Raw genomic sequence first — 72,089 nt, 5'->3', positions numbered from 1 at the left:
ACTCAGTTGCCATAGAGGAAGGAAATCACTAATGGAATTTCACCATGAGGCCAATGGTGACTTTTAAACAGTTATAGAGTTTAATGGCTGTGATAGGAGAAAACTGAGGATGGATCAATAACATTTTAGTTACTCTACAATACTAACCTAAATGACAGAGTGAAAAGAAGAAAGCCTGTACAGAATACAAATATTCCAAAACATGCATCCTGTTTGCAACAAGGCACTAAAGTAATACTGCAAAAAAATGTTGCAAAGCAATTCACTTTTTGTCCTGAATACAAAGTGTTATGTTTGGGGCAAGTCTAATACAACACATCACTGAGTGCCACTCTCCATATTTTCAAGGATAGTGGTGGCTGCATCATGTTATGGGTATGCTTGTAATCATTAAGGACTGGTGAGTTCTTCAGGATAAAAAATAAATGGAATGGAGCTAACCACAAGCAAAAACCTAGAGGAAAACTTGGTTTAGTCTGCTTTCCACCCGACACTGGGAGATGAATTCAACTTTCAGCAAGACAATAACCTAAAAACATAAGACCAAATCTACATTGGAGTTGTTTACCAAGAAGACGGTGAATGTTCCTGAGTGGCCGAGTTACCGTTTTGACTTAAATCTACTTGAAAATATATGGAAAGACCTGAAAATGGTTGTCTATGTCACGCCCTGACCTTAGAGAGCCTTTTCTGGTCTCTTTTTGGTTTGGTCAGGGTGTGATTTGGGTGGGCATTCTATGTCCTTTATTTCTATGATTTGTATTTCTATGTTTTGGCTGGGTATGGTTCTCAACCAGGGACAGCTGTCTATCGTTGTCTCTGATTGGGAATCATATTTAGGTAGCCCTTTCTTCCTTCTTTCAGTGTGGGTAGTTACTGTAACTTTGTTTGTGGCACTTATCCCTGTAAGCTTCACGGTTGTTTCTTTCGTTTGTTGTTTTGTTGGCGACATCTTAAAATAAAATAAAATGTACGCTCACCACGCTGTACTTTGGTCTACTTCCAACGACACCCGTGACAGTCTAGCAATGATCAAAAAACTATTTGACAGAGGTTGAAGCATTTTGAAAGGAATAACGGGCAAATGTTTCACAATCTAGGTGTGGAAAGCTCTTAGAGACTTACCAAGAAAGACTGTAATCGCTGCCAAAGGTGCTTCTACAAATTATTGACTCAGGGGTGTGAATACTTTTGTAAATGAGATATTTCAGTATTTCATTTTCAATCAATTTGCTAAATATCTATTATGTAGTATTGTGTGTAAATGGGTGAGAAAAAACATATATTTAATCAATGTTGAATTCAGGCTGTAATACAACAAAATGTGTAATAAGTCAAGGGGTATGAATACTTTCTGAAGGCACTGTAGTCATAAGATCTAGTCGAATGTAACTACTAAATAGCTCTCAAGTCCCACATAGAATTCTATAGTAACTGTGGTATACTATACTACATGCTGTACTATCCCTTGATCATGTGTAGTACTTACTATAGAATGCTGTAGTATACTATAGTAAATACTGCTGTATTATCTGCAAAAAAGACACTGTAGTAAATACTACAGTAATGTCCGCAAAAACACTACAGCATTTATTTATTTCACATTCTCCGGACCCATATCACAATTGGTGCCACCCATAACTGAAAACCTACATGCCAAGTATAGACCCTACAGGTTATAGAAAAGAGCAGAAGCTCTGAACTATCCGTTCAGATCTCGTTCCTGCCTACCTCCTGAAAGATAAATCCTCCATTTCTATGTAGCATCAGCATATGTGAAGACTGTGAAAGTGTGTCTATGTGAGAGTGTGGAGTCAATATGATGTTTTGTGTGTGTGAGCGTATGTAGTGTGTCGGTGTGTGTGTGTGTGTGTGTGTGTGTGTGTGTGTGTGTGTGTGTGTGTGTGTGTGTGTGTGTGTGTGTGTGTGTGTGTGTGTGTGTGTGTGTGTGTGTGTGTGTGGGTAGAGTCCAGTGAGTATACAAGAATCTCAGTGGGGAAAAAAAGACTGGTCAACGCAAATAGTCCTGTTAGCCATTTGATTAACTGTTCAGCAGTCTTATAGATTGGGGGTAGAAGTTGTTCAGGAGTCTTTTAATCCCAAACTTGGCGCTCCGGTACCGCTTGCCTTGTTGTAGCAGACAGAACAGTCTATGAGGAGTACACCACATCAGTCACTAGCTTCTTCAATAAGTGCATCGATGACGTCGTCCCCACAGTGACTGCACGTACATACCCCAACCAGAAGCCATGGATTACAGGCAACATCCGCACTGGGTAGAGCTGCCTTTTTCAAGGAGTGGTACTCTAACCCGGAAGCTTATAAGAAATCCCACTATGCCCTCTGACGAGCCGTCAAACAGGCAAAGTGTCAGTACAGGACTAAGATTGAATCATACTACACCGGCTCCAATGCTAGTAGGATGTGGCAGGGCTTGCAAACTATTACAGACTACAAAGGGAAGCACAGCCTAAAGCTACCCAGTGACACGAGCCTACCAGACGAGCTAAATAACTTTTATGCTCACTTCGAGGCAAGTAACACTGAAACATGCATGAGAACATCAGCTGTTCAATACGACTGTGTGTTCACGCTCTCCGCAGCCGAATTGAGTAAGACATTTAAACAGGTCAACATTCACAAGGCCAAAGGGCCAGACTGATTACCAGGACGTGTACTCCGAGCATGCGCTGACCAACTGGCAAGTGTCTTCACTGAAATTTTCCACCTATGTAATACCAACATGTTTCAAGCAGACCACCATAGTCCCTGTACCCAAGAACACTAAGGTAACCTGTCTAAATGACTACCGACCCGTAGCACTCACGTCTGTAGCCATGAAGTGCTTTGAAAGGCTGGTCATGGCTCACATCAACCCCATTCTCCCAGAAACCCTAGGCCCACTCCAATTTGCATACCGCCCAACAGATCCACAGATGATGCATCTCTATTGCACTCCACACTGCCCTTTCCCACCTGGACAAAAGGAACACTTATGTGAGAATGCTATTCATTGACTACAGCACAGCGTTCATCACCATAGTGCCCTCGAAGCTCATCACTAAGCTAAGGACCCTGGTACTAAACACCTCCATCTGCAACTGGATCCTGGACTTCCTGTCAGGCCGCCCCAAGGTGGTAAGGGTATGTAACAACACATCCGCCACGCTGATCCTCAACGCTGATCCGCTGATCCTCGCATACAAAAGCATGAAAAACATATTTCAACCAGGCAGGCAAGTCAGAAATAGCGATACAATAAATGCCTTACCTTTGATGATCTTCTTCTGTTGGCACTCCAAAAGGTCCCAGATACATCACAAATGGTCCTTTTGTTCGATAATGTCCTTCTTTATATCCATAAAAACTCAGTTTAGCTGGCACGCTTCAGTCAATAATCCACCCAGTTTCCCTCCATCAAAATGCATACAAAATGAATAAACTTTTCCAAACAAGTCAAACAACGTTTATAATCAAACCGTAGGTACCCCAATACGTAAATAAACTATAAAAAGTAAGACGGAGAATCATTCTTGTCTTTATTGGAGAAAAATACCAAAGAACGCGCTCTCTTCCACACGCTTGGAAACACTGCAGCCAAAATGGGAGCCACCTAGAAAAAATACAATTTCTGGCTCATTTTTCCAACAACCAGCATGAAACTCTTTCTAAAGACTGTTGACATCTAGTGGAAGCCCTAGGAACTGCAATCTGTGAGGATTTCACCTTATAATAAAAGTGACAGCCATTGAAAACAGTGGTAGGCTGAAAATGTGTTTTTTTGGGATGGTTTGTCCTCGAGGTTTCGCCTGCCATATTAGTTATGTTATACTCACAGACATAATTTTAACAGTTTTAGAAACTTTAGAGTGTTTTCTATCCAAATCTACTTTACTTTGGACACACTTTTCTTCCAGACGGGTAAATACTGCCCACCACCCAAGAGAGGTTAATTAACTTGGAAGCCAGCTGCACCAATGTGTTGGAGGAAACACCGTTCAACTGACGATGAGGTCAGCCTGCAAGCGCCTGGCACGCCACAAGGAGTCGCTAGAGCGCGATGAACCAAGTAAAGTAAAGTAAAGCCCCCATGGCCAAACCCTCCCCTAACCAGGATGACGCTGTGCCAATTGTGCACCGCCCTATGAAACTCCCAGTCGGCCAGTTGTGACACAGCCTGGGATCAAACCCGGGTGTGTAGTGACGCCTCAACCCCTGCGATGCAGTTCCTAAGACTGCTGCGTCACTTGGGAGGCCATGAACAGCATTCTGATGTAAATGTTCCTTTTGTCCAGGTGGGAAAGGGCAGTGTGGAGTGCACTAGAGATTGCGTCATCTGTGGATCTGGGACGGTGCGCGAATTGGAGTGGGTCCAGGGTGTCTGGCTTGATGGTGTTGATGTGAGCCATGACCATACTTTCAAAGTGCTAAGGGGCGATAGCCATTTAGACAGGTTACCTTGGCATTATTTGGCACAGTGACTAAGGTGGTCTGCTTGCAGCATGTAGTTATTACAGACAGGGTCAGGGAGAGGTGTCCGTGAAGACACTTGCCAGCTGGTCAGAGCGCATGCTCTGAATACACGTTCTGGTAATCCGTCTGGCCCTGCAGCCTTGTGAATGTTAAACTGTTTTAAAGGTCTTCTGGTTGGGATATGGATGTAAGGTCACTGTGGGGACGACGTCGTCGATCCATCGGAGGAATCCGGATCATATTCCAGTCTGTGCTAGCGAAACAGTCCTGTAGTTTAGCATCCGCTTCATCAGAACACGTTCATATTCACTGGTTCTTCCTGTTTGAGTTTTTGCTTGTAAGCGGGAATCAGGATGATAGCGTTATGGTCAGATTTGCCAAATGGAGGGCGTGGGAGAGCTTTGTATGCGTCTCTGTGTTTGGAGGAAAGGTGATCTAAAGTGTTTTGCCTCTAGTTGCACAGGTTACATACGGGTAGAAATTAGGTAAAACAGATTTCAGTTTTCCTGCATTAAAATCACAGGTGTGCATTTTTTTGTTTGCTTATGGCCCTGTACAGCTTGTTGAGTGCGGTCTTAGTGCCAACATCGGTTTGTGCTAATAAATAGACAGCTATGAAAAATATAGATGAAACCTCACTTGGTAAATAGTATGGTCCACAGCTTATATTATCATGATAACAGGCGATAACAAACTTTAGACTTCCTTAATATTAGAGTTCGCGCAACAGTTGTTGTTAACAGAGAGACACACCATCGCTGCCGTTCTGTCCTACCGATGTATAGAAAAATCAGTTAGATTTATATTTTCCATATCCTTGTTCAGCCACGACTCTGTGAAACATAGGATATTAGAGGTCTTCATATCACGTTGATAGAATAGTCTTGATTGGAGCTCGTCCAGTTTATTCTCCAGTGCATGTTTGCCAGTAGAACAGAGGGCAGAGGCGGTTTATCCATTCTCTGACGTAGTCTTATCAGGTATCCCACACGTCGGCCTCTATAGCGCCACCTCCTCCTTCTCCGAGTATTGTTGATTTTGGCTTGTTCCGTAATAATCAATATGTCCTCATCCAAATTAAGGTTAGTGATAGCTGTTCTGATGTCCAGAAGCTCTTTTTGGGCATAGGGAATGATGGCAGAAACATGATGAACAAAAAAGTTACGATCAATGCAAAAAAATACACAAAATAGCATAATTGGTCAGGAACCCGTAAAACAGCTGCTTTTCCCTCCAGCGTCATTCTAGGTCATGATACTACAGTCCGCAAAAACAATACAGTGAATACTATAGTATTCATACCAACGTACACTATAGTATTTTTTTCATGTGGAGTGGAGGAAAGCCACATATTTCAGTCCACTTAATCCAGAAGGAGATAGACAGACAGACAGTAAAAATAACCTTGTCAAAATGTAACCAATTATAATGTGTATCACTTTACATGACACTGCAAGTCTTCAACATTCGTATTACAGCAATAAAACAGAGAGCTGCTGGCCTTGGACAACCTTCTTTATCCCCCAAACAGTCTCCAAAGGGCACAGTTTCACAATTGCAGTGGGAGATATCGTGTCCCCAGGAAAGTAGTGGCCTACATAGCAGATAAAATCAACCAGATGACATTGTCCCCCAACAATACAAACAACTTTGTCATACTACACTGAACAAAAATATAAACGCAACATGCAACAATTTCTAAGGTATTACAGAGTTACAGTTTATATAAGGAAATATGTTTAAATTAATTCATTAGATCCTAATCTATGGATTTCACATGACTAGGAATACAGATATGCATCTGTTGGTCACAGATACCAAAAAAAGGTGCAGACGTGGTCAGAAAACCAGTCCGTGTGACCACCATTTGCCTCATGCAGCGCGACATTTCTCCTTCGCATAGAGTTGATGAGGCTGTTGATGGTGGCCTATGGAATGTTGTCCCTTTCCTCTTCAATGGCTGTGCAAAGTTGCTGGATATTGGCGGGAACTGGAACACGTCGATCCAGAGCATCCCAACATGCTCAATGACTGACATGTCTGGTGAGTATGAAGGCCATGCTAGAACTGGGACATTTTCAGCTTGCAGGAATTATGTACAGATCCTTGCAACATGTGGCCGTGCATTATCATGCTGAAACATGAGGTGATGGTGTTGGATGAATGGCACGACAATGGGCCTCAGGATCTTGTCATGGTATCTCTGTACACTAAAATGTTCATCTGCCCGGGACAGTTAAAACTAGGTATCATCTGTGAAGAGTGCAATTCTCCAGCATGCCAGTGGCCATTGAAGGTGAGCATTTGCCCTCTGAAGTCGGTTACAATGCCGAACTGCAGTCAAGTCAAGACCCTGGTGAAGACGACGAGCACGCAGATGAGCTTCCCAGTGACAGTTTCTAACAGTTTGTGCATAAATTCTTTGGTTGTGCAAACCCACAGTTTCATCAGCTGTCCGGGTGGCTAGTTTCAGACGATCTCAGATGATTTTTAAAGAATTTGGAGAAGGCTTATGGTAGAGAAACAGCTCTGGTGGACACTCCTGCAGTTAGTATGCCTGCACATTTTAGAGTGGCCTTTTATTGTCCCCAGCACAAGGTGCACATGTGTAATAATCATGCTGTTTAATCCGCTTCTTGATATGCCACACCTGTCAGGTGGATGGATTATCTTGGCAAAGGAGACAACATTTTAGAAAAATAAGCTTTTTGTGCATAGGACAATTTCTGGGATCTTTATTTCAGCTTGTGAAACATGGGACCAACACTTTACATGTTGCGTTTATATTTTCGTTCAGTATAGAATGAGAGCCCCGAGAGAGGTGAAGGCCAATTACTGCGTGTTGAAAGCCATTCTGAGAGCACAATTGAAAAACACCATATCACAAATAAACTGTCTCTAAATCACCAAGACTATCTAGAGTTAAGAAAAGTGGGGATACTCATTGGGAAAGACAAGTCAGATCCATTGACAGAGGGGAATGAGAGAAGGGAACACACAGAACAGGGAAACACAGTGAATTGAGATAAGCATCAAAACAAAGGTATGAATCCGTCCCCTTTGTTCCATTGTTAACAGGTGGTGACTGTCTAGCCCGGAGATGATGGAACACGGAGTTCTACTAACTGAGCCTCTAATATTGGTATTTAGAATTTTGGCTAGAATAACACCTTTTATGGTACCGTGCAACCAGATTTTACTTTTAAATATATACTTTAATGCTCATCTAGGGACAAGCACAGGAAATTAGTGTGGGTTAAAGTGTGTGACTGTTGTGTATTCAATGTGTCAACGGTGTCATTGTATCTGTCTTTATTAAAAATAACATTTTAATTAAATGACATTTCAAAATGGCTTCTTCAGTTTGATCAACATATTCAACCCTGACACAGAATGCGGTGATTGGCCTAGGCCCTAGGCAGATGAGGAAGGCATGCTGTTGATGTTACCATAGAGATAATAGGAGGGGGAAGCAGGGAGGAACTGAAAACACCTGATGTTTACTTCGAGAGGCGAACAACAAGGTGCCCAGGGCATTAGCTCAGAGCAAGACAAATACCCCAGACCCTTGTACCCTGAGAAAGCCTGATTATAGGTGAACCATAGGTGTGCTTGAAGTTACAAGAGCGCTTAATGATACTACGCACCCCATTAATAATGAAGTAGTTTTCCAATACTAAACAGTTAAAACATATTAACGTTCATCTACCTCACAAAGTAAATATGTAATATGAATCCTGAAGATTTACTTGATTAAAACCTCAACCCTGATAAGGTTTGTGTTGGAAGTATATTGTCATAGTGAGTTATATAAACTTTTTAAAGTCTCATTGTTCTCTTTCCGATGCGTATTGTGGCTACTAATCCGTCATTGTTGTAGATGAAGACATTGCATTTTCCACTCCTGAACTTTACAGCGCTCTGACCTTTTCTATTTCTATGACAGTGCGGCACAGCAGCAGTTAAATGCAATTTCCACCGTTAAAAGAAAGGGAGAGAAAAGCTAATCTCACAAAGTGAAAATGTTTCAGTGACTTCCTTTCAGAATAACATCAGAATCAGAATCACATTCCAATTCAGATCAGACAAAGTTGTTTTTTGTGTGTGCAATAAGCATGGGTAAACCCAACCTTTTACAACAATCTAAGCTGTAACACTTTTATAGACACGATTTAAGAAAACAGAATTGTAGAACTTAAAGTACACCCCAGCTTCCCACCCTTTTTTATTATACTGCTCCCACACAAATCAATCAAGCCTCCTCCAAGGCCCCGTAAGATGGCCGATGGCGTCACAAAATGTAGTTTCCCCCGTTGGTCCCGGTATCCACGGTAACGGGGGGGATACCAACCCACCCCCTTGACCAGACCCGGGGAGGGGAGCAACTTTTTTTTTCTTGGGCAATGTTCCCCTTACTTGAATGGATTGCCTCTCATTCATCTCAGCATGAGAAATTGCATACAAAGGCCAAGGGAGAGCGAGGGTTTTGGGATTAGACCAACGCAGGCAGAGTTGCAAAGCCTTACATGTAGCCTCGTGGGTTGAGGGGTCACAGAGCTACTAATTGACTTGAGAACATCCACAATAACATTGGAATTGCTTTTGAAGAAGTTGTAATTTTCACTCTTGTTTTGAGACGATTGGTGAACTGCAACATTCAACACTGTTGCCAAATGCAAACATACTGTACATGTATACAGCAATGAATTGATGCGTTTTCAGAGAGATGGAGCAGGTGTTTTGGTAGAAGAAATAGTTGTATTTGTATGGTAATACTATTTTCACACAAAGCAATATCATCAATCTTAGATGCAGTTTAGTAGACTTTACACAGTTTGCAATAAATTCAAAGCAAGCCAACAAAATCAATTGATGGCAATTGGCAAACTTACATTATCAATTGGTGGCAAAGCTGAATCAATTAGAATTGGGGTGGCAGGTAGCCTAGTGGTTAGAGCGTTGAGCCAGTAACCAAAAGGTTGCTAGATCAAATCCCTGAGCTGAAGGTAAAAATCTGTCATTCTGCCCCTGAACAAGGCAGTTAACCCACTGTTCCTAGGCTATCATTGTAAATAAGAGTTTGTTCTTAACTGACTTGCCTAGTTAAATAAAACATTTAACAATCACTGTTAATTGTATTAAATTAAAGACATGTGAATGAATTCTGTTATGTTAATATGTTAAAGCCAAATACAAGCATATTGATTATTTTAACAGATAGATATTTGGCAAAACTGTGACCACTTGTACATTTTCTGACTACAAATACATGACATATTTGTAAAGCCAGAATAGATTAACATACAATATGATATGCTCACACATGACATGACATGTGCATTGTTATCAAAGATACTAAGCTACAATATCTTTATCCTGTGACATTGTCCTATCAATAGAATTAGGAATCAATGTTGGATGTAATTGTCTATACTGTTCCATTCCCATAGTAGGCTACAACATCTTGTAAAACAACCCTAAAAACGAAGGAAGGAATTCAGGCTGGCAAATACATGAAGGTTAAAACAACCTTATGCATAGACATCCACACAAAGAGCAAATAAACTTCATATAAGAATAACTGTGTAGAAGCACTGACTTGCATGATGTCATTTCACACATCAGTTGCAGTGAGTTAGCTACTATACTCAATTGCAGACTCTAAATAAGCAAATAATAGACTGATGAATCACTTACCGAGAGAGCTAGGATGGTAAAATACATACTAGGTAATCCGCATAGATAATGTTTTAGTTAGCAGGTGTACTTTTCAGAGAAAGAAAAGGTGTATGTTGTTTTTATTTTGGTTGTTAGAGCAGCGACGGTGTCCTCTGTTCGTTGCGGCTGCTATGAGGGACGAGAATCGATTGAAGGGCGGCAGCGGCGACAGCAGCAGCAGCAGCCGCCAAGCAGCAAAGCGAACGCGTGCACAATCTCAAACGTGATTGGCTCAGGTGAACGCGGTGTGTCCACCCATATCTTGCGCTGGTGTCGCGCGCCTCAACGGGTCTTGTTGCGGTTATTGATGTCTTATTATGAATGTCAACGTTTTGACACCACGTTTGTTAGCTATACGTTTTCGTTTTGCAAACTACGTATATGCAGTTCGCAAATAGGCCTCTGCAATAGTATTAGTCAGCATTTCTTGAGGAAGTAGAAAATCACCACCTGTGGGGCAAACATATTATAGGCTAGCTACTGATGTCTTTGAAGGTGACTATTTTGGTGGAGGCCACGAAGATGAAGGGAGTGCATGGGATAGAGATAGGAAGAGAGAGGACCTGAAGAGAAAGATGATGGTGAGTAAAATGAGAATAATACAGAAAGGTGACAGATGCTTGGTAGCATTTAAGGCCAGGAGTACAACATTTATATAACTATTAATAGTTCAGTTCTGACCTTGACCCCTTGTAATGGGGAATATTTAACATTAATATTTATTTAGATGTGTTCCCTTTCTATACTACACGTAGGTTGATGGATTGTATGTTATGGATTAAACTGTATCTGTTGATAGTGATTGACGCCAGACTGGAGTTCCAAGGACCAAGGATACTGATTGTTGTTGTATTATGTGAAACACTGTGTGATTCTGCAGCAGCTGACAAAGTTGTTTTGACTTCCTACAAGCCTCCCAGGCTGTTGTTTACAGAACATTTGGTGCTGTGTAATTAGGATAGAAGAGCCTTCTCTGCTAAGGTCAAGTTAGACATGTTCTCTACTTCTGTGCTGGGGGTGTCTCCTCGTTGCAACTTGAAATTAAACCGAGATGATTCTGATTGATTTGACAGCTCTCCTTTTTGTTCACCTGGAAATTCCCAGTAGATCCCCCCCACTGTTGACCCGAAGATTAACCCTATCTCCTGTACTGTATGTCCTGTTTTTATTCTTCTCGATAACAATGGGCTGTCACCGGACCTCTGTTTGGTCCCTAAATGTAACCCACCTTGAAGGCTGGACCCCCAATTTTAAATTCACAGGCAAAAGGTAGGCTACACCATACTTCTTACATCCAATTATAAAGAGAGAGAGAGAGAGAGAGAGAGAGTGTGTGTGTGTGTGTGTGTGTGTGTGTGTGTGTGTGTGTGTGTGTGTGTGTGTGTGTGTGTGTGTGTGTGTGTGTGTGTGTGTGTGTGTGTGTGTGTGTGGGTGTGTGTGTGTGGGTGGGTGTGCGTGCATGTGTGTGTGCGTGTGTGCGTGCGTGCGTGTGTGAAGAAAAGAGATTCAAACTGATAGGAAGGTAGGTAATAGGTTGTTATACTGTATGGACCGGTTTCCCAGACACAAATGAAGCCTAGTCCAGGACTTGAGAGAGCTTTGAGAGAGTTTAATAGTCCAGGACTTGAGAGAGCTTTGAGAGAGTTTAATAGTCCAGGACTTGAGAGAGCTTTGAGAGAGTTTAATAGTCCAGGACTTGAGAGAGCTTTGAGAGAGTTTAATAGTCCAGGACTTGAGAGAGCTTTGAGAGAGTTTAATAGTCCAGGACTTGAGAGAGCTTTGAGAGAGTTTAATAGTCCAGGACTTGAGAGAGCTTTGAGGGAGTTTAATAGTCCAGGACTTCATCTGTGTCAGGGAAACCAGCCTTATATGTATTATTAAAGTGCCACAGCCTTTGCTGCAAACATTTACACTTATTTGCTACTTCAAGATGAATGCCATGCAACGCTACAGATCCCATATCTAACGGCACTGACCAGCCCTTCGTTTTAAAGCCCTAAATGCTGAATTAATGATGTGATAGTAAACTGTCTGCTTAGACTGTAACCATTTTAGATCAAATTAACTGCTACTACAGGATAAGGAGCTAAAATGTGATTTGATTTTCCCTAATGAAAAATGTATCAACACTTACCAAAATGTCCATGAATTATAATCCACATAATAATTCACATGTCCTGTTGCTGCAGGATTATTTTCCTGCTGTAGCAAACTGGCTCAAATCTTCATGTCTGCCATATTTGAAATCATATGGCTATTACATTTTTTTCCCGCAGGGACAGACAATTATCAAAATCTCATAGCCTAGACAGAGGTTGATGAATAAATTAAAACCTACAGTCAAGGGGATTAATTAATAAACACATTAATTAGTCCACAGTCCTTCCATGCAAGGACCCAATGAAATACTTCCACTCTCTTCTCCCTCTTTCCTCGAGCTAAATGTCTCTTGCTGAGGTGGCGGCTCAACTAGTTTGAGGTTGAGCATATAATAATTTTACTCAACTAGAGATTTGGACCAATTATGCAAAGCGGAGCATAAACATGAATTGTCCTGTGATAGAACTGGATGACATTGATACAGGCATTAGGTGATGAAAAGTGTACCTGTTGCGGATTTCTTAATTCAATTACCCTTAAAAATTGGGCACACGTGTTGAAGATGTGATTTGCAACAAGTATACACAGGGATCTACACTATACTTGGTACAAAAGTAATCGAAAACCTCACTGATTTATGTTTTTTTTTTTGTGGTTCAATTCTATTTGACATTGTCACTATGACAGGCACATGGTGTTATGAGACTTCTCATTGGTGGGCAGTCTGCTAAGTCACTACAGCTATCATAATGCAAACTGCTACTACAATACAGTCATCATAATGCAAACTGCTACTACAATACAGTCATCATAATGCAAACTGCTACTACAATACAGTCATCATAATGCAAACTGCTACTACAATACAGTCATCATAATGCAAACTGCTACTACAATACAGTCATCATAATGCAAACTGCTACTACAATACAGTCATCATAATGCAAACTGCTACTACAATACAGTCATCATAATGCAAACTGCTGCTACAATACAGTCATCATAATGCCAACTGCTACTACAATACAGTCATCATAATGCAAACTGTTGCTACAATACAGTCATCATAATGCAAACTGCTACTACAATACAGTCATCATAATGCCAACTGCAACTACAATACAGTCATCATAATGCAAACTGCTACTACAATACAGTCATCATCATGCAAACTGCTATTACAATACAGTCATCATAATGCTAACTGCTACTACAATACAGTCATCATAATGCAAACTGCTACTACAATATAGTCATCATAATGCAAACTGCTACTACAATACAGTCATCATAATGCAAACTGCTACTACAATACAGTCATCATAATGCTAACTGCTACTACAATACAGTCATCATAATGCAAACTGCTACTACAATACAGTCATCATAATGCAAACTGCTACTACAATACAGTCATCATAATGCCAACTGCTACTACATTACAGTCATCATAATGCAAACTGCTATTACAATACAGTCATCATAATGCAAACTGCTATTACAATACAGTCATCATAATGCAAACTGCTTTTACAATACAGTCATCATAATGCAAACTGCTATTACAATACAGTCATCATAACGCAAACTGCTACTACAATACAGTCATCATAATGCAAACTGCTATTACAATACAGTCATCATAATGCTAACTGCTACTACAATACAGTCATCATAATGCAAACTGCTACTACAATACAGTCATCATAATGCAAACTGCTACTACAATATAGTCATCATAATGCAAACTGCTACTACAATACAGTCATCATAATGCAAACTGTTACTACAATACAGTCATCATAATGCAAACTGCTACTACAATACAGTCATCATAATGCAAACTGCTACTACAATATAGTCATCATAATGCAAACTGCTACTACAATACAGTCATCATAATGCAAACTGTTACTACAATACAGTCATCATAATGCAAACTGCTACTACAATACAGTCATCATAATGCCAACTGCAACTACAATACAGTCATCATAATGCAAACTGCTACTACAATACAGTCATCATCATGCAAACTGCTATTACAATACAGTCATCATAATGCAAACTGCTATTACAATACAGTCATCATCATGCAAACTGCTATTACAATACAGTCAGCATAATGCAAACTGCTATTACAATACAGTCATCATAATGCAAACTGCTATTACAATACAGTCATCATAAAGCAAACTGCTATTACAATACAGTCATCATAACGCAAACTGCAACTACAATACAGTCATCATAACGCAAACTGCTACTACAATACAGTCATCATCATGCAAACTGCTATTACAATACAGTCATCATAATGCAAACTGCTATTACAATACAGTCATCATTGCGCAAACTGCTATTACAATACAGTCATCATCATGCAAACTGCTATTACAATACAGTCATCATAAAGCAAACTGCTATTACAATACAGTCATCATAACGCAAACTGCAACTACAATACAGTCATCATAACGCAAACTGCTACTACAATACAGTCATCATCATGCAAACTGCTATTACAATACAGTCATCATAATGCAAACTGCTATTACAATACAGTCATCATAGCGCAAACTGCTATTACAATACAGTCATCATCATGCAAACTGCTATTACAATACAGTCATCATAATGCAAACTGCTACTACAATACAGTCATCATAACGCAAACTGCTACTACAATACAGTCATCGTAATGCAAACTGCTACTACAATACAGTCATCATAATGCCAACTGCAACTACATCTGTCATGATAATTCCAATTGTCTTGACAGATGTTGTAGCAGTTTGCATTATGATGACTGTACTGACATCGGGAGGTTGCTTTCCAGCCATGCTATGTCAGGGGTGTCACAGCATGAAACTAAGGGCCGGTTTCCCATACACTGATTAAGCCCAGTCTTGGACTAGAAACCTTGCTCAGTGGATAATCCCCATTGAAAGTGCATTTAGTTTCTGGTGTCCTTTGACAGCTCTTTGGTCTTGGCCATAGTGGAGTTTGGAGTGTGACTGTTTGAGGTTGTGGACAGGTGTCTTTTATACTGATAACAAGTTCAAACAGGTGCCATTAATACAGGTAACGAGTGGTGGACAGAGGAGCCTCTAAAAGAAGAAGTTACAGGTCTGTGAGAGCCAGAATTCTTGCTTGTTTGTAGGTGACCAAATACTTATTTTCCACCATAATTTGCAAATAAATTCATTAAAAATCCTACAATGTGATTTTCTGGATTTTTTTTCTCATTTTGTCTGTCATAGTTGAAGTGTACCTATGATGAAAATGACAGGCCTCTCTCATCTTTTTAAGTGGGAGAACTTGCACAATTGGTGGCTGACTAAATACTTTTTTGCCCCACTATATCTGGGAAACCGGCCATAAATGTAATATAATAACAATGAAACTAAACGGTTATGCAGTAGGCTTATACATGTCATAGTGACACCATTTCACCTTTACTCAGTGCTCAGTTTTTTTAAATCTAGACTTAGCAAACATAACATGGCTAAATTCCCAATCTGGCCCTCCATCCATCACGGTCACCTAAGAATCTCCAGTTTACAATTGGCTCATTCATCCCCCTCCTCTCCCCTGTAACTATTCCCCAGGTCGTTGCTGTAAATGAGAACGTGTTCTCAGTCAATTTACCTGGTAAAATAACGGATAAATAAAACAAATCAAAGGTGACCAAAAACACCAGATACACATCAGCTGCTGGTTAGTCTTAATGACAAATATCAATCCATTTCTATGACACCCTCTGGGAGGCAGACACACTGTGAGTGTGCTGTGTAATTGTTAAGTGAGCCATTTGCTACATGGGCCTTGGACCCATGTGTTATAGCAGCACAAAATGTGAACACATACACACACACCTTTCCCTGAAGTCAATCAAATCACATGTATTTATAAAGCCCTTCTTACATCAGCTGATGTCACAAAGTCCTGTACAGAAACCCAGTCTAAAACCCCAAACAGCAAGCAATGCAGGTGTAGAAGCACCTGAAGTGTGTGTGTGTGTGTGTGCTAAAACATATGCTCAGTCAACCGCCTGTACATAAGTGACATTGACAGCCACATCCTCTCAAGCACAAGCAGGCATCTCTCTCAGGGCCTATACCTTCAGGTTCCTCTCCAGACTGCCCACCTCAGACTCATGATTACATTCATGCAAAATCCTATTTTGAGCCTACCGTTCACGTAAGTCCCCCATATAGACTTGGGGATAATTAGCCTAGCCATCATGCCAATGCGGTACTGGACTCTATGCTAATCCATTAATGTGCCTGGCTAGGCTAGCTGATGATCAAATAAAATAACATGTTATTGGTTACATACACATGGTTAGCAGATGTTAATGCGAGTGTAGCGAAATGCTTGATCTTCTAGTTCCGCCAGTGCAGTAATATCTAACAAGTAATCTAAGTTCCACAACAACTACCTAATACACACAAATGTAAAGGGAAGGAATAGGAATATGTACATGTAAACATATGGATGAGTGGGGGCCGAGCGGCATAGGCAAGATGCAATAGATGGTATAAAATACAGTATATACATATGAGATGAGTAATGTGAGATTTGTAAACATTATTAAAGTGGCATTATTTAAAGTGACTAGTGATCCATTTATTAAAGCAACCAATGATTTGAGTCTGTATATAGGCAGCAGCCTCACTGAGTTAGTGATGGCTGTTTAACAGTCTGATGGGCTTGAGATAAAAGCTGTTTTTCAGTCTCTCGGTCCCTGCTTTGATGCACCTGTACTGACCTCGCCTTCTGGATGGTAGCGGGGTGAACAGGCAGTGGCTCGGCTGATTGTTGTCCTTGATGATCTTTTTGGCCTTCCTGTGACATCGGGTGCTGTAGGTGTCCTGGAGGGCAGGTAGTTTTCCCCTGGTGATGCGTTGTGTAGACCGCACCACCCTCTGGAGATCCTTGCGGTTGATGGCTGTGCAGTTGCCGTAGCAGGCTGTGATGTAAAGTGTTTTAGGTCACAACCAAATTTCTTCAGCCTCTTGAGGTTGAAGAGGCGTTGTTGCGCCTTCTTCACCACACTGTCTGTGTGGGTGGACCATTTCAGTTTGACCGTGATGTGTATGCCGAGGAACTTAAAACTTGCCCCCTTCTCCACTACTCTCCCGTCGATGTGGATAGGGGGGTGCTCCCCTACCTGAACTCCACGATCATCTCCTTTGTTTTGTTGACGTTGATTGAGAGGTTGTTTTCCTGACACCACACTCCGAGTGCCCTTACCTCCTCCCTGTAGGCTGTCTCGTCGTTGTTGATAATCAAGCCCACTACTGTTGTGTCGTCTGCAAACTTGATGATTGAGGTGGAGGCGTGCATGGCCACGTAGTCATGGGTGAACAGGAAGTACAGGAGGGGGCTGAGCATGCACCCTTGTGGGCCCCAGTGTTGAGGATCAGTGAATTGGAGATGTTGTTTCCTACCTTGACCACCTGGGGGCGGCCCGTCCAGGACTCAATTGCACAGGGCGGGGTTGAAAGCTTAATGATGAGCTTGGAGGGTACTATGGTGTTGAATGCTGAGCTGAAGTCAATGAACAGCACTCTTACGTAGGTATTCCTCTTGTCCAGATGGGATAGGGCAAATTAGCCATTCATGATGGCGATGACATTGTCTGTGTACCTGTTGGGGCAGTATGCAAACTGAAGTGGGTCTAGGGTGGAAGGTAATCCTTGACTAGTCTCTCTCTTCCCTTCATGACTACATGACAGAAATGAGTGCTACAGGGGCGATAGTCATTTAGTTCAGTTATCTTTGCCTTCTTGGGTACAGGAACAATGGTGGCCATCTTGAAGCATATGTTGACAGCAGACTGGGATAGGGAGCAATGGCTGTTGTGTAAATGGCTAATCCAATCGGTTTCTACAAGCTTCTTTTACTTCCCAAGGGTGGTGGGAGGAGTGGGGCACATAAACAACTTAGAGCCCTTCCAGAATTCACCACTCGCTCAAGGGACTGCTACTACAATACAGCCACTTTGTCACCCTCACTATGGTGACAGATTTGTTGGTGTGAAGGTTTGTTTTATGCTGCCTAGATTTTATGGTTACTGTTGTTATTAGTGTGTTTAGGCCTGGGATGAGCTAGGATACACTTACATGTTTTATGTGTCACACTTTGAGGCACACATGACTTTATGCAGGTGTTTTACATGCCAAACATGTATACAAAACAGATCATTCTATATTACAGTAACAGTGATCCAGGCAAACATAAATAACATATACCATACAGTCTATGCTTATGAATAATATATCCCAGTGAGTGACCACTTACACTGTTAATGTCTGATGACTACAAATGGACTGTTAAAACTGATAGGCTTTGACGTTCTGAAATGGTACAATCAGAAAAAATGACAAACAATAGAATCTGAGGAATGAAATCGTTGAAAACTGACCAGGAGCGAGGAAAGTTGAATTGTTGACAAATTTCAGAGCAACAACAATTTATTAAGCACTGACAAATCAGTTCCACAAGCACTTGCTTTTATGTTGTTATGGCTTTGAGAAGACCCGACGTTAAACTTCACATCCATTCTGGTTCTTAACTAATCAGCTAGATCCTGTGACGCTTAAGACTTTTGGATGTTGCAGGTAGGTGACTATAAAATACTTGGAAAAGCCTCAAATCAAAGGTGATGGATGATGCACTAGAATTGTCTTTAAAATATATATATATATATTCCACTCAGTTTTAGGATGTGCTTTAGTCATATAAAATATGCTTCCATAATGAATTAATCTCTTTATCAATAGAAAACAGGCCATATCAATGTGCATTTTAGGTATTTAAAAAAAATTAAAGGGGGACACCAGAAAATATCTTTATTTATATACTGTAGCTAAGCCTTCGCATAGCAGGCCCTGGTGGCAGCACAACATGAGGCTAAATCACCCAAATGTACACACAAATCATATAACAAAGGCAAAAATGCAAAGAAGTTGTGAAAATATAAAAACACCTTCACTCAATTATTGGAAACATACCAAAACACCAAATGAGACATTCACAAAGAAAACATTTTATTTTCCCCCAAAAGACTTTACACAACATTCAGAAACCTGTTTTTGAACTCATCTGTTAATCACCATGAGAAAAATGCCCCATGCGTTCATTCATATACCCTATAAAATATCTAAGGTAAAATAGAGGAAATTACAAATATATATTTATCTATGCTTACATCAATTCATTGAACAGATTGATGTACAATGCACACATGCTGTTGTACAGCAGGAATGGTACTGTAGGTGCAAATAGAAGACAGAGGAACCCGTGGGCAAAAGTGGTTGCAATAACATTATTTTGTGAATATTATGGTCAGGTTCTAAAGGGAAGGTGTTTAGATGTCATTTTACCAGATAACCAAAATATGGCACCATGAAAAAGATGTCTTCACCTGGTTGTCATCTGGCTAACATTTCAACCAGAATATAACGTCATTATGACATCCCATATTTTGCCCGTGGGGACGAGACAGCTGGCTAGAATACCTGTGGTCCTTTCGAAGGAAATAACCATAGTATTCAGAAAATAACTATTCAAATGGTTAGAAGCTCAGGCAGAGGATGCTGGTCTTTCCTATGTACAAATGTTTTTCAGATCCACTTTCAACTCATATACACAGTTCTTACAAGTGTTTTTTGTCTCATGCACATAAATGTGCAGTATTTTATATATATATATATATATATATATATATTTGAGAGGAAGATATCGTTTTTTTAAAAATCACTGCAATTGGAAAGTCAAGGGAATCAACATGCTTCTTGTTCCATTAACTAGCATAGAGATTGTCATTGTCCAATGCTAAGACTGAACTTTTGTTGCTCATTCTAAAATGCAAACATTTACGCTCACGTTTAGCATATAGGTTAGCTTTAAAGCAGATAACAGCTGCTAATTAGAGATTTAACTCATATTTACCCCGCTTCTCAAATGCAGCAAAAAGGATTCTATTCACACGGCGAGGTAATCGTGAAATAGGATAATTGAGTGGTTTATGTTGGTATGGAGTGTATGTGATGTAGGTAATGTTGGTCCATTCTTTATCTATCCATCTACAGCTATGTGGTCCTGAAGCTGGCAGTGTGAGGGGTCTGTGTTTAGTTGAAACATCAGACAGAGCGAGAGAATTGTACAGACATAAAACAAGGCACATCAAGTTCACGTGGTAAGGCTGGTCCTTCAATTTCTCTGGAATTACAAAATGTTCAATTCAATAATTAATATTGTCTATCATATACCCATGATTAAAGTCAAAGACAAATGGTTAACACTAATGAACATCATTATTGCAACATAATAGCACCTTAAACATGACATTGACGCTTGTTATAAAATGGCTATTCATTACAGTACAATGCAATGACTCAAACAGTGAAAACCAACCATCTAATCTACTGTATTTAATTCCAAGAAGGTGGTAATCCATTTCCTACAGTCATACACTGGGTATAACAGGTGTCACATCTTGCTTATGATGCATCATGTACATTTAATGATGCCTATCATTAGTGTTACTCCATCAATAGGTGGCCAGAGTTTTACAAAAAGTGGAGATAAGTTAACCAACTGGATGCAGAGTCAAGAAGATGACAGCCATTTGTCCCAAAACGTCTCTACAGTGTCGAGATACAACATTCATAAGCTGGAGTAAAAAGTCCTTTTACACTTTCCAAAATGTATTTAGCATCTCTGTGCTTCTCACTAGATTTGTCAAATCAACCCCAAAAAGTGAATTTCCCATGATTCAAAAAGAACTGCAGCAGTTCCATGTAAAAAAGAAGAGAACGAGAGAAAAAGAGAGATGGCCACTTCACGATTAGAACGGTCAATGGATTTCCTTGTACGGGAAGAACAAGAGCATAGTAGAAAACAGAACGTACAGTTTATCAACCAAGAGATTGATAAATATTTATTTGTTTTTTTATTATTTATTTGTCTTAGTGTTGCTTTGCCTAACAACTTTTACAATCCTGAAGAAAAGTGGGAGGAACAGAGGCAGACGGGGAGGGGAGAGCATTTCCTCATGCCTCTCCAGACCAAACCACTGGATTTTTTGGGAGGGGTGGATCGGTTGATTAGTGCTCCTCCAGCCAAGATGGTGTATCCCCGCCGGGCATTTTCAACTTGATGTGGAACTGCTTGAGCGTCTGATCCAGCTGCTGCTGGTTTCCTGCATAGTATGCTGCGATGGCATTGTGGAAGAGGATCAGCTGGTTGTGCAACACTTTCACCTGGGAGAGGAAGGAGGAAAAAGAACAGAAAGACATAAGCACACAGAGTCAGACAACACAGTTGCATTTAATGCCGGTTGAACAACTGTGTAATGGACCAGTTTTTTTATTTATTTAGCAAATATCCCACCAGACTTTTCAAACAGCAACACTGGTCAGTTTTAGATTTGGCCAACCTGGTCTCAGAGCATTTCAGTATACAGAAGATAGCCCTATTTGGGTAAAAGACCAAGTCCATATACAAGCACACCAAGACAGTCGTGAAAAGGGCACGTCAAAACCTATTCACCCACAGGAGACTGAAAGGATTTGGCATGGGTAATCAGATCCTCAAGAAGTTCTACAGCTGCACCATCGAGAGCATCCTGACTGATTGCATCACTGCCTGGTATGGCAACTGCTTGGCTTCCGACCGCAAGGCACTACAAAGGGTAGTGCGTACGGCCCAGTACATCACGGGGGCCAAGCTTCCTGCCATCCAGGACCTCCATACCAGGCGGTGTCAGAGGAAGTCACTAAAAATTGTAAAATATTCCAGCCACACTAGTCATAGACTGTTCTCTCTGCTACCATGACAAGTGGTACCAGGGCGCCAAGTCTAGGTCCAAAAGGCCTAGAGGCCTTCTAGCCCCAAGCCATACGACTCTTGAACAGTGAATTAGGTATGGGCATATACAATTTGTGACTGTCTGAAGAGTCACAATGATAGCTCAAAGAAGCACACATTTTATAGGCTATAGTGTAGGGCAGGGGTGGGCAACTCCAGTCCTCGGGGGCCTGATTGGTCACACTTTCTCCGTCCGTAGCAAACACACCTGATTAAGCAAATTGCATTCTAAACTGAAGATCATGATTAGGCGAATATTGGAGTCAGGTGTGTTAGCTGGGGCAAAACTGTGACACCAATCAGGCCCCCGAGGACTGGAATTGCCCACCCCTGGTGTAGTGTTTAACTGCATTCGGGTTGCATGTGCAGTCCGGCAGTGTCAATTAGGCATGTGCTTTGAATTTATGGTTACTTTGTGTGAAGTAAATACGCTTGGCTAAAGCCTTCCATGCAACAACCTGTTTGGACAATGTGCTATTTTATTTTTGGCTCATCTGCTGCTGCGCATGTTGAGAATTTTTGGAATTGCATTAGTGCGACATTGGGGAAAAATGTTATTATTTCGGGAAATGTGAAATGTGTTCCCGGGATGCTGGTTGCCCATGTCAATCCCTAGTTGACAGCAAAGGTTCCAAGACAATTACATCCTAGTAAGGACACAAAATCTGGTCACATGTATTCTGTACTAGCTTGATGCTGAAAAAAGACTTAGCTGCCATATCAGGAGTAGCCTAAAACTAGCATCGGAAGTACCTTGTTCTCTTCCAGGAATTTGAGCTTGATGGAGACGTCGTTGCGCATCTTCTCGTATTTCTCGCGGTGGATCTGGAACTGCTGCTGGGAGTATTCTATCTTGGGCAGAGTGGTGGCATCCCGCGGCCCCAGGTTCAATTCCTCCAGGTCTGTGCGGTACGCGTCGAACTCAACCCTACAGGGGATGTCAAAGAGCAGACGGAGGTCAACTACATACTATTTTTTTCACTTACATTTTTCGGGTACTATAGCCGTCTTGACAACTCCAGCTGTCATCGTCTTGCCAGACAACGACCAGAGGAGTTGATTATACAGCACAAACAGATCTGCAACCAGGCTAGGGAAAATAACACGTCCAAGAGTCAAACAAAATCCTACAAAACATTGATGAAACCTCCCCAAAACACTTAATCGGCCATGGCAATTTCCTAAACTGAGTCCATTTCAGAAAATGACTAGGAATAACATATGCTCTCAAAATGTTCAATAAGAGGATGCAAGTCAGTCAATAAGTAACAGTGAACCAATTTAAACTGATATTCTCATATTACCTGGCAGTTTCATACTGTTTGATGTTAATCATAGTGTCCTCAATTGTTTTGTCCACCAGTGTGTTCACATTGGCAATGAAGAAGTTGATAGCTCCCAGTAGGGTCTCCCCATTTTTGGACAAAAGTTTTTGAGTGTCAGCATTGTAGCCAAACTCCTCCTGAAAGACAAGATTGCATCACACATTTATATAATGACTACCATAGAACAACTGTATTATCTGAGCAAGCATAGCATCGTTGAATATGATCAAAATACTACTTCCCTAAAATATGAGGCAAAAGGTCTTTATTTCCTAAAGAGATGAATGGATATTGAGTGACCCATCAATGTCATGGGAAAATTGCTTTTAGAGTGAGGACACAATTACATATTTGAATCATTATAGAATTCCCTTAAAGGGTTTCCAATTGAGAGCTCATAGATCATTTTGACATCCAATGACAATTCAGACAGTCACATTTAACTTCCAACCACGAGCTGTGCTTTCTTAAATCTCGATACATGTTTATTTAAACCTTTAATACAAAATGGAAGTCTTAACTCTTAACAAACCATGAACGTCTAGGCCCAAATGTCACAGCAAATAAACCATTTTGGACAGGCTTATTCATCATGCAACAGAAGTAAATCTAACACGAAACATGGCAGTGCTACCATCTTATAAACAGAACATTGAAACACAAACATGTACACACACACACAACCCTTTCATTAGGCAGCAGGTGGGGGGGGATGTGCATAAATCCCATTACAATAAAGATAGAACATGAAGTACAGGTCCCACCCAGTTTACTGTTCATAATTGCCTATAGGGTTTTAGGTGGCTATAAAAACTAGCTATCATTTACGCATAAGCAAATACTTACAAAACATGCATTTCAAATAAATGCGCAGAATAAAAACAGGTGGTCTTCACTGTAAAATGCTTACTAATGAGCCCTTTCCCAACCATACAGAGTTACAAAGAAAAATGTGCACAAAAAAATAAGGAAATAGTAACACAAAATAACGAGGTAGTTGAGGTAATACGTACATGTAGGTAGGGATAAAAGGGACCAGGCAATCAGGAGGTAGGAAACGGTTCAGCGAACATAACAAAACCGGAAAATAACATTTTTGGGAGGAACGGAAGCAGAACGAAAGTTATCTATACTGTTCCGCAACAGAGCCGTGTTATTTTAAAAGCATATGAACCGGTTAATAACGTTATTTTATGTTCCGCACAGTTTGTTCCAGTCCCACAAAAAAAACTCAAAGCGCCTATGCAAAGCCCTCACTGTCACTCAAACTTCCAGTGTCTGGCTGCCCACCAGCTGAAAATCTTTGCCAGGTGTGTATGTAGGCTACCTTCCCCTCCCTCCGAAGCATGCAGTCTACTGTAGCTACTGACGTTACAAGCGTGATTTAAAAATTAGCAAGAGGGATTTTTTTAATTAAGAGAACAATGGATGAACTTTATCAATTCTGGTTAAGGTTACTATCGATATCACGTTTCACATTGGATTTATTAACTCCAAAAGTCTTTACTTTAACTCTGGTGCTGCTCTACACATACCAGCTAGCTGTGGTCTAGCTCTTAAAACTATCGGCCTCATTATGTGTAATGTAATGGAACTGAGAGTCATGATCAAGGGCTATCCCTGGTCCAATGTCAGTTAAGCAAACTCCGTTTGACATTCAAAAGTTTCCTCATCGAAGCCGCTCCTTCATAGATCTAATTCTGTGGGCCTAATTCAGATCATGCATGCCATAACATGCCCATGCCTTCATGCCCAGCGCTCTCCTCACCCGGAAAATTTCTGCCGCACCCTACACTTGTCTGTCCAATGCATGTACATATCTTGCCCACTCCATAGCAAGCTGCTCTATCCATTGGTGAAGTAAGTTAAAGTAGAGCTAAATGTAAAAAAAAGAAATTATACCATTATTTGAGGTTTAAAATGGAAGAGAAAGAAACTATATAAACCATTACTTGTTGGGGGTTCGAACCGGTTCAGAACTTCACTTTGCTGTTTGGAACAGTGGGTGGGGTGGAAATGACGGTTCTGTTCAGAATGAAACGATTGAGAAATCATTTGTTCCAACCCCTTGTCAGGAAACTGAGTGGAAGCAGCGTATGTGAAGAGGGTGAAAGTGTGTCTGTGTTTAGGGTCAATATACATGTAGGCGTGTTTTGTGTGTGTGAGCGTATGCAGTGTGTGTGTGTGTGTGTGTGTGTGTGAGCGTATGCAGTGTGTGTGTGTGTGTGTGTGTGTGTGTGTGTTGGAAAGCCAGTGTAGTATGTGTGAGTATGCATAGAGCCAGCGCAAGAGAGTTAGTGCGAGGGACATTTGTTTATTATTTCAGGGTAAATCATCAATAATACATTTACTACAAATAATAAATTATGCATCATGTATAAAACAGCTAAGTCACATAAAATAGGTCCCTCTTTGCATTAAGCGGTCTGTCTTTTAAATCCATTTTATATAGATACAAATTAAACCAATTTATCAAAGGCTTTTAGTGCATTTGAGAATTCAACACAAGTGAACCCACTCAGCATCATCCGCACTGAGGCAACCTGAAGCAGCTCGAGTAAAAAAAGGGAGAAAATCACTGACTGATCTGACAGGTGAAAGCAGAATAGTGTTAACCTACCCAGTCCTTTCACCTAGCTATCAGTGGTTATGGAAAAAAAGTGATGAGGAATAGAAGTAATTTCAGAGTACTGATAACAAACCAGAGCCAGAAACAGCCATCCTTAAAAGGTATGTCCCAAACCACAGATCTAGGAGGAGGTTACTTTACTCCCAATCCTAACCTTCCATTAACATTACAGGCATGAAGAAAAAAACTGATCTTGTATTTGTTTCAACTACTTCAACCTACTCCAGCTTCAGGTTGCTCGTTTAGGTCAGAGTTAAAAAATAGTGACTGACTCACATGGAGCTCTGGCGACTTGAGGCCGAGGTCAGCGAAGGCGTCGCCAAGCTGCCGCTGAGTCTGCATCATCTGGGTGAGCTGGTTGGCCAGAGTCTGGGTCAGCTTGACCACGTGTTCGTACTTGCGCTTGTTGTCGCGCAGCACTTCGATCTGCCCCTCCAGCTCCAGGTCCACCGTCCGTGAGCCGCGGCCCAGCTTCTCCGACAAGATCTGCCTGGTGCACTGCGGGGAGAGAAGTGTTAGCATTCCTAGTGTAACTGACCAAATGGAATGATTTAGCATTAGCATTGTTAGCATTTGAGAATAACGGACCTTGCGTTTCAAACAAGTTAGCGTTGACATATATTATCCCAGTGTAACTGACCTGGGGTTTCAAACGAATTAGTGTTAGCATAGTTAGCATCCGAGAGTAGCTGACCATGGTTACAAATGAGATAGCGCCAACATCGTTAGAATTCTAGTGAATCTGATGTTGGGTTGAGAACCCAACATCAGATACATAGTTAGTGTAACCAACCCCAGGTATCAAACCCAGGTCATCGACATGTCTCAATACCATGTTAGCCCTCCAAGCTAAAGCCTGTATGTTGGCTCTGGGAACAGACAGATTTTATTTACATTTTTATCTAAATCTCTGATCACATTCAAAGCAATATCTTTAATGGGTATTAAAAGTATGTAGTGCTGTGTATTATCACTGGGTATTAAAAGTATGTAGTGCCGTGTATTATCACTGAGAAACAGTTTGGCTAAATCAGATGTTCTACAGCAACCCTTTTGTCTTGTTCTTTTGTGAGTGTACAATAAAGCAGGGGAGCCAGAAGTAAACATTCACAGCACACTGGGGAATTATGGACAGATGAGATCATAGGTAGCTCACCAATCCAACCCTGGCTATGAAAAGCTGTGTGTGTGTGTGTGTGTGTGTGTGTGTGTGTGTGTGTGTGTGTGTGTTGCGATGCCAGGAAAAAAGGGGTAGTCTACCTGCAAAGTGGGAACCGGATTGTGAGAGGAGAAAAGGTACTAAGGAGATAGGGGTGTGAAAAAGCAAGGTTGAGAATGAGTGAGTGGGAGTTAGAAAAGAAAGAGAGGCAGTAAGTGCTGGTGGCAAATATTACTTTGTACGTGTTGATGCTCCACTTCCTCACTAGGTCCAGTTTTTCCATGGCCGGGTTCTTCAGGTCGTCTGCCAGGACCACCGGCCCGCTCTGTGGCTGCCCTTGCATAGTGCCTGAAGAGAAAGGCGACTGTCATGAATGGTCGAGAGAGGCTGTATCTGTTAGCTTGGGGATCTGGGAAGATAAAGTGTTGGAGAATATAAAATGTAGATGTGAGACTATGGTGAATCAATCATAGGATTGATATACCATTTCCAGTCATGTCATCAGACTGGAACATGGAAACACTGAGTAAAAGTTAGATGGCGACTATGATACTTTGACGATTATCATCTACAGGTGAAATACTAAAGTATATACGTTTACCTGCAGGGAAAATAAATTAGTAACAAGCAACAGCAAGGAGTTTCATTTAGAGTAGAAGGGAGGTTTTTCCATTTGAGGGAGGTCTGCAAGGAACTATGGGAGCCCAGTGATGCAAGGAGGACACAGGAGTTAAGCAGGGATGCTGATTAAAACTCAGGTGAAGCTGTGTAAGGTCCTAGCAAGTGTGTTTGTGAAATGTTGAAACAAGATGAGGACCCCTATAACCAGCTATGGGAGAAATGCAGACAACCGACATAATTAGTTTCCAGTGGCCTAACCTCAGCTGTTACAAACCAGAAACCACCGTCAAGCTTTCAGGTAATTGCATCCTTCGCAGCTAAAAGCCAAAGGTGAAATTGAACGAAGAGAGAGAGGGGAAGGACGCGAAGACAGAAGAGAAACGGCAGTAGAAGTCGATGAAGAAGGACGTGGACGATGGATTTTGAAGGAATGACACAGAGCCTTGATACAAAGGAGGGAGCAAGGGGGAGAAGCCCAACCAGAAATAAGAGGGAGCAGAAAGCAAGTCTGTTTATATATATATATACACCGTCTCTGTTGCTGCGGGTACCTTTCTGTATCTCAGTCTGACTATCGCTGATGGGTCGCGCCAGACGGCTAGCCGCGGCTGAGCTGGGAGCTACAGGTGCCACGGGAGACGTAGGCTGGCTTGCTGACACTGGAAACAGCAGGCAACAGTGGCGATTGATTAGTAAGTCAATTCAACAACCCCCCCCCCCCTATCTAGAGCTGTCAAATGGAATCTCCCACAGGTCCTCCTTGGGTGTTCCTTTGGGTCTGAATAGCACTATGGATGGGGTGGTCCACCACTAAAGACCGAATAAGAGGTGTAATCTTGAGATGACAGGCACAGAACAGTCCCACTGGACTAAAAGGGGATCAGTGGCACAACTAGGTTCATATCGTACCAAGTAAAGACTCCTAAAGCAATTGGACTACCTGACACCACATTGGACACAATGTACTATGCCTGCACCTTGCTTTTGGTTTGATGTTACTTGTCAGTGAAACCTCCATGGAACAAACGTTCTGTACTTGCCATTTAAGCCTATGCTCGACTTTTAATGAAAAGCACAGATGTTGCTGTAAAAATGACAGGCCGCAATGATAGAACCCTTTCTGTCTTTGTAGACTTGCCTTTGGATGCTTTTATGGGTTAGCCAGTTGAGAAGTGACATATCAGGTCTGTAATCATAAAGTGTCTCAGAGTAGGAGTGCTGATCTAAGATAAGTTTAGACCATAATGAATGAAATATCACATGGACAGATCCCAGATCAGACGCTTTGTGAACACTGGCCCAGGTCAGGTCAGGAACCTTCTCAGTGTGTTGATGTGTCCTTATGAACACCACATACCCACAAACAGGAAGGTATACAACAAACAGAGTTCAAAGTTGTTGCCTGGGACACGGTTCGACCCACCGCCGCCTTGCTGGTGATGACTGGGCATTTCAGCACATCACGCAAAACCTCTGATGCTAAGTATGTGGCTACTATCAACCAACACTACTGTACGCTAGCTATGTCGGAAAGGACTACAACTTTCAAAGTGTACCCACTGCATTATCATTATTATTGCCCATGTATTATTTGTTGAAAAGTTTGCGGTCACTTAGGAATGTCCACATTTTTTTGTCCATTAACACAACATCAAATTGATCAGAAAGATAGTGTAGACATTGTTAATGTTGGAAATGACAATTGTAGCTGGAAATGGCAGATTGTGAATGGAATATCTACATAGGCGTACAGAGGCCCATTATCAGCAACCATTACTCCTGTGTTCCAATGGCAGTGTAGCAAAGAAAAAGCCATATCAGACTGGCCAATAAAAATAAAAGATTGAGCAAAAGAACACAGACACTGGACAAATGAACTCTGCATAGAAGGCCAGCATCCCAGAGTCGCCTTTTCACTGTTGACGTTGAGACTGGTGTTTTGCGGCCACTATTTAATGAAGCTGCCAGTTGAAGGCTTGTGAGGTGTCTGTTTCCCAAACTAAATCAATTAGCCTTTTAAAATGATCAACTTGGATTAGCTAACGCAACGTGCCATTGGAACACAAGAGTGATGGTTGCTGATAATAGCCTCTATTCACCTATGTAGATATTCTATTCAAAATCATCAGTTTCCAGCTACAATAGTCATTTACAACGTAAACAATGTCTACACTGTATTTCTGATTTGATGTTTTTTTAAATGGACAAAAAAAAAAATGCTTTTCTTTCAAAACCAAGGACATTTCTAAGTGACCCCAAACTTTTGACCGGTAGTGTATATATTCCTTCTTTATTATTTTTCCCCTAACCCGATCCTCCCTCCTCTAATTAGAGTAACCTAATGGACAACAATACCTAAGCTTCTACTTCCTGCTTATACATACATTTTACTGACACAGTATATTAGTCGCCTTGTTTTTTTTTGTTCCTCCCTTCAGCTCCCCCCAACCCCTACCACCATCCAGGTTTGTTTCAATTAACCTCTTGAAACTCTGGGGGCAGTATTTCATTTTTGGATGAAAAACGTTCCCGTTTTAAACAAGATATTTTGTCACGAAAAGATGCTTGACTATGCATATAATTGACAGCTTTGGAAAGAAAACACTCTGACGTTTCCAAAACTGCAAAGATATCTGTGAGTGCCACAGAACTGATGCTACAGGCGAAACCAAGATGAAATTTCAAACAGGAAATGTCCCAGATTTTTAAGGCGCTGTGTTCCAATGTCTCCTTATATGGCTGTGAATGCGCCAGGAATGAGCCTACACTTTGTCGTTTCCCCAAGGTGTCTTCAGCATTGTGACGTATTTGTAGGCATATCATTGGAAGATTGACCATAAGAGACTACATTTACCAGGTGTCCGCCAGGTGTCCTCCGTCTAAATTGGTGCGCAATCTCCAGCTGCATGCATTTTTCCATGTCGTTCAGAGGAGAAACCAAACTTCCACGAATTATATATCATCGAATAGATATGTGAAAAACACCTTGAGGATTGATTCTAAACAACGTTTGCCATGTTTCTGTCGATATTATGGAGTTAATTTGGAAAAAAGTTTGGCGTTATAATGACTGAATTTTCGGGGGTTTTTCTTAGCCAAACGTGATGAACAAAACGGAGCGATTTCTCCTACACAAATAATATTTTTGGAAAAACTGAACATTTGCCATCTAACTGAGAGTCTCCTCATTGAAAACATCCAAAGTTCTTCAAAGGTAAATTATTTTATTTGAATGCTTTTCTTGTTTTTGTGAAAATGTTGCGTGCTGAATGCTAGGCTTAATGCTATGCTAGCTATCAATACTCTTACACAAATGCTTGTTTTGCTATTGTTGAATAGCAAATTTTGAAAATCTGAGATGACAGTGTTGTTAACAAAAGGCTAAGCTTGAGAGCCAATATATTTATTTCATTTCATTTGCGATTTTCATGAATAGTTAACGTTGCGTTATGGTAATGAGCTTGAGGCTATAATTACGCTCCCGGTTACGGGATTGCTCGTCGCCATATTTTTCAACTGTACTGTGATATGTCACAAAAATCCTGAACCTTTCTCAGTTTCTACAGATTATAAATTAAAGAAAATGTTTTGTTAAAATTATTATATTATTGATCGATTTACTATGACTTTTCTAATTCCCCAGCAGTGCTATTTGCAAAGTTAGCTCCAAGTAAATGTTGTAAATCTTCAGTCATTCCTGAACCTGCGACCAAAAACAAGCTACAGTATCAAAACAAGTGATCAAATGATTCTGACTCTTCACAACAAAATCTGCAGAGCTAGGATGGTTGTATCACACACACACACACACACACACACACACACACACACACACACACACACACACACACACACACACACGGTTGTAAGAATGTTACATAATTTACACTGAAAAGAGAAAACAAAATGTATTAAAGACATTATGTGGATCTGGACAAAAGGGCAGTCGTGTTGAATATTTTTGCATAAATACTGTATCATTGAAGTGAAACTTTGGTTCCGTTAATTACAGTCACAAGAGTCAATTGATACAAACGTCAAGTCTCTGTGTTCAGTGACTTCACCTCCCTCCCTTGAATGGGCATGCCAAGGTAAGTATTTTCCAGTTCCCACCACAGCCTGAAATCTATACAGCTTGTGTTAATAATTTTCCAATAGGTCTTGATTAATTCCGAGTAATAAACGATATCTACATGACTTGAGAGGGGACGGCGGACACTCAGAGTCCGCAGCAACCTCCGGACGCCAGCGCCTCCAGTCCGTTGCCAAGGGGGAGAGAGTTAATTTATTTGCATGTGTAACGAGGATGCGATAATGAAAGAAAGGGGAGCCAGGAGGAAATCAAACGGAGATCAGAGGCAATTCATTAAAACTCAATTGGACTCCTTCTTTATGAATTAAAATGTCATCCTCATCCATCCATATCTCTGGCGCTGGACAGAAGGGCAGCTTGTTAGGGCGACACAAACAAAGTACCTTGCATTTTACAACCTGAACACCGGGGTTGAATGAGGAGGGCGAGTGTGGATTGTCGAAACACGGGAATAACGCAAACTAGGCTTGGGCAGTATACCATACTGGGGTATTTTGAAATACCGATAGTATGATTTTCAATACAGTCCAAAAAAATATACATTTTTATTTTATTTAATCAATACTCACACACACAGTACCAGTCAAAAGTACCAGTCAAAAGTTTGGACACACCTACTCATTCCAGGGATTTTTTTATTTTTATTACCATAGCATTTTTGTATGTTCTCTATACTTGAAAAAGTATAAATGGACCAATTTGGCACATTTGGGCAAACTCCTGGCAGACTTTATACAAAATATTGTGTTGTGATGTAATGTAATTTTTCACTGAATCAGTCTGAAACAATGCACACACTGCTGCCATCTTGTGGACAATATCTAAATTACACCTAGAATTCTACATCACTGTCTGGCCTTTCGCTTGCATTTCAAAGACGCAACAACAATTAAAACGTGTTTTTGTTTGTACTATCTTTTTCCAGATCTAATGTGTTATATTCTACATTACCACAAACTTCAAAGTGTTTCCTTTTAAATGGTATCAATAATATGCTTAATGTCCTGAGCTACAGGAAGTTAGATATGGGTGTGTCATTTTAGGTGGATTTTTTTTTTTAAAGGGGTCCAATCCATAAGAGGTTTTAAGACAAGGTCAGTCAATACGTAACTTTTCAAGAACTTAGAAAGTTTCTTCAAGCACAGTCGCAAAAACCATCAAGGTCCACGATGAAACTGCCTCTCATGAGGCCCACCACAGGAAAGGAAGACCCAGAGCTACCTCTGCTGCAGTGTTTAAGTTCAATGGAGTACCAGCCTCAGAAATTGTAGCACAAATAAATCCTTCAGAGTTCAAGTAAGACACATCTCAAAATCAACTGTTCAGAGGAGACTGCTTGAAATCAGGCCTTTTTGGTCATATTGCTGCAAAGAAACCACTACAGTGGGATTGATTTGCACTTCTCGCTCCAAAGTATGATCATATCTAGGAGACAGAACGTGTCTCATTCCTGGGCGGTATGATGACTGCGTGGTCCCATGGTGTTTATACTTGCGTACTATTGTTTGTAAAGATTAACGTGGTACCTTCTGGCTTTTGGAAATTGCTCCCAAGGATGAACCAGACTTGTGGAGGACTACAATTTTTTTTTTCTGAGGTCTTGGCCGATTTCTTTTGATTTTCCCATGATGTCAAGCAAAGAGGCACTGAGTTTGAAGGTAGGCCTTGAAATACATCTACAGGTACACCTCCAATTGACTCAAATGATGTCAATTAGCCTATCAGAAGCTTCTAAAGCGATGACCTTTTCTGGAATTTTCCAAGCTGTTTAAAGGCACAGTCAACTTAGTGTATGTAAACATCTGACCCACTGGAATTGTGAGACAGTTAATTATAAGTGAAATAATCTGTCTGTAAACAATTGTTGGAAAAATGACTTGTGTCATGCACAAAGTAGATGTCCTAACCGACTTGCCAAAACTATAGTTTGTTAACAAGACATTTGTGGAGTCCAACCTAAGTGTATGTAAACTTCCAACTTCAACTGTATGTAGGTTATTAAGAACTTTTGTGAAACAGCACAGTTGAAAAATAAAAAACAAAACTAGATGGTCTTCAGAGATAGATGGAAGGGGTTGAGGGTAGCTGAAAGATGGAGTTAAAACCAAAAGATAACAATTGTAATATGTACTGCCAGTATAATGCACAAAAAAATACATCTGGGAGATTGGAAATGAGGCAGACAACACTGATGGAAGCCACAATCTGCAATATTAAAGCTGACCTACACTCCACCCCCCACCAAAAATGTTTTTTTAAAGAAAATGTACTAGGTACTCTGGTTAGAGTAGAAAAGGAAAAACCTGCACTCACTGGAAACAGTCTTTACATTCAATTTGCTGCTGCACGCCATTTCTTGATAGTCTGGTTACTGTACCTTTGTATGGTCCTGATGCAATGATGCCCTCTGTCATCGAGGCAAAGCTGCCAGAGTGGATGTGGCTTTCTGACAGGTTCAGGTCCCCGTAAGAAGGGTCCTAAAGTCAGGGAGGAAAAATTGCAACGGTCAGAGGAAAGGGGTTCACATTGAAGAATACGACACTGGTGTAAAGTACTTAAGTAAAAATATTTTAAAGTACTAAAGTCCTTTTTGGGGGGTATCTGTACTTTACCTTGCTATTTATATATTCTAACTTTTAATTCAATATATTACTAAAGAAAATTCTTTACTTTTTATTCCATATGTTTTCCCTGAAACACAAAAGTATTCGTTACATTTTGAATGCTTTGCAGGAGAGAAAATGGTCCAATTCGCACACTTATCAAGAGAACATTCCTGGTCATCCCTACTGCCTCTGATCTGGCGGACTCACAAAACACAAATGTTTTGTTTTTAAAATGATGTCTGAGTGTTGGTGTGACCTTGTCTATCTGGTTTGCTTAATAAGGAATGTAATTATTCATACGTTTACTTTTGAAACGTAAGTATATTTAAAAACAAATACTTTCTCAAGTAGTATTTTACTGGGTAACTTTCACTTGTACTTGAGTCATTTTCTATTAAGGTATCTTTACTTTTACTCCAGTATGAACGTTGAGTACTTTTTCCACCACCACCAATGAGCAGAATTTCATTTTCAAAAATGTGCCCATACACAGACATCGAAAGCATCACAGACTGTCACGAAATGGAACTACAATCGTCACTAAGATAAAAAAAAAAATACTCCTGACAACTGAAGGACTTCAAGAAACAAGTGTCCTGTACAGGTTTTATGAGAATAGATTTTCCCTTTAAGTACATTCTGCTTGCTTCCTCTCAAATCACCATGAATCACACCCGCGGCCTCAAAGCTATTGGCTGACGTCCAGTGTAAAAGATCAAGTTGCCACCATTGGGCAACACATTGGAATTCACTTTAAAAGGGAGATGACAATGATCATGTATCCTACACATCATGACAATGTTCTGTAATTAACATGATTCGTATGACATTATCTTAAAGGACATTCATTTATTTTTATACTTAGCTCTAGTTTGTCACTTACGGGTTGATTCGGATGTGTTTCAAAAGCCACTGCTAACTTAACTATAGCCAATGCTAACAGAAAAAAAAACTTAGTGATAGGGGTAAGATCCACATGTTCAGAATGTGTGGCCCAAACACCTAAGTAACCTCAAACCAAGGAGGAGGTACAGAAAAGGAAGGGCACAAACAGGTGAGCAGAGACCCATCGCCGTCGGGACATACGGTCCCAAGTCGGGAGCGTTACTGCTGCGCCAGACTCCGGAACTATGTATTACAATTTATTCCATCATAAAATAGGCACGCATGTCAGAGATTTGTAACTGTTCTTATGGGAAATATAGCATTATTGCTTGCCCCTTATTACACCATAGAGCCTAACAAAGCACGGCACGATCCCTAAACATAAATTAGACAGCAAGACCCCAATGCGGCGATATGCTTACAATGGTCACAAAAGCCTTACCGTCAGTGACATAAACAGAGGATCGACGGGATTTGAACTGCATGCGACCAATTTCCACAATGTCTGTCTTGACATTCATGTTAATACCATGTACCATCGGTCTGCATTTTCTAAACTGGATAAGTATGATATATTCATCAATCAATACATGATAAACATGGGCATAGATAGAGAGGAGCAACAATACCACATGGACAACGGACAAGAATAGGCCTATGGTTTGATCCATTACATATGTAGGATTACATGTATACCAGTTAGGCTTGGGTGGTATAACGTATACTGGGGTATTAGGAACTAGCCACAGGCTGCTTTTTCCATACCGTTGAATTTTAGTTTTAGTTTTACAATACATTTTAATATTTGAAGCTACTTTAAGAAGATACCTGCAGTCAACGTGTGCAATACATTAGGAGATGAAGCATATCGCGTTCTTCCTTTCACCTATCACATTATTATACATAGAATACCATATTTCCCCAGAACAGTTGAGCCAGTCACGTGTTTGTAAAGAACCCAATGACCAGAACTACAGAGTTCCTCTGCTGAGATCAGAGAAGCTGCCAGAAGGATAACAGTCTCCACAGCACTTCACCAATCTGGGCTTTATGGGAGAGCGGCTAGACGGAAGACACTCCTGAGAAAAAAGCACATGACAGCACGCCTGGAGTTTGCAAAAAGGCATGTGAAAGTCTCAGATCATAAGGCAAAAGATTGTGGTTTAATGAGACCTGAATGCAAAGTGCTATGTCTGGAGAAAACCAGGCACAGCTCAACACTCTTCCAACACCATCCCTACCGTGAAGCATGGTGGTTGCAGCATCATGCTATGGGGATGCTTTTCAGCGGCAGGGACTGGGAGACTGGTAAGGATAGAGGGAACAATGAAAGAGTCAAATGCAGGCAAATCCTTGATGAGAACCTGCTTCAGAGCGCAAACAACCTTAGACTGGGGCAAAGATTTACATTCCAACTGGACAATGACCCCAAGCATACAGCCAAAGCCACGCTGGAATGGCTTCAGAACAAGAATATGAAAGTCCTTCAGCTGTCAAGCCAAAGCCCAGACTTGAATCCCATTGAAAGTCTGTGGAAAGACGTAAAGATTGCTGTTCACCAAAGCTCCCAAACTAACTTAACAGAGCTTGAGAAAAATTGCAATGAAAAATGGGAGAAAAATCCCCAAATCCTGATGTGCAAAGCTAATACTGACATAGCCAAGATGACTCAAAGCTGTAACTGCCGCCAAAGGTGTTTCTACAAAGTATTGACTCATGGGTGTGAATACTTACGCAAGAGACATTTATGTATTTCATTTTCAATAAAATTTGCAAAAATGTCTAAACATGTTTTCACTTTGTCATTATGGGGAGTTAGTGTAGATGCATAGCCTAAGTATAGGCTTGTCCATAATTAAATCCCATGATGTGGAGCCACAAAAAGAGCTGCTGCTACTGTTTCAAATGCACAGCTGGGGCATCAAATTACTTTAAATGAGGGAGACCAAGTATATTGAAAGCAGGGTCAAAAAAAATGCTGGGCAGGCCCAGTTGCTCATTGACAATGTCCACATCCCCAGGGCACGAGTGGCCACCGAATGGTTTGACGGGCATGAAAACTATGTCCATATGCATGGCAGTCACCAGATCGTGACCCAATTGAATACTTATGGGAGATTCTGGAATGGTGACTGACAAAGCATTTTCCACCACCATCAACAAAACACCAAATTATTGAATTTCCTGTGGAAGAATGGTGTCACATCTATCCAATAAAGTTCCAGACACTTGTCGAATCTATGCCAAGGCGCATGAATGCTGTTCTGGCAGCTTGCCGTGGCCCAACACCCTATTATCCCCTAGAGTAATGTCTGCGAACCTGTGGAAATCTAATAAGCACAATTGAAAAAATCCCAATAAAAATCTGTCATTTTAACCTAGAAATATGCATTAGATGCTTCTCAATCCAAGCACTTCCGCATCTGCGGTGAAAGATGAGAGTTATGGTCTGACAAACACAGATTTGAGACATCCCGGATATCGGTCTTCTCACAAAATTCTGTAGAGTCCGAACATTTTTGCCTACAAATTATTATGACACCTCTATGGAAAGATGAGATCTCCGTTTTGCTCTACCGCCTCCACAAGCTGTAGCGTCCGAACAGTTTCTGTTAAACACTAAACGGTGAGACTCACGAACACATACATGTAGGTTGTTTGCTCTAGGACGCCCACAGGCCTCAAAAGACTTGTCAGATGGTCAAAGTTTTTTTTTTAAAGTAAGTACACTACATGTGGACCCTTGCTCGTTGAACATCTCATTCCAAAATCATGGGCATTTTTTTTTTACCTTTATTTAACAAGGCAAGTCAGTTAAGAACAAATTCTTATTTTCAATGATGGCCTAGGAACAGTGGGTTAACTGCCTGTTCAGGGGCAGAACAACAGATGACCTTGTCAGCTCGGGGATATGAACTAGCAACCTTTCCGTTACTAGTCCAACGCTCTAACCACTAGGCTACCCTGCCGCCCCAATATTAATATGGCATTAATATGGAGTAGGTCCTCTCTTTGCTGCTATAACAGACTCCAGTGTTCTGGGAAGGCTTTCCACTAGATGTTGGAACATTGCGGCAGGGACTTGCTTCCATTCAGCCACAAGAGCATTAATGAGGTCAGGCACTGACGTTGAGCGATTAGGCCTGGCTCGCAGTCGGCATTCCAATTCATCCCAAAGGGATTCGATGGGACTCTGTGCAGGCCAGTCAAGTTCTTCCACACCGATCTCGACAAACCATTTCTGTATGGACCTCGCTTTGTGCAAGGGTGCATTGTCATGCTGAAACAGGAAAGGGCCTTCCCCAAACAGTCCAAAGTTGGAAGAACAGAATCTTCAAGAACATCATTGTATGCTGTAGCATTAAGATTTTCCTTCACTGGAACCAAGGGGCTTAGCCCCGAACCATGAAAACAGCCCCAGACCATTATTCCTCCTCCACCAAACTGCACAGTTGGCACCATGCATTGCAGCAGGTAGTGTTCTCCTAGCTTCCGCCATACATAGATTTGTTCTTCTAACTGCCGGATGGTGAAGCGTGATTCATCGCTCCAGAGAAAGCGTTTCCACTGCTCCATAGTCCAATGGCGGCAAGCTATAAAATCATTCCAGCTGATGCTGGGCATTGCACATGGTGATCTTGGGCTTGTGTGTGGCTGTTCGGCCATGGAAACCCAATTGGTGAAGCTTCCGATGAACAGCTTGTGCTGACGTTGCTTTCAGAGGCAGTTTGGAATTCGATACGGAGTGTAGCAACTAAGGACAGACTACTTTTTACACACTACGTGCTTCACCACTGAGCTGTCCCTTTCTGTGAGCTTCTGTGCCCTACCATTTCGCGGCTGAGCTGTTGTTGCCACTAGACGTTTCCACTTCACAAACAGAGCAATTATAATTGACCAGGGCAGTTCAAGCAGGGAAGAAATTTGACAAACAGACTTTTCGAAAAGGTGGCATCCTAAGACGGTGCCAAGTTGAAAGTCACTGAGCTCTTCGGTAAGGCCATTCTACTGCCAATGTATGTCTAGGGAGATTGCATGGCTGTGTGCTCGATATTATACACCTATCATCAACAGGTGTGGCTGAAATAGCCAATCCACTAATTTGAAGAAGTGTCCACATACATGTGTATATGTGGAGACTGTTTAGTGCCAAAAATAAGGAGTTAAATACATGTAAAACATCTCTCTCAGATATAGGAGAGACACTATAGAACTAACTTCCTTTTGATATTGGTTCCATCTAGTGAATCTGTTATTCAATTTGTTCATATGGACTAATACGTAGCAGTAAAGCCAAATTCACATGTTTATCTAATTGTTATATATGTATATAAAAATCTATATACTTCAAGGGGTCTCAAAATCAAATAGCAAAATTATCCTTGGTATGACCTTCTTAAAACAATTACATATAGCTTAGTAGAACCCCCCTCTCCCTTCCCCTGCTTAGACAGGACATAGTGTCTTAACTCATTACAGTAGGTTGGCTTTTCCTTTATTTTGTCAGTTACCAGCGTGTAGTCGAGCCTAGGTCCATCCAGAGTATGTCTTGCAGCGATGTAATCCTTAGAAAGACATATCTTTCCAAACGTCATTGTATGTCCAGTAAATTGATGCGACAATAAAGCCGGACACAGCTTGCCTGTTAAAAGCCATGCCAAGAATGACAGTCTAGATGTCTTATCGCACTGCGACAAACTAAGGCTGAAACGGAATTTCACTGACAACCAATTATCATCCTCAGAAAGTAGAGGAGAATACCTGCTGCCTGATCCTACTGATTACAACTACAACCATGTAGCTACAGTGGCAAGCTATATGAAATGTAATCCTTTATTGAATAATTGTATAGCACTAGGAATAGGGTTAGACTATCATTGCTGGGGAGATAATCTGGTAACGCTTTACTTGACACCCAGTGTCAACAAGTTATGACATGATCATAACCATGTCATAATATGTCATAACAGCAGAAATAACTTGCCATAACATGGTCATGACCCATATATTTACAAGTGTTGTGACAAATATTGTGTTATTGTACAGCTGGTTATGACACCTACATAAATGTGTCAAACCCCACTTTTTTTTTTTTTTTTAATTCAGCCAAAAAGTTTCCTTTCGCTTGAATGTTTGTTTCTTAAAAACTTCTTAGGGCTGCAATCCCGTTAACGGGATCGATATGACAACAGCCAGTGAAAGTGTAGGGCGCCAAATTCAAAACAGAAATCTCATGATTAAAATTCCTCAAACATACATCTTATACCGATTTCAAGTTCATATAACAATCGGAAATCTGTATTTTTTTGACACGGATTTGCCGATTATTATTATTTTTTTTTTTTTACACCTTTATTTAAGCTTTTTTTAACTAGGCAAGTCAGTTAAGAACACATTCTTATTTTCAATGACGGCCTAGAACGGTGGGTTAACTGCCTCGTTCGGGCAGAACGACAGATTTTCACCTTGTCAGCTCGGGGATCCAATCTTGCAACCTTACAGTTAACTAGTCCAACGCAATAATGACCTGCCTCTTGTTGCACTCCACAAGGAGACTGCCTGTTACGCAAATGCAGCAAGCCAAGGTAAGTTGCTAGCTAGCATTAAACGTATCTTATAAAAAACAATCAATCATAATCACTAGTTAACTACACATGGTTGATGAAATTACTAAATATTATCTAGCGTGTCATGTGTTGCGTATAATCTGACTAAGCATAGAAGCATACAAGTATCTAAGTATCTGACTTAGCGGTGGAAGGCAGAAGCAGTCGCGTAAACATTCATTCAAACAGCACTTTCGTGCGTTTTGCCAGCAGCTCTTCATTGTGCGTCAAGCATTGCGCTGTTTATGACTTCAAACCTATCAACTCCCGAGATGAGGCAGGTGTAACCGAAGTGAAATGGCTGGCTAGTTAGCGCGTGCCAATAGAGTTTCAAACGTCACTCGCTCGCTCTGAGCCTTGGAGTGGTTGTTTCCCTTGCTCTGTTGTCGTTGTGTTCCTGGTTCGAGCCCAGGGAGGAGCGACGAGAGGGACGGAAGCTATACTGTTACACTGGCAATACTAAAGTGCCTATAAGAACATCCAATAGTCAAAGGTTAATGAAATACAAATGGTATAGAGAGAAATAGTCCTATAATTCCTATAATAACGACAACCTAAAACTTCTTACCTGGGAACATTGAAGACTCATGTTAAAAGGAACCACCAGCTTTCATATGTTCTCATGTTCTAAGCAAGGAACTTAAACGTTAGCTTTCTTACATGGCACATATTGTACTTTTACTTTCTTCTCCAACACTGTTTTTGCATTATTTAAACCAAATTGAACATGTTTCATTATTTATTTGAGGCTAAATTGATTTTATTGATGTATTATATTAAGTTAAAATAAGTGTTAATTCAGCATTGTTGTAATTGTCATTATTACAAATAAATAAAAATCGTCAGATTAATCGGTATTGGCTTTTTTGTCCTCCAATAATCGGTATCGGCGTTGAAAAATCATAATCTGTCGACCTCTAATAGATATACCTCTCCTTAATGCAACAGCTGTGTCAGATATTTTTTTAACTTTACGGAAAAAGCAAACCATGCAATAATCTGAGATGGCCCTCAGAAAAAAAAACATGTATCTGCCATGTTGGAGTCAACAGAAATCAGAAATAACAATATAAATATTCCCTTACCTTTGATGATCTTCAACAGAATGCACTCCCAGGAATCCCAGTTCCACATTAAATGTTTGATTTTGTTCGATAATGTCCATTTGTGTCCAAAGAGCTACTTTTGTTAGCACATTAGGTAAACAAATCCAAAGTCATGAAGCGCGTTCCCTAGCTGCAGACGAAATGTCAAAAAGTTCCGTTCCTGTCCGTAAAAACATGTCAAACGATATATGGAATCAATCTTTAGGATGTTTTCAACATAAAACGTCAATAATGTTCCAACCGGAGAATTCCATTGTCTTCAGAAGCGCGATGGAACAGAGCTCCCTCTCATGTGAACGCGCATGGTCAGCTCATGGCAGACCTGACTCATTCCTCTCTCATTCGGTCCCACTTCACAGTAGAATCTTCAAACAAGTTTCTAAAGACGGTTGACATCTAGTGGAAGCATTGGGAAGTGCAACATAACCAATATCCCACTGTGTATTCAATAGGGGCTGGGTTGAAAATCGACCAACCTCAGACTTCCCACTTCCTGTTTGGATTTCTTCTCAAGTTTTTGCCTGCCATATGAGTTCTGCTATACTGAGACATCATTCAAACAGTTTTAGAAACTTCAGAGTTTTTTCTATCCAATACTAATAATAATATGCATATATTAGCAACTGGGACTGCGGAGCAGGCCGTTTACTCTGGGCACCTTTCATCCAAGCTACTCAATACTGCCCCTGTAGCCATAAGAAGTTAAATCCTTTGTTGTTGTAATGAACTTGTTACAGTTATGTTATTTCATCATATTTTAAATAACTTGTAGAAAATACATTTTATGACACCGTCATGAAGCATTATGACCATCCTGTGTCACTTTACTTGGACTAAGAACATACACCTTGACAATGTCAAGAAGCATTATGACCAATCAATCATAAACGCCAGATCAGGTACATGCCCTTAAATCAATCATCAGTCACAAAGAGGGTGTCTTGTCCTGCTCCTGTATTCATCCCAGTCATCAGCAACAGAACATTGGGGTAGGAGCATGTCTGACATCAATGTGTGCACAAAAACAATGAACATTATATGGTCAATTTCCCCCCAAATAATATAACATACAGTGCCTTGTGAAAGTATTTGGCCCCCTTGAACTTTGCGACCTTTTGCCACATTTCAGGCTTCAAACAAAAGATAGAAAACTGTATTTTTTTTGTGAAGAATCAACAACAAGTGGGACACAATCATGAAGTGGAACGACATTTATTGGATATTTCAAACTTTTTTAACAAATCAAAAACTGAAAAATTGGGCGTGCAAAATTATTCAGCCCCCTTAAGTTAATACTTTGTAGCGCCACCTTTTGCTGCGATTACAGCTGTAAGTCGCTTGGGGTATGTCTCTATCAGTTTTGCACATCGAGAGACTGAAATGTTTTCCCATTCCTCCTTGCAAAACAGCTCGAGCTCAGTGAGGTTGGATGGAGAGCATTTGTGAACAGCAGTTTTCAGTTCTTTCCACAGATTCTCAATTGGATTCAGGTCTGGACTTTGACTTGGCCATTCTAACACCTGGATATGTTTATTTTTGAACCATTCCATTGTAGATTTTGCTTTATGTTTTGGATCATTGTCTTGTTGGAAGACAAATCTCCGTCCCAGTCTCAGGTCTTTTGCAGACTCCATCAGGTTTTCTTCCAGAATGGTCCTGTATTTGGCTCCATCCATCTTCCCATCAATTTTAACCATCTTCCCTGTCCCTGCTGAAGAAAAGCAGGCCCAAACCATGATGCTGCCACCACCATGTTTGACAGTGGGGATGGTGTGTTCAGCTGTGTTGCTTTTACGCCAAACATAACGTTTTGCATTGTTGCCAAAAAGTTCAATTTTGGTTTCATCTGACCAGAGCACCTTCTTGAACATGTTTGGTGTGTCTCCCAGGTGGCTTGTGGCAAACTTTAAACGACACTTTTTATGGATATCTTTAAGAAATGGCTTTCTTCTTGCCACTCTTCCATAAAGGCCAGATTTGTGCTATATACGACTGATTGTTGTCCTATGGACAGAGTCTCCCACCTCAGCTGTAGATCTCTGCAGTTCATCCAGAGTGATCATGGGCCTCTTGGCTGCATCTCTGATCAGTCTTTTCCTTGTATGAGCTGAAAGTTTAGAGGGACGGCCAGGTCTTGGTAGATTTGCAGTGGTCTGATACTCCTTCCATTTCAATATTATCGCTTGCACAGTGCTCCTTGGGATGTTTAAAGCTTGGGAAATCTTTTTGTATCCAAATCGGGCTTTAAACTTCTTCACAACAGTATCTCGGACCTGCCTGGTGTGTTCCTTGTTCTTCATGATGCTCTCTGCGCTTTTAACGGACCTCTGAGACTATCACAGTGCAGGTGCATTTATACAGAGACTTGATTACACAGGTGGATTGTATTTATCATCATTAGTCATTTAGGTCAACATTGGATCATTCAGAGATCCTCACTGAACTTCTGGAGAGAGTTTGCTGCACTGAAAATAAAAGGGGCTGAATAATTTTGCACGCCCAATTTCAGTTTTTGATTTGTTAAAAAAGTTTGAAATATCCAATAAATGTCGTTCCACTTCATGATTGTGTCCCACTTGTTGTTGATTCTTCACAAAAAAATACAGTTTTATATCTTTATGTTTGAAGCCTGAAATGTGGCAAAAGGTCGCAAAGTTCAAGGGGGCCGAATACTTTCGCAAGGCACTGTACATACTGTTGACAGTACGCTATGGTGCAATGTAATAATTTTGTCTTGTATGGTAGCTTGACACTCATGTAGGTGTCATAACCAGCCATAAAATAAAGCAACATACTGTATGTCACAACAGTGCATTGTTCCACTGGCTCCGATTGCCAATTTGCTTAAACCTACCAATTTATTCTGTTTTCATTATTGTCGCAATAATGTGGTTCCCTTTCAAGTAAAAAATTCAAGTGCAAACACAGTTTTGCGAAGCAGTGCGTGCATGTAATTATATGTAGTGAGTGAATGAGTGCAGTGCCAAAGAGGAGGCCCTGTCCAGCCCTTACCCTGAATACATCCTCGTGGCTCTCCTCCAGGTCTCCATTGCTGGTGACCGATATCTCTGCCGCAGGGCTCCTGTGGACCTCTTCATCCATAGTGCTGTCCTGCAATCACAAACGGCTACGGTAAGAGATTAACACAGTGTTTCATACATTACATGAGACTTACCTCAATTTCCTCTTCCAAGTGTGCTCTGTGCATGGATGAAGCTGTAGGCCTATGCTTTTAACCTAACGTTTGTCTGGAAGAGTAAGCAGAGGGGACTCAATCAACAGAATTTGATGACTATGGGCTGCCATCTTGTGGTCACTGCCACCAGAAGTGATGAACAATTCATTGAAATAACATCCTGCAGTATTAGGGTGGTTTTTAAAAACAGTGTATTAAGCTCAAGCTGAGTTATTGCATAAAAGGAGATAAGCCACATTACACAAGATACCTCACATGCAAGCTCACCTGACCTCTTCACACAGCAAGAATAATAGGAAATCTTCAAATGGTTTTTAGAGCCTTGGAACTAGCCATCACTGCCCTGATTGAGCAGTATCAAATATTTCTTGCAACCAAATTAACAAGTTCTACTCTACATAAATAGAATTGGAATCAACGCATGGTCCTTCGGTTGTTCCAAAGATCCAACCGGTCTCCATGGCAATGTTTTTATGAGGGCCTCTCCCAGGGCCATTCCAAGTCTGCCAGAGTTATCAGGGCAAAAAATAATCCAACCATCTCTTTAGTCCTTTAGGATTGAGACGCTGTCCTGTGACGGAGTAACAGATTTTCAAATTGCCTCTCATTACCTCAGACAAAGCAGAACTATCTGGGTCAAGCAGAGTTATTGTACCATTTCATATTTATAAACTAGGACTCCTCCAAGGAATCTGGGCAAGAAAAACACAACAAACACAAGGGTGACGCTGCTGTCAGTCAACATACAACAAAAAAACTGTCCACACACCAGACCAAATAAAAGTTCCAGTTGTCAAAACAGATAGGGCTAAATGTCTGGTATGATATTGTTAAGAGAAGAGTCAAAGGGCAACCCTTCAAGCCATTTACACACTTCAGTCTCATGTCGCCACCTATAGGGAGAATATGTAGGACTGTGAGAAGTGTGACGAGCACATTCACACCTTCTCCCACAGAACCACACTGACTGTCTGAGTCACTGTCAGAAGAGGCTAAAAATACAAATGGGCGTACTTGCTAACGCAGCAAAACCAACCCTGTTCATGCAGCATGAATTGTGTTGGGCAATAAAGCATGAATCTGTTTTTGTCTAAAGGCTTTGCTTAAACCATGGGTCAAGAAAAGCTACAATTTTAATTAAATAAGTATTCATTGAAACAATTCCAAATTCTCTATAGGAAATGAAAAGTTATTATTAGTCTATAGTCTGTAGGTAGAAAACCTCATGACATTGTCATCATTGACAAGACCCATGTGGAATTACTGTAACGGTGGTTAATAATTGGCCTTTTGATGCCTGCTATAAAATGTAATGGACATAGGAAGCTGTATTACATCATTAAGTCAGGCTTCGACACATTGGCTTACAACACCACCATAACTTCCTCTTGAAAGTTGGACACAGTAGAATGCTGTTCACACATCACACTTAAAAGCCTGAATGACAAAAGCTTTGCATTTTCTGGGCCAGGATACCCAACTTGGCATAGCTATGGTGAAAGGCTAGCACTTTTATAGCACTCAGTCCGTATAAAGCTAACTGATAGCAGCTATATTATCGGTGTTTCAAAAACCACTATGGTCCCCTGCCATTGTCAAGGGTTTATTGCTATTTGGAAATACCAAAGTCGAGCATGAACTTGGACTGTCTAAATAATGCAGATAGCCGCCACTGGATAGCTAGCCAAGATAAGGCTAGCGCTAGCATAAATGCATGTGTGAAGTGCAGGTAAGCTTCAACTGCTCCATTCACAGACCATGCTAACGAGATCAAGCAGTGCTAATGCGAACATCAAAATGAGAGGATGAGCCAAGCCCTTAAGATTTAAAAATGGCATCACAGAGTGAGACAAATATCAACCAGAGAATGGGACAGGTCTGCTTCATGGGAACCAGGTGGGATCAAGTTCATGAACCAAGAGTAAGCTATCTGCTTGTTCAAACCTGGAGGCTACACATTCATTTGTTGGCTGCCTAAATATTACTATTATTTCACACTCCAGCAAATGGGAAAATACACTATAAACAAGTGCAAACACACAGCACCGCTTTGTTTATGTGTGGGTGTCATTTGGTATGTGCATGAGTACATGAACCGCTCCAGACAACAAAACCTAATAAAAAGACTTGTGTTGGGAGTTTTGGCCTCAATATATTTTGGAGGCTCATCCAGGGAAGAAGTAGGCCAGTATACTTTCTCCTTATTCCGTTGCATTAGGACAAAGCATACGTCCTAATGCATTTGCAATAGCTCAATAGGATTCAGTGTATGAAGATATTCTCGGTATTTTCAACTTGTTTCAAACATTGTCCAGAAACCAGCTCCATAAGCAACAACAAGCTTCATAAAATTATTTGGACTGCTTTGGCAGCGGAGTGTGTCAACGGTGCAGAGAGCAACAAGTATCAGATAACACACAACATGAATATTTAAAAAGGCCACAAGATGCCCACATGCAGGCAGGCAACAGAGACATCCACAGGTAGGCTTGTCTAACTGTTGAGGTAGATTAGACAGACTCCCGTCTATCTGTCCTCCCAGAGTATGAGTTGTAACAAGTCATCGGGGAGTTGTTGGGTATTCCAGTGTTCACACAACTGTATTGATAGACACCTGACAACCTCAACAACTACCGGTATATCTAGGCCTAGATTAAATACATTCGTTGGCAAAAGCCAATAGCACTACCAATTCCTGAAGATCAAACAGACTGGTTACAAGACACAGAAATGGTTCTAAGGTACTGAAAGGGTGAACATGGGGGCAATGTTTGGCATAACAGAGACACAGAGCTCAGGCCCCTGGAGTTCAGTAGCCTGGAAACTAGCTAACAAGTGGGGGAGGGAAGGATAACAACAGCAGCCTCTTGATCAGCTGAGCTGAGGGAAGAAACCAAGTCTTGCTTCTTAAATAGCAGGGCAGAATGTAAAGCAAACAGGGCTTACTAGCAAGACGGGTACAGTGATTGCAGAGTATGTGACTATTTAATGCAGCCTTTCTATAAAAATGTTAAAAAGGCAGTTGGTATGAAGCCACAACACTCCAGGATAGCATCACCACCTGAAGCACAATCACTCATTCGACGTTGGGAACAACTTAAGGGAATCTGCATCGAACTAACAGCTTGGAGTGGTTGAACACAACAGCAGTGGATCTGACATTGACTGGGAACATTGAGGAAGCAGTCCAAATTCTTCCGCCTACAGCGATGACCCAGCCATGTGACAGGCCTATTCAATTCAGGGTGCTGTATCCACACACACAGGAAACACTGGGGTGGATTCTTATAATGGCAGGGAACAGTCACACATACAAGCCACACCATGGCTAGGATGGGGACAATAGTGTCACTACTGCATAAAGGTGGCTACAGGCTGGTATGCTGAGACTCAAAGGCAAACATAACATCATGGCATGTTCCTGTAAACACAACTCAATTAAAGTTCATCAATAAAAATAGAAATTAAACAATTGTATTGGCATTAGGCGGAGAATGCATGCAGGGGATTTCACAGGAAGCATAGGCCATCACCAGCATTTTCACTGGCGCTACCAGACATCACAGTACAACTAATCAGGAAGTACACCCCGTAAAAGAAAGATAGTTATGCAAATGTTACACCAACAACACAAATGCACTAGCCAGTACTCCTACTAGAGTTGCACCAAGCAGACAAATTTGAAACGTAAGGGGAAGGCACCAACGATTAAAGGAAATCAAAAATGGATAATTATTGATTCAGAGCTTTAACTCAAGTTCATGTTGTATTAAGAAATGGTTCATAAGCTGTATCACCATTGGATATCATATTAATAGCGATATCCTGAACTATGGAGTAACGCTATCCATGTTTTTGTGAAATATAGCAACATGAACCAGAGTGCTGGAATGAATGATTCCCAGAGCTGTTGTCTGCATTGAAGATAAATATGTCACCTTTGTATGAGTGTGAGAATCTTCATTTTTCTTTGGTTCCTTTGGTGTATCATTATGAGTAGGCACTGTATGGCAATTTTCCCTTTTAGCACCAGCATTGTCGGAATGTACATCATCGTCATGCTCAGCATTCACACTGTTTTGCGTATTCTCATTATCGCTCTGAACATCATTTTGAGCGCCATCGCTGTTCTCAGCATTATCGTTGTCATTTTGAACATCACTGTCGTTTTCAGCTCTGTCACCATGAGGCACTTCATCATTGTTTAGTACATATTCAGTACTATCAAAGCTGTGAGCATCCTCCTCGCTCTCTCTTTGAAAGTCCTCAGTATTCTGAGCCTCCTTAGATGAATCCATTGGCAGGTCCTGGGCTGGGGACTCAGCCTCAACACTAACTTCGGACATTCCTGAAAACAAACAGATAGGAGGGCATGAATAGGTCCCTATCAGCCACCACATTTAATAACGAAGAGGGCATCGATCCAGGCAGCTACATTGGTGGTCAACACCTCAAGGCGCAAGATAGCAGTCCTTTCAAGTTATTGATTTGCTGGGGAGGGCACAGAATGTAGCCTAAACTCATGCGTGTAAACTCACGCGTGTTCGTCTGGTGATTCTGTTTTACTAAGACTTAACAAGGAGTAAAAAAGTGTAATGATATTACACAGGCTGAATATTGTTAAGAAGAATTACTAGGCCTATTTTAAATGCAACTCCATAGGGTGGGGTGGCATAAAGCACCTGGGCCACTATTCCAGAGACAAATGTCAATGCATACAATGGCAATTGACAAATTAGGTTGGACAGCTATGCTGCTGGATAGGCTAGTTCATCACCACAAAATCATTGTTTGTGCAGGGATCTTGACCCATGTCTGCAGGGGCGATTCCAGACATAAGTGACATAAGTGGTTGCTTAGGGCCCCCAGCCGCCAGGGGGCCCCGATTGATTTTGTTAGTCATTCTCACTCACATGGCATAAGTCATTACAAAATGATTAGGTGACGGTGATGGTATGAGGGCCAGTTTGGGAATTTAGCCAGGACACCGGTGTTAACACCCCTACTCTTATGATAAGTGCCATGGGATCTTTAATGACCACAGAGTGTCAGGACACCCGTTTAACATCCCATCCGAAAGACAGCACCCTAATGTCCTCAATCACTGCCCTGGGGAATTGGGATAGAGAGGATTTTTTTAAGACCAGAGGAAAGGGTGCCTCCAACACCACTTCCAGCAGCATCTGGTCTCCCATCCAGGAACCAACCCTGCTTAGCTTCAGAAGCAAGCCAGCAGTAGGAGGCAGGGTGGTATGCATGTTTATCTCCAGGTAATACCACAAGACTGTAGCTCCAACTGCAAAACAGTCCTTCCTGTAGATGATCAGATATTAGACTGTATACGTCATGGAAAAAGCAATTTAAAAAAAAAACAGATGTAAGGAGGCAAAAAATATTACCATTTAGACCTCTGAACAGAGAACATTATACTCTTCCTCAACATTTTACTCACTATAACATTAAAGTCATGTTTTACTTTAAAATGAGTGCTGATGCATCCTGTTCAGTGAAGGACACAATTGGCATGATGTCTTGAACCAAATAAAAAAAAAACTAATGAGAGGATGAAGGAAACTGTTGTAAACTGAAGGAAAGCTGATAATGTTGACTGTGGTTGTTATTATCAACCAATTCAAGTGTGACAGAATTTAAGCATGCAAATAAGATTTAAAAGTTTAACACTTGATTCCATAACAGAGGGCGTTGGTGACCTAAATGTCTGACTTATATGGTAGAGTATAAGAAACTGGGGAAGTTCGTTTTACATGGCCCGGTGCCCCGGGTGGGTGGATATTATTTGGAATCGCCAATGTAGTGTCTAAAAATATATATACAAACTGGGCCATGCAAACCGAACTCACCAACCGGACTAAATGTCATAATGGACACGTAAACGGTAGTGAGTTCACTAGTTTACCATCTTAAAAAGAAGACATTCTAATTTGTAGACATTTATAAAGTTCTCAATAATGTGGTTCTCCTTTCACTTATTGAATGAAAATAAAACTATTGACTAACTTATAATTGTTTGTAACGAAACCCTGAAAAGTTGCATGGCTTAGCTGCTACCCCTAGCACTCCACTCTAACAAAGCAACACCAACTTTTGATTTAAAATAGTGCCTAACCGCTACCTTAGTTAACTAGCTAGCTATAAACATTAACTTAGACAACATTGCAGCGTAGCTGGCTTGTAGCTAGCAGGTACAGTAACAGTTGCCTGCTAGCTGTAACGTTACTGTTAACTATGAATGACAATGTCGACAGTCAGAAGAACGTAACATGTTGCTTAACGTTGGCTGTGCCCCTTTCTGCATTTGTCCAGCTGAGTACAATCACCAAACGCGGAAACTAGCGGTGACACGAGAGCTAACTTTTTCTACATACAAAATGAGATCGTGAGTCCCATAGGGCGGCGTACAATTGGCCCAACGTCGTCCGGGTTAGGGGAGGGTTTGGCCGGGTAGGCCGTCATTGCAAATAATAATGTGCTTTTAAATGACTTGCCTAGTTAAATAAAGGTTACATAAGAACAAAAAACAGCTAGCTAAGTCACATGGCACCACAGATTCATGAGACACGGTCAAAGACCGTGACTGCCTAGCTAACTAAACTTAGCTATTTAGCTAAAGTTAGCTAGCTTGACTGCTTGTTGTTGTGCTGAAACACGTAAATATGCAACTGATAATGGTTCCGAAAAATTACCTGCAGCTTTTGTCCGGACCTTTATCTCTCTGTTTCTTGGTACAAAAGGTTCCACTCCCGGGATTTGGGAAGAAAATACAGCCAGTTTGCAACTCACAGCATAAAATGTAATTCAACGCCCATTGGGTCTCTGGTGTCCCTGGCCTGTGTGAAGCTATCCACAATAAGAACAACGGTGGAATTTGCATTCAAAATAAAAGTTCCCCATTGAAACGGATACACATAGTGGAACATTACTAGATAATGCAGAAACAAGTTTGGAATATTGTTATATAACTTAAAAATAAATACAATACATCATTCATTTGACAATAAACAGTAAAACAAACTATTAAAATAGCACTGTGTATGTACACTGCTCAAAAAAATAAAGGGAACACTTAAAACACAATGTAACTCCAAGTCAATCACACTTCTGTGAAATCAAACTGTCCACTTGGGAAGCAACACTGATTGACAATAAATTTCACATGCTGTTGTGCAAATGGAATAGACAACAGGTGGAAATTATAGGCAATTAGCAAGACACCCCCAATAAAGGAGTGGTTCTGCAGGTGGTGACCACAGACCACTTCTCAGTTCCTATGCTTCCTGGCTGATGTTTTGGTCACTTTTGAATGCTGGCGGTGCTTTCACTCTAGTGGTAGTGTGAGACGGAGTCTACAACCCACACAAGTGGCTCAGGTAGTGCAGCTCATCCAGGATGGCACATCAATGCGAGCTGTGGCAAGAAGGTTTGCTGTGTCTGTCAGCGTAGTGTCCAGAGCATGGAGGCACTACCAGGAGACAGGCCAGTACATCAGGAGACGTGGAGGAGGCCGTAGGAGGGCAACAACCCAGCATCAGGACCGCTACCTTCCGCCTTTCTGCAAGGAGGAGCAGGAGGAGCACTGCCAGAGCCCTGCAAAATGACCTCCAGCAGGCCACAAATGTGCATGTGTCTGCTCAAACGGTCAGAAACAGACTCCATGAGGGTGGTATGAGGGCCCGACATCCACAGGTGGGGGTTGTGCTTACAGCCCAACATCGTGCAGGAAGTTTGGCATTTGCCAGAGAACACCAAGATTGGCAAATTCGCCACTGGCGCCCTGTGCTCTTCACAGATGAAAGCAGGTTCACACTGAGCACATGTGACAGACGTGACAGAGTCTGGAGACGCCGTGGAGAACGTTCTGCTGCCTGCAACATCCTCCAGCATGACCGGTTTGGCGGTGGGTCAGTCATGGTGTGGAGTGGCATTTCTTTGGGGGGCCGCACAGCCCTCCATGTGCTCGCCAGAGGTAGCCTGACTGCCATTAGGTACCGAGATGAGATCCTCAGACCCCTTGTGAGACCATATGCTGGTGCGGTTGGCCCTGGGTTCCTCCTAATGCAAGACAATGCTAGACCTCATGTGGCTGGAGTGTGTCAGAAGTTCCTGCTAGAGGAAGGCATTGATGCTATGGATGGCCCGCCCGTTCCCCAGACCTGAATCCAATTGAGCACATCTGGGACATCATGTCTCGCTCCATCCACCAACGCCACGTTGCACCACAGACTGTCCAGGAGTTGGCGGATGCTTTAGTCCAGGTCTGGGAGGAGATCCCTCAGGAGACCATCCACCACCTCATCAGGAGCATGCCCAGGCATTGTAGGGAGGTCATACAGGCCCGTGGAGGCCACACACACTACTGAGCTTCGCCGCCTCGCTTCGCGTTCCTAGGAAACTATGCAGTTTTTTGTTTTTTTACGTGTTATTTCTTACATTAGTACCCCAGGTCATCTTAGGTTTCATTACATACAGTCGAGAAGAACTACTGAATATAAGATCAGCGTCAACTCACTATCAGTACGACCAAGAATATGTTTTTCGCGACGCGGATCCTGTGTTCTGCCTTACAAACAGGACAACGGAGTGGATCCTATGCAGCGACCCAAAAAAACGACTCCGAAAGAGAGGGAAACGAGGCGGTCTTCTGGTCAGACTCCGGAGACGGGCACACCGTACACCACTCCCTAGCATTCTTCTTGCCAATGTCCAGTCTCTTGACAACAAGGTTGATGAAATCCGAGCAAGGGTAGCATTCCAGAGGGACATCAGAGACTGTAACGTCCTTTGCTTCACTGAAACATGGCTCACTGGAGAGACTCTATCCGAAGCGGTGCAGCCAACAGGTTTCTCCACGCATCGCGCTGACAGAAACAAACATCTTTCTGGTAAGAAGAGGGGCGGGGGCGTATGCCTCATGGCCAACGTGACATGGTGTGATGAAAGAAACATACAGGAACTCAAATCCTTCTGTTCACCTGATTTAGAATTTTTCACAATCAAATGTAGACCGCATTATCTACCAAGAGAATTCTCTTCGATTATAATCACAGCCGTATATATCCCCCCCCAAGCAGACACATCGATGGCTCTGAACGAACTGTATTTAACTCTCTGCAAACTGGAAACGATTTATCCGGAGGCTGCATTCATTGTAGCTGGGGATTTTAACAAGGCTAATCTGAAAACAAGACTCCCTAAATTTTATCAGCATATCGATTGCGCAACCAGGGGTGGAAAGACCTTGGATCAAGGTGTGAAACTGAAAGCGCGAACCACTGCTTTTAATCAGGGCAAGGTGTTTGGTAACATGACCGATTACAAACAGTGCAGCTATTCCCTTCGCAAGGCTATCAAACAAGCTAAGCGCCAGTACAGAGACAAAGTAGAATCTCAATTCAACGGCTCAGACACAAGAGGCACGTGGCAGGGTCTACAGTCAATCACGGACTACAGGAAGAAATCCAGCCCAGTCACGGACCAGGATGTCTTGCTCCCAGGCAGACTAAATAACTTTTTTGCCCGCTTTGAGGACAATACAGTGCCACTGACACGGCCTGCAACGAAAACATGCGGTCTCTCCTTCACTGCAGCCGAGGTGAGTAAGACATTTAAACGTGTTAACCCTCGCAAGGCTGCAGGCCCAGACGGCATCCCCAGCCGCGCCCTCAGAGCATGCGCAGACCAGCTGGCCAGTGTGTTTACAGACATATTCAATCAATCCCTATACCAGTCTGCTGTTCCCACATGCTTCAAGAGGGCCACCATTGTTCCTGTTCCCAAGAAAGCTAAGGTAACTGAGCTAAACGACTACCGCCCCGTAGCACTCACATCCGTCATCACGAAGTGCTTTGAGAGACTAGTCAAGGACCATATCACCTCCACCCTACCTGACACCCTAGACCCACTCCAATTTGCTTACCGCCCAAATAGGTCCACAGACGATGCAATCTCAACCACACTGCACACTGCCCTAACCCATCTGGACAAGAGGAATACCTATGTGAGAATGCTGTTCATTGACTACAGCTCGGCATTCAACACCATAGTACCCTCCAAGCTCGTCATCAAGCTCGAGACCCTGGGTCTCGACCCCGCCCTGTGCAACTGGGTACTGGACTTCCTGACGGGCCGCCCCCAGGTGGTGAGGGTAGGCAACAACATCTCCTCCCCGCGGATCCTCAACACTGGGGCCCCACAAGGGTGCGTTCTGAGCCCTCTCCTGTACTCCCTGTTCACCCACGACTGCGTGGCCACGCACGCCTCCAACTCAATCATCAAGTTTGCGGACGACACAACAGTGGTAGGCTTGATTACCAACAACGACGAGACGGCCTACAGGGAGGAGGTGAGGGCCCTCGGAGTGTGGTGTCAGGAAAATAACCTCACACTCAACGTCAACAAAACTAAGGAGATGATTGTGGACTTCAGGAAACAGCAGAGGGAACACCCCCCTATCCACATCGATGGAACAGTAGTGGAGAGGGTAGCAAGTTTTAAGTTCCTCGGCATACACATCACAGACAAACTGAATTGGTCCACTCACACAGACAGCATCGTGAAGAAGGCGCAGCAGCGCCTCTTCAACCTCAGGAGGCTGAAGAAATTCGGCTTGTCACCAAAAGCACTCACAAACTTCTACAGATGCACAATCGAGAGCATCCTGGCGGGCTGTATCACCGCCTGGTATGGCAACTGCACCGCCCTCAACCGTAAGGCTCTCCAGAGGGTAGTGAGGTCTGCACAACGCATCACCGGGGGCAAACTACCTGCCCTCCAGGACACCTACACCACCCGATGTCACAGGAAGGCCATAAAGATCATCAAGGACATCAAACACCCGAGCCACTGCCTGTTCACCCCGCTATCATCCAGAAGGCAAGGTCAGTACAGGTGCATCAAAGCTGTGACCGAGAGACTGAAAAACAGCTTCTATCTCAAGGCCATCAGACTGTTAAACAGCCACCACTAACACTGAGTGGCTGCTACCAACACACTGACACTGACTCAACTCCAGCCACTTTAATAATGGGAATTGATGGGAAATGATGTAAATATATCACTAGCCACTTTAAACAATGCTACCTTATATAATGTTACTTACCCTACATTATTCATCTCATATGCATACGTATATACTGTACTCTATATCATCGACTGTATCCTTATGTAATACATGTATCACTAGCCACTTTAAACTATGCCACTTTGTTTACATACTCATCTCATTTGTACATACTGTACTCGATACCATCTACTGTATCTTGCCTATGCTGCTCTGTACCATCACTCATTCATATATCCTTATGTGCATATTCTTTATCCCCTTACACTGTGTACAAGACAGTAGTTTTGGAATTGTTAGTTAGATTACTTGTTATTACTGCATTGTCGGAACTAGAAGCACAAGCATTTCGCTACACTCGCATTAACATCTGCTAACCATGTGTATGTGACAAATAAAATTTGATTTGATTTTGATTTGATTTTTGACTTGTTTTAAGGACATTACATCAAAGTTGGATCAACCTGTAGTGTGGTTTTCCACTTTAATTTTGAGTGTGACTCCAAATCCAGACCTCCATGGGTTGATACATTTGATTTCCATTGATCATTTGTGTGTGATTTTGTTGTCAGCACATTCAACTATGTAAAGAAAAAAGTATTTAATAAGAATATTTCATTCATTCAGATCTAGGATGTGTTATTTTAGTGTTCCCTTTATGTTTTTGAGCAGTGTATTAGACTGCATATTTGCATTAGGGGCATGCAAACACTGAGTGTACAAAGCATTAGGAACACCTTCCTAATATTGAGTTGCATCTCCTTTTGCTCTCAGAACAGCTTCAATTCGTCGAGGCATGGACTCTACAATGTGTCAAAAGTGTTCCATTGGGATGCTGGCCCATGTTGATTCCAATGCTTCCCACAGTTGTGTCAAGTTGTTGGTTGCCCTTTTGGTGGTAGACAATTCTTGATACACACGGGAAACTGTTGAGCGTGAAAAACCTAGCAGCATTGCAGATTTTGACACACTCAAGCCGATGCACTTGGCACCTACTGTCATACACCGTTCAAAGGCACTTAAATATTTTGTCTTCCCATTCACCTCTCTGAATGGTACACATACACGATCCATGTCTCAATTGTTATCCAAAACACACAATAGAATGACTGGTGAGGTGATTTCCCACAGTCAAGGTCCTGCAATAACAGCTATGATGCTAATATTTGTGTAAATTCGTTGGGAATGTAATCTGTGGGTGTCACTGAGTAGGCTTATACCCCATACAGTGCATTCGGACAGTATTCAAACCCCTTGACTTTTCCCCCCACAAAATGTACACTAAAGCCTTACTCTAAAATGTTTTTTTTTTAAATTCCCGAATCAACCTACAAACAAAGCTAAATCAGGTTTTTAGATTTTTTTTCAAATGTATTAAAAGTAGATAACATAAATTCCTTATTTACAGTACATACAGTTGAAGTTGGGAGTTTACATATGCTTAGGTTGGAGTCATTAAAACTCGTTTTTCAACCACTCCACAAATTTCTTGTTAACAAACTAGAGTTTTGGCAAGTTGGTTAGGACATCTACTTCGTCCATGACAAGTAATCACTTATAATTCACTATATCACAATTCCAGTGGGTCAGAAGTTTGCATACACTAAGTTGACAGTGCCTTTAAACAGTTTGGAAAATTCCAGAAAATTATGTCACGGCTTTAGAATCTTCTGATAGACTAATTGACATAATTTGAGTCAATTGGAGGTGTACCTGTGAATGTATTTCAAGGCCTACCTTCAAACTCAGTGCCTCTTAGTTTGACATCATGGGAAAATCTAAAGAAATCAGCCAAGACCTCAGAAAAAAAAATTGTAGACCCCCACAAGTCTGGTTCATCCTTGGGAGAAATATCCAAACGCCTGAAGGTACCATGTTCATCTCTACAAACAATAGTACGTAAGTATAAACACCATGGGACCATGCAGCCATCATACCGCTCAGGAAGGAGACGCATTCTGTCTCTTAGAGATGAACATACTTTGATGCAAAAAGTGCAAATCAATCCCAGAAAAACAGCAAAGGACCTTGTGAAGATGCTGGAAGAAACAGGTACAAAGTATCTATATCCACAGTAAAACGACTCCTATATCGACATAACCTGAAAGGCTGCTCAGCAAGCAAGAAGCCACTGCTCCACAACCACCATAAAAAAGCCAGACTACGGTTTGCAACTGCACATGGGGACAAAGATCGTACTTTTTGGAGAAATGTCCTCTGGTCTGATGAAACAAAAATATAACTTTTTGGCCATAATGACCATTGTTATGTTTGGAGGAAAAAGGGGGAGGCTTGCCAGCCGAATAACACCATCCCAACCGTGAAGCACGGCGGTGGCAGGATCATGTTGTGGGGGTGCTTTGCAAAAGGAGGGACTGGTGCACTTCACAAAATAGATGGCATCATGAGGATGGAAAATTAGGTGGATATATTGAAGCAGCATCTCAAGATATCAGTCAGTTAAAGCTTGGTTGCAAATGGCTTAAGGACAACAAAGTCAAGGTATTGGAGTGGCCATCACAAAGCCCTGACCTCAATCCTATAGAAAATTTGTGGGCAGAACTGAAAAAGTGTGTGCGAGCAATGAGGCCTACAAACCTGACTCAGTTACACTTGCTCTGTCAGGAGGAATGGGCCAAAATTCACCCAACTTATTGTGGGAAGCTTGTGGAAGGCTACCTGAAATGTTTGACCCAAGTTAAACAATTTAAAGGCAATGCCACCAAATACTAATTGAGTGTATGTAAACGTCTGACCCACTGGGAATGTGACGAAAGAAATTAAATCTGAAATAAATAATTCTCTCTACTATTATTCTGACATTTCACATTCTTAAAATAAAGTGGTTATCCTAACTGACGTAAGACAGGGAATTTGTACTAGGATTAAATGTCAGGAATTGTGAAAAACTGAGTTTACATGTATTTGGCTGAGGTGTATGTAAACTTCCGACTTCAACTGTAAGTATTCAAACCCTTTGCTACGAGACTCAAAATGGGACTCAGGTGCATCCTGTTTCCATTCATCATCCTTGAGATGTTTCAACAACTTGATAGGAGTCCACCTGTGGTAAATTCAATTGATTGTACATGATTTGGAAAGGCACACACCTGTTTATATAAGGTCCACAGTTGACAGTGCATGTCAGAGCAAAAATAAGCCATGAGGTTGAAGGTATTGTCCGTAGAGCTCCGAGACAGGATTTTATCGAGACACAGTTCTGGGGAACGGTACCAAAACATATCTGCAGCATTGAAGGTCCCCAAAAACACAGTGGCCTCCATCATTCTTAAATGGAAGAAGTTTGGAACCACTGAGACTCTTCCTAGAACTGGCCACCCGGCCAAACTGAGCAATCGGGGGGAGAAGGGCCTTGGTCAGAGAGGTGACCAAGAACCCGATGGTCACTCTGAAAGAGCGCCGGAGTTCCTCTGTAGAAATGGGATAACCTTCCAGAAGGACAACCATCTCTGTGGCATTCCATCAATCAGGCCTTTATTGGTAGAGTGGACAAACGGAAGCCACTCCTCAGTAAAAGGAACATGACAGTGTTTGCCAAAAGGCACCTAAAGACTCAGACCATGAGAAACAAAATTCCTTGGTCTAGAGATTGAGCTCTTTGGCCTGAATGCCAAGCATCACGTCTGGAGGAAACCAGGAACCGCTCATCACCTGGCCAATACTATCCCTACGCTGAAGCATGGTGGTGGCAGCATGATGCTGTGGCGATGGTTTTCAGCGTCAGGGACTGGGAGACTAATCAGGATCGATATGTGACATTTCCTTTTATACATATATTTGCAAAAATGTCTAAACCTGTTTTTGGAATAAGTGAAGGGATCTGATTACTTTCCGAATGCGCTGGATATTTATGTTCCAAATGCAATTATGCAGTCTAATACATCCACAGTGGAATTTGAAAAACAGTTTCTTAGTGAATTAATTGTATTTGTTACATTTCAACATTCCAACCTTGTTTGGCATTATCTAGTCCAAATATGGCATTATTCCACTCTTTGTATCCGTTTTGGATTAGTTTCAATGGGCAACTTTTACTGTGAAGTTGAACAGCAAATTCCACTATTGTGGCTCATTCTTGTTGTGGCTAGTTTCTAGTGTTGGGAATTCCTTCTCTTTTCAGTGAACCTGCTAGTTCGGCTCAGCTCGACAAAAAGAGCCGGCTCTTTTGGTTCCTAAACGGCTCTTTAAAAAAATATGTTTTGTATTTTTCAAGTCAAACAGTTTGCGATAGTCCAACTATGATTGGTGTTAAAACAATTAATTAAATCATACTCTACCTTAACCACAATGTATTTAAAAATGCATTGGTTTGATATGAAAAAGAATGCTATTAAACATTTGCATTTAAAGAATAACTTTTTAATGTACATAAAAAGTGCATATAAATCTAGCCATTCAAATCAAATACAATCTGAACAGCATAATAGAATAGTGCACCATAAAAAATAAATAAATATTGCAGCATCCCACCTTCTGAGGAGGAGTAGCGAGAGGATCGGAGGACCAATGCGCAGCATGGTAAGTGTCCATAATGTTTCATCAAAACACAACAGAACACTGGAACAAAATGTACCGCACTATGCATGCGCACCGGGGACACCGTGTGCTCCACCGCATAACACGGTGCGGTGTGCCTCCCCCAATATATTTTTGAGGCTGCCTCTCGGGCTTCCAGCCGCGCTGCCTCCTCATAACGCCACCTCTCGACTGTCGCTGCCTCTAGCTCGACTGTCTCTGCCTCGCTGCCTCAGCTTGTGCCCAGGGTCCCTTGCCGTCCAGAATCTCCTCCCATGTCCAGGAGTCCTGCGACTCCGGCCGCTGCTGCTGCCCGTTACCACGCTGCTTGGTCCTTTAGTGGTGGGTGTTTCTGTAACGGATCTCGTCCTCCTCTTCTGAGGAGGAGTAGCGAGAAGGATCGGAGGACCAATGCGCAGCGTGGTAAGTGTCCATAATGTTTAATCAAAACACAGAACACTGGAACAAAACAATAAACGTGAATAAACGAAACAGTCCCGTGTAACAACAAGCACTGACACGGAAGACAAACACCCACAAACCAAAAGTGAAACCAGGCTACCTAAGTATGATTCTCAATCAGGGACAACGATTGACAGCTGCCTCTGATTGAGAACCATACTAGGCCGAACACAGAAATCCCAAATGATAGAAAAACGACCATAGACAACCCACCCAACTCACGCCCTGACCATACTAAAACAAAGACATAACAAAGGAACTAAGGTCAGAACGTAACAGTACCTCCCCCCCAAAGGTGCGGACTCCGGCCGCAAAACCTAAACCTATAGGGGAGGGTCTGGGTGGGTGTCTGTCCGTGGTGGCGGCTCTGGCGCGGGACGTGGACCCCACTACACCATAGTATTTGTCCACCTCCTCAACCGCCTCCGTGGTCTCTTTCAAGCGGCGACCCTCGCCTCCGATCCTAGCACTGGGTCCCGGACGGACGGGAGACTCCGGCAGCGCCGGACGGGCGGGAGCACCTGTAGGGAGGAGACCGAGAGACAGCCTGGCGCGGGGGGCTGCCACTGGAGAGCTGGTGCGTGGAGGCGGCACCGGATAGACCGACCGTGAAGGCGCACTGGAGGTCTCGAGCACCGTGCCTGCCCAACCTTACCTGGTTGAATGCTCCCCGTAGCCAGGCCAGTGCGGCGAGGTGGAATAGCTCGCACTGGGCTTTGCTGGCGAACCGGGGACACCATGCGTAAGGCTGGTGCCATGTACACCGGCCCAAGGAGACGCACTGGAGACCAGGTGCGCTGAGCTAGCTTCATGGCACCTGGCTCGATGCCCACTCTAGCCCGGCCGATACGAGGTGCTGCAATGTACCCTCTCGCTCTCCGTTAAGCACGGGAAGTTGGCGCAGGTCTCCTACCTGACTTCACCACACTCCCTGTGTGCCTCCCCCAATATATTTTTGGGGCTGCCTCTCGGGCTTCCAGCCGCGCTGCCTCCTCATAACGCCACCTCTCGACTGTCGCTGCCTCTAGCTCGACTGTCGCTGCCTCGCTGCCTCAGCTTGTGCCCAGGGTCCCTTGCCGTCCAGAATCTCCTCCCATGTCCAGGAGACCTGCGACTCCGGCCGCTGCTGCTGCCCGTTACCACGCTGCTTGGTCCTTTGGTGGTGGATGTTTCTGTAACTGATCTCGTCCTCCTCTTCTGAGGAGGAGTAGCGAGAAGGATCGGAGGACCAATGCGCAGCGTGGTAAGTGTCCATAATGTTTAATCAAAACACAGAACACTGGAACAAAACAATAAACGTGAATAAACTAAACAGTCCCGTGTAACAACAAGCACTGACACGGAAGACAAACACCCACAACTCAAAAGTGAAACCAGGCTACCTAAGTATGATTCTCAATCAGGGACAACGATTGACAGCTGCCTCTGATTGAGAACCATACTAGGCCGAACACAGAAATCCCAAATGATAGAAAAACGACCATAGACAACCCACCCAACTCACGCCCTGACCATACTAAAACAAAGACATAACAAAGGAACTAAGGTCAGAATGTGACATGCACATTTAAAGTACACATTTTTAAATGTATATAAACAAAGTGCATATAAACGTAACAACTAAAAACGAATACAATCTGAACAACATGATAGAATATTGCACTGGGGCGGCAGGTAGCCTAGTGGTTAGAGTTAGACTACTAACCGAAAGGTTTTGTCTACCGATACTACATTCTCATCTAATGCTCAAATACATATATAATACTGGATTAAATAATGATGTAGTAATAACTGCTTACTGTACCTCTCTCCACTGATATCCACAGTGACCTGCTCAAAGGGTTCCAGGACTCTGAACACCTCCTCCACCACCTTCCATTCCTCTTGTGTCAGAGCATCAACAGGTGCATTGACAATGGCCAGGGTAGAGATGGCATCCTTTGACTTAAGAAACCGCTTCAACATATAAAATGTTGAATTCCACTTTGTAGTGCAGTCTTGTTTAGGCCTCAGCTCAGGCATCCCCATCTGGGGTTGTGTAGACTTTAGTTTTTCAGCACCTACTGCTTTCACTTTGTCCACAGTGGGCTTCATCACCTTCAGAGCATCTCTTACAATCAGGTTGATTGTGTGGCAAGACATGGATGGGTCCTTTGTCACTTCTGATGAAAGGAGAGGACCAAGGTGCAGCGTGGTGAGTGTACATTATCTTTTAATGATCAATATGACACCGAACAAAAACAATAAACACTACAAAACCAAACCATGAAGCTCAAGGGCTAAGTGCCCTAAACAAAGTCAACCTCCTACAAACACAGGTGGGGAAAAAAGGGCACCTAAGTATGGTTCCCAATCAGAGACAACGATAGACAGCTGTCCCTGATTGAGAGCCATACCCGGCCAAACAAAGAAATAGAAAATATAGAACACAAAACATAGAATGCCCACCCCAACTCACGCCCTGACCAAACCAAAATAGAGACATAAAAAGGATCTCTAAGGTCAGGGCGTGACATCCATTTAAACATTTTCATGGCTTTGGCAATGTTAGCTGCATTGTCGCTAACACAACAGACCACTTTTCCATCTACTTGCCATTCTCTGGCCAGTTCCTCTGCCACGTTCTCTGAGGTGTGTCTGTCGCTGAAGTCAAAGCAGTCCAGAAGACAGCTAGACATCGAAAAATCTTCAATGAAGTGACATGTAACCGACATGTAAGAAGTGGTTACCCTTGATGTTCAGCAGTCAGTGGTAAGGCAAACTGCTGTAGCTTTTTCGACTCTTTCCCGCACTGAAGCCTGTGTGCTCTCGTACAGTTGTGGAATAAGTGAGTTTGAAAGAGTTTTCCTGCTTGGAATTGTGTACATTGGATTTAGGCTATTGCTATAATTTCTAAAACCTCTGTCCTCCACGATCGAAAATGGCTGGAATTTGGTGGCAATCATTTTAGCCAATGCAATATCAATTTGGCCTTGTTTTGCTACATAGACTTTGGCATAAACTGGTCCATAGAAGACTGCGTTGCTGTGGGTCGCAGAGTAGGCCTCCTTAAACTGTGTGGATACATCTCCACGCAGGCCCGCTAGTTTCTCGAAGCTCAGCTACAGCTTGCTTCACAGTTGGGTGCACAGTTCGCATCTGCCAGTGTAGGTTGTTCATAGAACCGGCTTTATATGAGATTTTGTTTTGGCAAATTCTACACTGTGCTCTAACATAGTTTTTTTTAATTGATCCATTATTTTACCAGGTAAGTTGACTGTCTCATTTGCAGCAACGACCTGGGGAATAGTTACAGGGATGAATGAGCCAATTGTAAACTGGGGATTATTAGGTGACCGTGATGGTTTGAGGGCCAGATTGGGAGTTTACCCAGGACACCGGGGTTAACATCCCTACTCTTACAATAAGTGCCATGGGATCTTTAATGACCTCAGAGAGTCAGGACACCCGTTTAACGTCCCATCCGAAAGACGGCACATTTTTTTTAGACCAGAGGAAAGAGTGCCTCCTACTGGCCCTCCAACACCACTTCCAGCAGCATCTGGTCTCCCATCCAGGAACTGACCAGGACCAACTCTGCTTAGCTTCAGAAAAAAGCCAGCAGTGGTGTGCAGGGTGGTATTTATGTTAACATTATTAAAATGCATCCAAATGCTACTGTGCTTCCGACACATTTTCCAGCTGTTGTTTTCACAGCTGTCCTTCCTCTCTCTCCTCAGCTGCTAAGTGTGTGACTGTGAGTGAGCTGGCTCCATTGAATTAGTTAATTAATTCAATTCATTTAAATATTTTGATAATTCATATCTTAATTTTTGTATTTATTTTTATAAATAGATTCAGCTCTTCTTATGCGAACCGGCTCCCAACGTTCACCTACAAGAGCTGGCTCTTAGAGCCGACTCATTCGCGAACGACCCATCACTACTAGTTTCACACAGGTGTCAACCCTGCTTCAGGGCTTCTACAGTAGCTTTTATATAGCCACAAAGTCAGATTCCACAGTCACAATATCAAAATTTACTACAAAAATGTGCTTTTTGGTCTTAATTTAAGGTTAAGGTTTAAGGTTAGCAGCGTGGTTAAGGTTGCGGTTACTATTAGGGTTAAAATCAAATTTTAAGAAGATGGGCGGGTTTTATGACTTTGTGGCTAAAGAAGCTAGTGGAAACCCTGTTTGAGCTCAAATCAGATCCAAAAAAGGACACTGTGTTACCACTGAATAGGGCCAACCAGGCAGGATATAACCCCAACCACTTCGCCAAAGCACAGCCAGCACACCACCAAAGGGATAACAACAGACTACTAACTTACTCCTAATTTACTACTTACTACCATTAACTTACTTACCAAACTTACTACCCTAGCTTCCTTTACTTTCCTCCTTTACTAGCTAGAGAATGGGGCTAGGAGATACAGATCTTCATTTCCTTTCTTACCTCCCTTTCTTCTCCTCCTACCCTCACCTCTTTTCCGCCTTTCCCAGCTCACTTCCCTAGCTTCCTTTCCTTCTTCCTTTCCTTTACACATTTTATTTCCTAGATTCCTTTCCTTGCTCCCTTTCCTTTCCTCCTTTCTTAGCTAATTTTCCTCCCTTTCCTCTCCACCTTCTCTATCTATTAGCTCCCTTCCATAGGAAAAGGGAGAAAGGAAAGCAGCTAGGGAAGGAGGTGAGGAAAGGAAGTGAGGAAAGGAAGCCAATAATAGAAAGGGAGTTAGGAAAGGAAGCAAGGAAAGGGAGGTGAAAGCTAGGAAAGAAAAGGGGTTAGGGAAAGGGTGATAGGGATGGAAGAAAAGTAGTAAATGAAAGGAAGAAGGGAAGGAAGTCAGGAAAAGGTAGCTAGGAAAGTTAAGAAGATAAGGAAAGGTAGATAGTGAAAGAGGATAAATTGAGGTAGGGAAGGAAAGGAAGCTAGAAAAGGAGGAAAATAAGCTAGAAAAGGAGGAAAAGAAAGGGAGAGAGGAAAGGAGAAAAATTATGTAGGAGAGAAAATGTATGTGGTAGGGATTAACCACAGCCAGTAGAGAGGAAAGGAAAATAAGAAGAAAAGGAAGTTAGGAAAGGAGCAAAGAAAATGAAGCTAGGGTAGGAGGAAAGGAAAGAGAGCGGGGAAAGGAATATAGGAAATAAAGGAAGAGTTCACATGTATGTGGTAGGGATTAACCACAGCCAGTAGATGGCGATAGTATTGGTTTTAGTGACAGGCTAGTTTTATTCACAGGCTGCATCTGGATACTACTGAGCATGCATGCATGCTCTACACTTGTGCAAGGCTCCTCCTACTGTTGGATTGCAGAACACACCCTGCTGATACAGTAAAATAATTTTGTTGCCAATATACAATTTTCTTAGCTAATTGATTATATTTTCCAAAGACCATATAGATAGGTTCAGGGCCCTAAGTGAGATTGGCTCTTATCCAGAGTAACTAGTTGAGAAAAAGTTCTCATTTAAACTGCGACCTGGCCGAGATAAAGCAAAGCAGTGTGACACAAACAACAACACAGAGTTACACATGGAATAAACAAACATACAGTCAATAATACAGGAGAAAAAGTCTATATACAGTGTGTGCAAATGAGGTAGGATACAGCCGATGATCAAATAGGATAAATGTACAGTCGTACAGTAGGATAAACGTACAGTCGAATAACACAATCTAAAAAGTCTATATACAGTGTTTGCAAACGAGGTAAGATAAGGGAGGTAAGGCAATAAATAGGCCATAGTGGCGAAATAATAACAATTTAGCAATTAAACCCTGGAGTGCTAGAGGTGCAGAAGATTAATGGGCACCCCCATAGAGACTGCCAGAGGTCCAGACAACAGGCCCTCCGATTTGACACACTGAACTCTGTCTGAGAAGTAGTTGGTGAACCAGACAAAGCAGTCATTTGAGAAACCAAGGCTGTTGAGTCTGCCGATAAGAATGTGGTGATTAACAGAGTCAAAAGCCTTGGCCAGGTCGATGAATACAGCTGCACAGTATTGTCTCTTATCGATGGCGGTTATGATATCGTTTAGGACCTTGAGCATGGCTGAGGTGCACCCATGACCAGCTCGAAAACCAGATTGCATAAGGGAGAAGGTATGGTGGGATTCGAAATGGTCGGTGACCTGTTTGTTAACTTGACTTTCGAAGACCTTAGAAAGGCAGGGTAGAATAGATATAGGTCTGTAGCAGTGTGGGTCTAGAGCGGAAGCTTTCCAATCTTTGGGGATCTCAGACGATATGAAAGAGTGTCTCGGCCGATGCTGGAAGAAGACCAAGGTGCAGCGTAGTGAGCGTACATTTTCCCTTTATTTAAAATGACGCCAACAAAACAGTAAACCATACAAAAACGACCGTGGAGCTTAAGGGCTATAGTGGCAAAAACAACTACCCACAACTAAAGGAGGGAAAGGGCTATCTAAGTATGGTTCCCAATCAGAGACAACGATAGACAGCTGTCCCTGATTGAGAACCATACCCGGCCAAAACATAGAAACACAAAATCATAGAAAACAAAACATAGAATGCCCACCCCAAATCACACCCTGACCAAACCAAATAGAGACATAGTTTTATTCACAGGCTGCATCTGGATACTACTGAGCATGCATGCATGCTCTACACTTGTGCAAGGCTCCTCCTACTGTTGGATTGCAGAACACACCCTGCTGATACAGTAAAATCATTTTGTTGCCAATATACAATTTTCTTAGCTTATTGATTATATTTTCCAAAGGCCATATAGATAGGTTCAGGGCCCTAAGTGAGATTGGCTCTTATCCAGAGTAACTAGTTGAGAAAAAGTTCTCATTTAAACTGCGACCTGGCCGAGATAAAGCAAAGCAGTGTGACACAAACAACAACACAGAGTTACACATGGAATAAACAAATCACACCCTAACCAAACCAAATAGAGACATAAAAGGCTCTCTAAGGTCAGGGCGGACAGTACCCCCCCCCCCCCCCCCAAAGGTGCGGACTCTGGCCGCAAAACCTGAACCTATAGGGGAGGGTCTGGGTGGGCATCTAACCTCTGTGGCGGCTCAGGTGCGGGACGCAGAGACCTCTCCACCACTGGCTCACCCCACTTTGGTGGCACCTCTGGTGCGGGGACCCTCGTCGCCGACCCCGGACTGGGGACCCTCGCTGCGGGCCTCGGACTGGGGACCCTCGTCGCCGGAGGCTCCGGACTGGAGGCCGTCACCGGAGGCTCCGGACTGGAGGCCGTCGTGGGAGGCTTCTTGCCATGGATCATCACTGGAGGCTTCGTGCCATGGGTCATCACTGGAGGCTTCTTGCCATGGATCATCACTAGAGGCTTCTTGCCATGGATCATCACTGGAGGCTTCTTGCCATGGATCATCACTGGAGGCTTCATGCCATGGATCATCACTAGAGGCTTCTTGACATGGATCATCACTGGAGGCTTCGTGCCATGGATCATCACTGGAGGCTTCGTGCCATGGATCATCACTGGAGGCTTCTTGCCATGGATCATCAATGGAGGCTTCTTGCCATGGATCATCACTGGAGTGAGGAGACGTATGGGCAGTCTGGTACGTGGAGCTGCCACAGGGCTCACCATGCTGGGGAGACATATAGGAGGCCTGGTTCTGGCAGCAGGCACAGGACTCACCAGGCTGGGGAGACATACTGGAGGCTTGGTTCTTGGCGCTGGCACCGGATACACTGGGCCGTGGAGGCGCACTGGAGGTCTCGAGCGCAGTGCTGGCACTACCCATTCTGGCTGGATGCCCACTTCCCCCCGGCAATTGCAGGACGCTGGCACAGAGCACACCTAACAGTAATTGTATCTCTTTAAGCTGTTTGAATTCTTGTTTCCTGTAACACAGCGCACCATTGAAAAAGAGACCCTGGTCTCATTTGGGGGTCTCTGTATAATAAAGGTTAAATAAATAAAAAATGTGATTGTGATGTGATGCAGTGCTAGGGGGCAAGGCGTGTCCTCTGCCCTAAATGATTAAACTCATTCAACATCAGCCTTGCATTATATGCCTAATCCTCCCACAAGTAGCCCAATAATAAGAGTCCATTCACCAGACCACCAAATTTTGGCCATCAGGACCATCTGGGACGAAATCTCATCTTGTCCTAGTGTCTAGTGTCTAGTTTGAGAACGCCTCACAAGTCCTCAACTGACAGCTTCATTAAAGACGCCTCACAAGTCCTCAACTGGCAGCTTCATTAAATAGTACCCGCAAAACACCAGTCTCAACGTCAAAAGTGAAGAGGTGACTCCGTGATGCTGGCCTTCAAGGTAGAGTTCCTAATGTCCAGTGTCTGTATTCTTTTGCCCATCTTAATATTTTATTTTTATTGGCCAGTCTGAGATATGTATTTTTCTTTGCAACTCTGCCTAGAAGGCCAGCATCCCGGAGTCGCCTCTTCACTGTTGACATTGAGACTGGTGTTTTGCAGGTACTATTTAATAAAGCTGCCAGTTGAGGACTTGTGAGGCGTCTGTTTCTCAAACTAGACACTCTAATGTACTTGTCCTCTTGCTCAGTTGTGCACCGGGGCCAGTTGAGGACTGTCAGTTAAGAACTCATCTCAATGATGGATGCACCTGCATGCTCAATTTCAAGTCTCATACAAAGGGTCTGAATACTTATGTAAAAAAGGTATTTCTGTTTTTATTTAGTATAAATTATGGGGAATTGTGTGAGTTTGCTGAGGATTTGTTTTATTTAATCAATTGTAGATTAAGGCTGTAACGTAACAAAATGTGGACAAAGTAAAGGGGTCTAAATACTTTCCGAAGGCACTGCAATGGACGAGGAGAGGAGAGGAGAAAGGAGCATGAAGACCTAAGCACGAGGACCTAATAACCAATATTCTGGTGTTTGAGCAGAAAGTGAAATGGGAACAGAACAAATCCTTAGAGCTGGACTGGACTCAGCACAAGGCCAGGTTATCAGACCAGTGGGCCCAGCAGGAGAGGCTCTGGAAGAGGGAGCAGGGAGAGATGGCGAGGAAGATCTGCTGCTCAGTGCTCACCACCAGAGATATCCAGGATACTCATGAGAAAGTTTAGAAATAGAAAGCTGAGATGCCGGGGCGGCAGGGTAGCCTAGTGGTTAGAGCGTTGGACTAGTAACTGGAAGGTTGTAAGTTCAAACCCCCGAGCTGACAAGGTACAAATCTGTCGTTCTGCCCCTGAACAGGCAGTTAACCCACTGTTCCTAGGCCGTCATTGAAAATAAGAATTTGTTCTTAACTGACTTGCCTAGTTAAATAAAGGTAAAATAAAAAAATAAAAAAAATGTGGGTAAGAGCTTCAGGATGCAGAAGATCTTAAACGCGCCTCCAAGCATACCAAGGCTGAGAATGCAAGGGCAGAGACGGAAAAAGATACCCTCCAGGAAATGATTCACACAGAAGATGAACGAGGATCTAAAGGGTGAAGCCTAGTTAAGGAAATGAAGAATCTGTCATTACCTAGTACAGCTCACTCGATTGCAATGAACGGCGCCGGAGGAGATGCCAGCCGTTTTACGGACTCCTAACAAATTGTGCTATTGTGTTATTTTTCCCACATTATTTGTAACTTATTTTGTACATAATGTTTCTGCCACTTTTATGACCAAAAATAGCTTCTGGATATCAGGACTGCATTTACTCACCTTGTACTGGATGAAGATTTTTTATCTGGGACGTAGGTCGGGATGCCTTGTAAGGATCCAACGGCGAATGGGTAATCTGCCTCTACCATCAGTCCTATTAGCCAACGGACAATCATTGGATGACAAAATAGACAAGCTACGATCACGAATATCCTACCAATGGGATATTAAAAATGGTAATATCTTACGTTTCACCGAGTTGTGGTTGAACGACGACACGGATAACATGCAGCTGGCGGGGTTTACGCTGGTGCACAAAATCTAATATTAAGGAAGTCTCAAGGTTTTGCTCGCCTGAGGTAAAGTATCTCATGATAAGCTGTAGACCACACTATTTATCAAGAGAGTTTTTATCTATATTTTTCGTATCTGTCTATTTACCACCACAAACTGATGCTGACACTACGACCACACTCAATGAGCTGTATAAGGCCATACTCAAACAGGAAAATGCTCATCCAGTGGTGGCGCTCCTTGTGTCTGGGGACTTTACTGCAGGGAAACTTAAATCCGTTTTACCGTATTTCTACCAGCATGTTAAATGTGCAACCAGAGGAAAAAAACCCTTGACCACCTTTACTCCACACACAGAGACACGTACAAAGCTCTACCTCGCCATCCATTTGGCAAATCTGACCATAATTATATCCTGATTTCCCACTTACAAGCAAAAACTAAAGCAGGAAGCGTCAGTGACTCCGTCAATAAAGAAGTGTTCAGATGACACAGATGCTAAGCTGCAAGACTGTTTTGCGAGCATAGACTGGAATATGTTCCGGGATTCTTCCGATGGCATTGAAGAGTACACCACATCAGTCATGATGTCATCCCCACAGTGACTGTACACACATATCCCAACCAGAAGCCATTGATTACAGGCAACATCCGCACTGAGCTAAAGGGTAGAGCTGCCACTTTCAAGGAGCTGCCGCTTTCACGTAGGTAGAGCTGCCACTTTCACGTGAGAATGCTATTTGGCAT

At 42.3% G+C, this 72,089-nt stretch overlaps 1 protein-coding gene across 5 annotated transcripts; it reads right to left on the bottom strand.

Annotated features, from left to right (window-relative positions):
• Positions 1-19,133: 19,133 nt before the first annotated feature.
• Positions 19,134-52,265, bottom strand: LOC139418787 (ADP-ribosylation factor interacting protein 1 (arfaptin 1)). 5 transcript variants are annotated; one of them, XM_071168486.1, is made up of 10 exons: positions 52,104-52,253; positions 49,338-49,747; positions 45,216-45,314; positions 34,378-34,477; positions 28,459-28,566; positions 27,522-27,634; positions 26,404-26,625; positions 23,478-23,635; positions 22,927-23,101; positions 19,134-21,566 (listed from the first exon to the last, which is right to left on the bottom strand). In XM_071168486.1, the coding sequence occupies exons 2-10, from the start codon at positions 49,743-49,745 to the stop codon at positions 21,411-21,413; spliced, it is 1,539 nt and encodes a 512-aa protein (XP_071024587.1). In that variant the 5' UTR covers positions 49,746-49,747; positions 52,104-52,253; the 3' UTR covers positions 19,134-21,410. The 5 variants fall into 5 exon arrangements, with proteins under 5 accessions (XP_071024587.1, XP_071024588.1, XP_071024589.1 ...); XM_071168487.1 differs by lacking the exon at positions 52,104-52,253 and adding an exon at positions 51,681-51,787; XM_071168488.1 differs by lacking the exon at positions 28,459-28,566.
• Positions 52,266-72,089: the final 19,824 nt, after the last annotated feature.

This window comes from Oncorhynchus clarkii, chromosome 10 (genome assembly GCF_045791955.1).
Source record: "Oncorhynchus clarkii lewisi isolate Uvic-CL-2024 chromosome 10, UVic_Ocla_1.0, whole genome shotgun sequence".
Classification (NCBI taxonomy): domain Eukaryota; kingdom Metazoa; phylum Chordata; class Actinopteri; order Salmoniformes; family Salmonidae; genus Oncorhynchus; species Oncorhynchus clarkii.
Note: the sequence above shows the minus strand (reverse complement) of the source record. Positions and strands in the feature narration are given on the sequence as shown.

What these genes read in the sequence shown, in the direction of transcription:
- LOC139418787 (XM_071168486.1), bottom strand. Translation starts at nt 49,745, where the DNA reads ATGTCCGAAGTTAGTGTTGAGGCTGAGTCCCCAGCCCAGGACCTGCCA. An exon ending in ATTCTCACACTCATACAAAG is followed by an intron (nt 45,315 to 49,337) that starts GTGACATATTTA and finishes TTGTGATTGCAG; the next exon opens with GACAGCACTATGGATGAAGA. An exon ending in AATTCCTGGAAGAGAACAAG is followed by an intron (nt 21,567 to 22,926) that starts GTACTTCCGATG and finishes TTCCTCTCCCAG; the next exon opens with GTGAAAGTGTTGCACAACCA.